The sequence below is a fragment of the Fundulus heteroclitus genome, chromosome 1 (assembly GCF_011125445.2).
Source record: "Fundulus heteroclitus isolate FHET01 chromosome 1, MU-UCD_Fhet_4.1, whole genome shotgun sequence".
NCBI classification, from domain to species: domain Eukaryota; kingdom Metazoa; phylum Chordata; class Actinopteri; order Cyprinodontiformes; family Fundulidae; genus Fundulus; species Fundulus heteroclitus.
The window spans coordinates 21,823,345-21,882,432 of NC_046361.1; the positions used below are offsets into that span (position 1 = coordinate 21,823,345).

At 42.9% G+C, this 59,088-nt stretch overlaps 3 protein-coding genes across 3 annotated transcripts; all 3 read right to left on the reverse strand.

The window, feature by feature from the left end:
• Positions 1 to 1,002: 1,002 nt before the first annotated feature.
• LOC105929003 (protein lifeguard 2) lies at positions 1,003 to 8,186 on the reverse strand. Its single transcript, XM_012866598.3, has 12 exons — positions 7,970 to 8,186; positions 6,214 to 6,301; positions 5,992 to 6,080; positions 5,776 to 5,840; positions 5,627 to 5,680; positions 5,474 to 5,524; positions 5,334 to 5,373; positions 5,173 to 5,210; positions 4,329 to 4,416; positions 4,128 to 4,223; positions 2,874 to 2,927; positions 1,003 to 2,778 (listed from the first exon to the last, which is right to left on the reverse strand). Exons 1-12 carry the CDS (start codon positions 7,982 to 7,984, stop codon positions 2,629 to 2,631), a joined length of 828 nt encoding a protein of 275 aa, XP_012722052.2. The 5' UTR covers positions 7,985 to 8,186; the 3' UTR covers positions 1,003 to 2,628.
• Positions 8,187 to 12,065: 3,879 nt separating this feature from the next.
• On the reverse strand, positions 12,066 to 14,133 carry mfsd5 (major facilitator superfamily domain containing 5). Its single transcript, XM_012866595.3, has 2 exons — positions 13,990 to 14,133; positions 12,066 to 13,693 (listed from the first exon to the last, which is right to left on the reverse strand). Exon 2 carries the CDS (start codon positions 13,610 to 13,612, stop codon positions 12,164 to 12,166), a length of 1,449 nt encoding a protein of 482 aa, XP_012722049.2. The 5' UTR covers positions 13,613 to 13,693; positions 13,990 to 14,133; the 3' UTR covers positions 12,066 to 12,163.
• A 2,104-nt stretch (positions 14,134 to 16,237) lies between these two features.
• nr1d4a (nuclear receptor subfamily 1, group D, member 4a) lies at positions 16,238 to 30,181 on the reverse strand. Its single transcript, XM_012866588.3, has 8 exons — positions 29,536 to 30,181; positions 22,974 to 23,282; positions 22,782 to 22,870; positions 22,543 to 22,687; positions 19,056 to 19,639; positions 18,772 to 18,957; positions 18,438 to 18,648; positions 16,238 to 17,632 (listed from the first exon to the last, which is right to left on the reverse strand). Exons 1-8 carry the CDS (start codon positions 29,555 to 29,557, stop codon positions 17,436 to 17,438), a joined length of 1,743 nt encoding a protein of 580 aa, XP_012722042.2. The 5' UTR covers positions 29,558 to 30,181; the 3' UTR covers positions 16,238 to 17,435.
• Between the last annotated feature and the right edge of the window lie 28,907 nt (positions 30,182 to 59,088).

Below are 59,088 nucleotides of genomic sequence, written 5' to 3' on the forward strand. Positions count from 1 at the left end.
CATACGTAGGGCTACCTGTACTGACCTTTGAACACCTTAACTTGACATAATATTAATATGTTATTTATGCTTTTTTTTAAATCTATGTAAATCCATCCTCCCCTCAACACAGACCAGCTTCTCCGTCCCTGCTGAAGAAATACACAGCATGATGCAGCTGGCCTTATGTTTCAGGGTGATGAGCCGCTTCGTGCATGTTGCGCTCAAAGTTTAATTTTCCTCCATGTTTGCTGCACCATCTGTGTAAATCACCATCAGCTTTATCAAGATACAACTTTATATTGATTTGTTTGGATGATGATATGATGTTAGTCGATTTCACAGTCTGTCACGATTTCCATTAAATTCAATTCACAAGCCTGTGATTGATATGAAGCAATATCTGCCCATCTAACACTATTATTTACATTATCAATTCCATCCATCCATCCATTTTCCAAACCGCTTTATCCCTCATGGGGTCGCGGGGGTTGCTGGTGCCTATCTCCAGCGTTCACTGGGCGAGAGTACATTATCAGTTCACCAAAAAAAAAAAAAAATATATATATATATAATTTGACCATTTTACAGACATCGGGCATTTAAATAAAAAAAAGCATTCTTCTAATTATGTAAAAAAAAATATAATAGATCACCTATTCACTATAGTCTGGTGCATTGTGAATTTCACAATAAAAATGTATCTTAAAGATGACAAATTGTCATCAATATTTTCATTTTGCTTCAATGTTTTTGGATTGCTAAACATCTAATCGATGTATCGATGTGGATCGATGTGGATCGATGTACTTTTACACTTCTAATATCCTAGTAGGATTTAGTAGGAATTGAACAGTGCTCTGTGAGATCGCTGGCAACATTGTTTTGTGACCTGACCCTGCTTTAAACTTCCCCACATGGTTCTCTGGTCAGCCGTGTTCCCCTACTTGTCACGCCACTGTTTGCTTCACTGATGTTCAGCCACTGAAACACAGCATTTATTGAATTACACACAGATGGAAAGGAACTGTCAGGACTGGATTTTATTTAGGGGTAACAGAGCAAAGGGAGATGAATACATTGGAATGTCAAACATTTCAGATTTTCATTTGTGAAAAAATAAAATAAATAAATATCTTCCCTCTTTCTTCTATTTCTTCAGTTTGTGCTACTTTGTGTTCATTTATCAAATAAAATCCCCTAAATATTTCCACAACAGTGTAGTGGAAATACTACGGATGTTAAACTTGAGACATTTTGCTCGGAACGGATCGTTTTCGTTCCAGAGTTTCCCATATGGTCTTTCAGATATTTAACAGTAAATGCAACCCGTTAAAGGTGTTGAATCTCAGCATGTGTAATCAGAACAGGTGATTATATTTATACACACTCTTTAATAAACTATACAGTAACATCAGTTCCAGAAGGAAATGCAGAGTCCTCTCAAAACACAACATATTGCACCAATATCACAAAATAAAGGTAGTAAAAAGGACACCTTAAAACTCCTACAAATTCCTTTCAGACCTGTAACTTTAAATATCTAAAATAGTTTAAAAATGAAAACGACAGCATTCAAGTTCCATGACAAACGCGGTCCCCATTAAAAGGTGCATAAAGTCCCTGCAAGTTTGGCACAGTTCAGTTTGATATTTGCTCGCAGGCGAAGCCGTCGAATTGATTGAAAGTTCTCACATCGGTAACACTAAAACCTATAAGGCTCAGTCTGAACATCTTTCTGAAAGACATCAATCATGAATCCTCCATAGAAGCATGTCGGTTTAAACACACATGTTGGACAAATCACAGGCCTGCATTACGTCTAAGTAAGCACGATGAACAGAAGCTTTGCAGTCACACCGATAACAATAAATAAATAAATAAATCACCACTACTTTAAATTAACTGATTAATGTGCATTCACACATTTAAGCAAGTATGAATAGTACAATAATTTCTACTGAATGTTAAAAAAAATCATTTTCAGATTGTCATTACCTACTGTCGCGTTGTTGAATACAGCAGAGCACTTGCTACTCACAGCACAGAAACGACAATGTATTATGACAGACAGCACAAGAAATCATGTGCATATAAACATTTTTGAAATGGATTTTAAAGTCACATTTGTCCTATCAGTTTATAAGTAGATTCACGCCAACCATCAAAAAAAAAGGTACTAATGAGTGTTTGCCTACGTTTGAGCTAAGAGCCATGCGTCATGTCTTGTCATTTCGATGAATCCTAAATGGCCAATGAAATTTGTTATGTGCACCGATACAGCTATACTACGTATGGACACACCCGGACTGTTTCGTCGAGACCAAATGAAGAGACATCACAAATCACTGACAGTTTCTGGCTCGTAAAGCTTGCAAGGTAACCTGCAGGTGGGGTTCACAAACATGCTGGAGACTGGATTGGAAGGTATCGCGCAACTTGTGGTGAGGATATTTATGAATATGTGTCCGTGTGCACGTCTAGCTGTACAGCTGATTCGCGAAGTATCCCTGACTTAGAATAGGGAAAAAAAGACAAAGAAAAGCTAACCGAAAACACAGTCACCATGATCGGCAACATCTTAAGTTGTTTTTTGTTTGTTTTTTTACAATGGTGCAGCCCTTATCTGCGCATCTGATGGGTGGGTTTTTAATCTCGTTTGGCTCCGAAGATCTGGAGGAAGAAGGAGAAGATGTACACGATGTCCAGGTAGATGTTGAGGGTGGCGAACACGTATTCTTCTGGGCTCATGGCGTACTTCTTGTTCCCCATAAGGAGCTGCGTGTCGAACGCCAAAAACTACAACAGACAAAGAAAGAGCGGATTAACCGTCTCTCATTTTCTTTTCTATTAGATGTTGAATGAATAATACTTAGGTGTAGCTGCACTCCTACCATTGTAAATAGAATGGCTCCCAGGACAGCATAGGTGGCATCCAACCAGGGTACCTTCAAAGTTAAGATTCAATTTCAGTGATTAAATTGTTGCAAGAATGAATCGAGTAAAATACTGATTAAAGTAAGACAAAACTGTTGTTTAATCATATGATTGTAATATGGACCCTCGGAAATCTGAATTTATACAGACATCAAATAGTCTGACCCAAACGTTCCAAGAAATCCTTCATCGTGGCGTCAGACAGATCCACAGTAAACTATAAACTTATCTGTGCAGATGCTTTTCCTGTTTACGAAGGCATTACTAAAAATGGTTTATTTGTCAAAGTATTCCTTGAAGTATATGATCTTATTCTGCTCGCTTAGAACTTAGTAAGCATTTACAATGACTAATAATCACTTTGAACAATGATTTCACGTGGTCCTTTGCCGCGTATCTTCCCCCTCTCTCAGCCATCTTATCCTGTCAGCCTAGCTTCAATAACATTAATAAAAATAGTAATATTAATAAATAAATAATTAATAAAAATTAAAAAGTAATCCAGTGCATGGGTTAGTAATAAGTGTTTTACCCAATCTTTTTAGAAACAGAAGGTAAAAAGTTGATGTGACAATTGAAGTCAGATGGTGTCCCATATTTCTTCAAATGTGGGACTACATCCTTATATCAGTACTTCTCTGGCAGATCCTGTTTTATATCTGACAAAGATCCCCTTTGCAGGGGGGCACAGTGAAGGCTTTTAGATAGCTCACTAAATTTAGATTTTAATAAAGTTATTACTGATAAGTTCTAGTTTCCTATGTTTTGTTTTCGGTTGGCTTTCAAGACCAAAACTACTTCTGCAAAAATGTTTTGGAATGAAAGCCATGTGTGGGACGCAGTCTCCTCTCGGCAACAATTCCCCTGTTTACCATTAACTATAATACTGCAGGGGAGCTACCATGGCTACCATGATGTAACTTTTAGACAAGGATCGAGTGGAGCTCTGTACTGTGCCAATGGAAAAACAACACCTAAGGGAAACTTTGAGCCTTGAAACGTGATGCCAAGGTGTCCCGACCGAGTATCAGCTTAAAGCACGAAGGGAATGATAACACATGACGCTTCTATGACGTAACGTCTGTAAATAATCAAATATGCAAAACCCGGCATTATTCTGCTACGGAATATTTTATTGTTGCTTTACGACGAAGAATCGTCGAATACGGAAGTGCATTCTCAGGCTGACTCGTTCGACTGACTGTGCTTACATATCGAAAAGGGAGGACGATGGCCAGCACCACTCCAGAGATGAACATCACCATGCAGAAGATGAACAGTACGCCATGGCATGAGGTCACATCGAACTAAAGGGAGAGAAAGAGAGCAAGTGCACCCAAAAATAAACGACTGGAAATAAAAACGGTGATACATCTCAATATAGTGTTTGATTTTTTTCTTGTTTGCCTTACCTTGGTTTGGAAGCTGAAGATTGTGACCACAAGGCAGACTGCCACTGTGATACCCAGGCACATCACTACTGACTTGGTGTTATAGAAGCTATTAAGACAAAAAGGTGTGCAGAATTTGATATATTCATATTGTTTTAAGGACCACATTAAAAAATTTTGGACAAAAGTCGCAAGACACATTAAGAGGAATTATGTGGACATAAACGTACAAAGAGCCATGAAATTAGCTTCAGTTAATCATTGGTCTTCACAGAAAATGTGAAATCACAGTGCCTTGAACAAGAATCCATATGCACTAACTTCAGTTTGTTTTATTTGAGATTTTATATGATACATGTACACAAAGTAGAGCAAAATTGTAAAGTGGAAGGAAAACAACCCATGGTTTTCCTTTTTATTTATTTTTAGAAAGTGTACTTAATTCATCGTTCCGTCAACCCTGACCTGTTTCCTGTCCCTGCTGAAGAAATGGCAGGGACATGGCTTATGGAAAAGAAGGTTTTCTATGACTTACCCTCAACATTGGCAAGCTTAGGTTACACACACTGGTGGGCTTTATTTATTTATTAGTTGATGTCAATTGGTTACATTGGCTTGATCTTGAGTACCAGAATAAAAAGAGCCAAGTACAAATGGTCTGAAAACTTAGCAAAAATTAAAACTACGTATTTTTACATTTATGCAGCACTTTGTGAGGGTCTATAACCTGAAATCCCAATAAAATATGTTGAGATTTGTTAGTGTAACATGAAAAAATGTGAAGAACTTCAAAGTAGACAATATACATATACAATAAACAACAGCACTTCATGAAAGAGTGAAGAAAGAGAATATAAATCAATACCTGGACAACATTCCAGTCATGTAGGAAAGGGATAAGGTCTGTAAAGAAATACGTAAATTAAAAAAAAATATATATATATCTTTCATTCTGTTTGAAAAACTTTTTGCAAATTTCACAAATGAAAAAAACTGAGAGCAATTATTTATAAAATCATTACATACAAAGACAGCAAGGAGGATGAGATTCCATGGAAACCGTCTCCTGAAAGGCAAAATCCAGATAACACAGCCTTCAGTGCCGTTGGGAAATTTTACGGCATTTATGCAGTCATGCATTCAGTTTTGTGCTATATTAGATTTACCTGGGTACAGAGCAGCAAGACAGAGTCAAGTAGGTGACGAAGAACACCGCACTGTCAAACAATAAAAATACAGTTAGATGTCTTTGGCTAAATAATAATAATTATTATTATTAAAAGAAGATTAATTATTGAAAAATGTAATGCTCTACTTACTATGAGGCCCAATACCACCCAGGGTTGGTTTGAATGTAGTCTTTCACTGGATCACTAATAGAGATTTTTTTTCAGTGAGTAAACAGCCGTAAAAAAACAAAAACAAAACATTGTACTAAATCAGTTCGACAGTTAGGACTAACACTTACCAGAATGTAAAAAGAGCCACAATTGCGAAGGTGACCAAAAGTTGGATCATCAGGATAGAGTACACCTGAAATAAACCAAGCCAGAATAAATAGATAATCACGGCCTTTATGTACTGATGCTTGCTTCTCAGGGTTTCACATTTTAACAGCTGCCATAAAATATTTACAGTAGCCCACATTCCCACCGGATGAGTAAGATAAAAAGCTTTGTGGTACCTTACGAATGAAGACTCTCCTGATGTTGACATCATCCCAGGTGAACTCTGTGAGCATCTCTATATCATTGTAGCAAGGAGCGCTGGCACCTAACGGTCACATTCAATGTTATGTTGGTGACTCCGATTCTTCACACAGTTAAACAACTCTTCTTTTTTCAGTACAGAAACTGGGATAGGCCAGTTTTACTAGTAAATACAGAAATAAAAAGTGCAATCCTACCTGAGATGGCTTCCTCATACGTGGGGGGAACTGGTGCCACGAAGGCCTCTCCGTTTGAGGACTCATCGGCCTTGTTGGCAAGTGACAGCTGAATGGATAAAACGTCACCATTTACGTTCTTGCAGGCAACAAGTTTAAATTTCCCTTGATACCAAAATCAGACATTTTCACATAAAGTTGAAGTAGATATGTGCTTCCCTAATTCACCATATTCACCACGACTGTTTCGGAGAATCTGACATTCCCGCTTTACAGAAGGTCATTCTTTTTGCAAGAGCAACTCGTCTGCAGATATTTGATGACTTCTGAGGGCATTGCTGCTCTGTTTACTGCGCTCTACAACGACGAGTTCTGCTAATTCTGCAGCATTTTACTGAAATCAATTTGAGCCATTAGCTCTAATGTATGTATAGGAAAACATTTTAGCACAGCCTAATAATTAAAAGTACTCCTTAAACATATTCAGCTGCTTTCAAATGGTTGTAATCAATACATTTTTAACTTTAAGGCTACATTATTTCCTATCTACCTATTTAAACAACCACTTTAACTTAAACAGACTTATAAGCCCAGGAAAGACTGAAACAAAACTTCTAATAACTTGACCCACAGCACCTTGCAAAGATTTCAATACAATTTGAATGTTTTTTTAAGTTTTTGTCACATTACAACCTCAAATTTCAGTAGATTTTATTTGGATTCTATGTGATAGACCAATAATTGTGAAGCAGAAGGAAACAGACTACTAAAAAGCTGCCCTAAACTTAATTCCACCCGTATTTTATTCAACCCTGACCAGTCTCCATGTCCATACTGCAGTAAAACAACCCCAAAGCATTATGCTGCCACCACCATGTTCATGGTGAGGATAGTGTGTTTATATTGATGTGAAATGTTATTTAAAACTTGAGATCTTGTTTTATAACCTCACCTTTCCCCACTCTATCCCTGACCTGTTTCCTTGGTCTTCCAGATGCTGTTTGCTCACTAATGGGCTCTAATAAACCTTTGAGGCGTTCACAGAACAGCTGCACTCACCCTGAGATTAAATTAGACACAGCTGACAAAGTAGGCTAAATACAAAAGCAGATTTTTAAAACAATTGTCCTGTCACTTTGCATTAATGTGGTACCTTCAGTTGGTCTGCAATAAATTTAGATTAAAAAAAATTATAAAAAATTGAGGTTGTAATATGAAAAAATGTGGGAACGTTCAACCGGTTTGTAAGGCCTAATAAACCAATAGGCACTTCTTAATAACTTCTTAATACAAAACGTATTATTACGTGTAATGTTTACATCCGTGGAAGTTGGTCTCTGGTCTGAGGCGTATACAATATAAACTGCTGATTTTTTTTTTTTAAACATCAAGGATCTAATTAAAAATAAAACTGGATTAGATTTGAATATACTGTCTGATATGAGGGAAAATAAAGGGCAACACGAACGACCTGCAGGCAGCTCTGGAAAGAAGTGGAGGGGTCATGGTGATGTAACGCGTGGAAGCGCCAGTGACGCATTTCATTCACGATCACAATTCCAGCAATATTACTATGGATCAATTCACTTGAGCAGCAGGATCCACAGCCCAATATGCTGGCATCATGATAAATGACATTTATTTCATTCTATTATTTCTTGCCACATCAAAATCTAAATAAACAGCATTTCAGAAATTCAAAAAAAACAGCAAAACAAGGCTGAATGGGTTTAATTCCCATTGAAAGCCAAGAGGAGGAAAAGCGGCTCATTCATACCTTGCCCTGAGTCATGATGCTCGTCTGTGTCTCTCCGTCAGCTGCGTGGACTGGTTTCCTCCGTGTGAAGATCCGCTGTCTGCCTCCTTGGTAAACGCACCTCTTTGAAACCTAAAATGCGTCCCTGCTTGGCTGATGAGACTGAAGACTGAGCTCTGACGACGCACTGATGTAAGCTCCCAACATCGCAGTTTCCACTCGTGCGCATGCCCCTCCCGCACCCGCCGTGGGGGTAAGTTCTAGCAGCATCCAGAGGAAGCCGCTTCACAGGAGAGAGAGAGAGAGACAGCATCGCGCGCACAACAGGAGAGGCTGCACGGGACCTGCGTGACGCGTTTCTGCGCCGGTCCAGACCAATCTGGAAGTGTGGTCTGCAGCAGAAGACATGCTGGGAAAGTTCTAGATCAGGACTGGACTAAAACCTTTGCCTCTAGACTGAGCTGGCTTGCTGTCCTCAGTCTAAGGCGTTTTTACATTTAGACCACCATCTTTAGTGCGTTTTGTTCCTGTTTCGTGTGTTAAAGGCAAAGGCAAATTTATTTATATAGCACATTTCAGTACAGGGACAATGCAAAGTGCTTTACATGATTAAAATACAGAAATAAATAATAAAAAACAGAGAAAAGCAAGTAGGAATAAAATGTAGAAATAAAATAGAACATGGAAAAATAAAAAATAAAAGCAAACAATAAAAACGGTTGGACGACAAAGTTGAACTAATGATGTTTCAGTAAAAACAGTTAAACTAGAACAGTTGAAGGCAATCCTAAACAAATGTGTTTTTAATCTTGATTTCACCTACCCTCACACTCCTGACTGTTACTATTGTAACAACTGTTTACATGCATCTTGCACTGCTCACCTTGACTGAATATTGATTTGCACTGCTGACTCTTCATTCGCTTTACCAATTGTTTACATATACATTTGCAATACCGTACTTTAACTGTAATATGCAATTACATTCCACTGCACTTTAATTTGAATAGCTTCTGTCCAAACTTTATTTGTACATTTTATAGTAATAGCCACCTGTATATTATGCTCACAATTCTGCCTATAGTAATAGCCATCTGTACATATATATTTATACACGTAAACTCTGTTATAATAACAATCATCTGCATATTATGCTATTGTACATATGTGTAAAATTCTATTCATAGTAATATCCACCTGTATATTATATTCGGTACATATCCAGCTGTAAATTTATTTCACAATACTAGTTATCTATATTATACTCATAGGACAAATTTATCAGTAAAATTCTGTCTATAATAGTATCCATCTCTATATTTATTCAGTAATAACCCATGTCCTGTACATATGGAACCATTGTTATTCCTGCACTTGCTGCAATTGCACTTCTGGTTAGACCTAAACTGCATTTCGTTGCCTTGTACCTGTGTAATGACAATAAAGTTGAATCTAATCTAATCTAATTTAAAGGAACTCAGGCTTTCAGCACTTTTACAGTTTTCTGGAAGTTTGTTCCAGATAAGTGGAGCATAGGAACTAAATGCTGCTTCTCCATGTTTGGTTCTGGTTCTAGGTATGCAGAGTAGGCTGGAGCCAGAAGACCTGAGTGGTCTAGAGGGTTGATACACTGATTACAAGTCTGTGATGTATTTAGGTGCTAAGCCATTCAGGGATTTATAGACTAACAGAAGTATTTTAAAGTCTATTCTCTGAGAAACAGGGAGCCAGTGTAAGGACTTTAGAACTGGGGTTATGTGCTCTACTTTCTTAGTCTTAGTGAGGACGCAGGCAGCAGCGTTCTGGATCAGCTGTAGCTGTCTGATCCACTTTTTAGGCAGGTCTGTGAAAACACCGTTGCAGTAATCAATTCTACTAAATATAAACGCATGGATTAGTTTTTCCAGATCCTGCTGAGACATCAGTACTTTAATCCCGGAAATGTTCTTCAGGTGATTGAAAGCCGACCTTGTTATTGTCTTTAGATGCTTTTGGAGGTTCAGGTCTGAGTCCATCACTACACCCAGATTTCAGGCCTGATCAGTGATTTTTAGCTGAAGCAGCTGAAGCTGTGTGCTAACTTTTGATCTCTCCTCTTTGGTCCAGAAATGATTACTTCAGTTTTGTTTTCATTAAATTGAAGAAAATTTTGGCGCATCCATACATTGATTTCTTCTAGGCATTTTCTCAGTGCTTGAACTGGTCCATAGTCACCTGGTGACATGGTGATGTAGAGCTGTGTGTCGTCTGCATAGTTATGGTAGCTGATGTTGTTTTTTATGATCTGAGCTACAGGGAGCATGTAGATATTGAAGAGGAGGGGATCCAGGATGGACCCTTGGGGAACCCCACATGTGATTTTTGTCGTCTGGGATGTAAAGTTACCTACTGACACAAAAACGTTAATCAGGCACAGAGCGTAACAATGAAGAAGGAAAAGCACACATGGTTTTTGAGAGGCAGCGTATGTATTATTCAAGCCTTTCCGATACCCTTAAATAAAACCCAGTGCTACCAATTGCCCTCTGTATAAATCCAGCTGTTGTGTGAAGGCCCTCAGAGGTGTGTCCGACAACATTAGCGAGCAACCAGCACACAGGCCAGCAATACAGATCAAAGCAACGTTAGGTTCGAAACTAATATTAAGCTTTGAACATCTAACAGAGCACTTTTCAACCCATCCTCTCCGAACGGGAAGAGTGCAAAAACAACCGCTGCTTCGTAAAAGACACGACTGGCCGGACCGTTAGAGCTTCAGTCAGAGTTACTCTGGAGGAGCTGCAGGGATCTAGAGCTCGGTGGGAAAAAAATCTGTTGACAGGACAACTGTTATAGCGCACTCCACCAATCTGGGCTTTACGGGGTTGCGAGAAGAAAGGCGTTGATAAATTGAAGCCATTTGGGTTCCCATTTGCAACTAGCAAACGTGCGGAACATGATGTTGTGGTCGAATCAGACTTTATTAGCCCGGATGCTAAATGATGTTGCACAAGTAAAAACAAAAACCTAACACTTCACCCCAGACACAGCACTCTTATCGCTGACATGTAGTGGCAGTATCATGATGTGGGATGGTTGTCTTTGGCAGAGATAGGGAGGGCAGGTGGAGCCGAGCACAGGGCAATCACGGAAGAAAACCGGTTAATCGCTAAAAGAAATCAGAGATTGGCTGGCCTTCCAGCAAGACTAAACATACAGTCAGAGCTGCAGTTGAGTCTAAAGGGTAGACATGACCCCATCAACAGTCTGGACCTAAATTCAGCTGACAATTTGGAGTACAATTTGATTTCCACCCAAAATGAAAGAACCACCCGGATGACTTTACAAAGAGAAATTAACAGAAATTCCACTTTCCATTTGATACGTAACCAAAATAGACCCAGTGCCGTAGCTCCAGTGAATACAAAAATAAATAAAATCACTGGACATTCCAGATTTTTATTTTCTAAAGATTTTGAACACCCCATAATAGTTGACTTCCACTACACAAATATGCGCTGCTTTGCTTTGGTCTGACTGTCACATAAAACCGCAGTAAGATCCAGCCGGGCTGGTAGATGGAACGTGACAAAACGTCACAGACGCACCGGCTTAGGGTAAATTAAATCCCAGTGACTCAACAGGAAACCACAGCAAAATAAAACAAAGGCATGTTTCCTCTGGGCAACAGGCGTGCCTTTATTTAAAAGTGAGAAGAACAGAAACATGTTAAGAAAATAGACAAAAATTACATACAGACAAGTACTGAGATCTTTTTTCTTGAAGCTCCTTGTTTGGATATTTAGATTATTTCTGTAAACTAAGCCTTTCCAGTGTGTTTCTGATACAAAGCATCTATGTGGACAAACCTCACGAAGGTTCTGAACTTGATTTAAATCGAACGCATCACACAGATGGACGTACGGAGCCATGTCAAACCCACCTGAAATATTTTGTAGAAAAAACTCAGAACCTGTCCACCTTTTATGGATTTGCTTGACAAACGAAACCAGACGTTCCCACAGAGTCCTTACACAGGAAGTATGCATTAAACCTCCATAAATAACCAACCAAGTCATAACAAGCAAACATAAGAACTGAAACTAACTTAAGAAGAGAAAAAACCCTGTTGACTTCCTTTTTTTTTTTGGCAAATATGATCTATAGTCAAGTCAAGTCTGACTAAAATTGAATATTTAAATCAGACAATCTTAAATGGATCTGTAGGCCAAGTCTTTACTCCATCTCCCCCTCCCCTCGGCACCCCTCCAGTCTCAGGTCCGTGTCGTTCCTGCTCAGCGTGAAAAGACTAATGACGGCCATCAGAGCCGCCAGCATCATGACGGCGCAGCCGCCGAACATGTGCCGGGTGCCGCCGCCGCCTTCCCCCCCGCCCGTCCCCGACACCTCGCCGTGGAGCGCCAGCAGTCCCAGGCAGGCCAGCAGGTGCAGCGGCAGCCGGAACCAGGCCAGCACGCCGGCGCGCTTCTCCTCCGGGACCACTCGGCCCTGCAGGAAGCTGACGGCGGGGAAGTACAGGCCACAGGCCAGCTCCAGCAGCAGGAAGGCCAGGAAGGAGTCGTGGGGTCTCGGCTGCCCCGCCGCCGTGGAGAACGTCAGCATGAAGAACGAGAAGAAGGCCATCAGGACGGCGAGGCAGAGCACCTGGCCGGGCTGCAGGCGGTAGCGGGTGGAGGTGGCCAGGCGGTACAGCAGGGAGCCCACCATGCTGGCCGCCATGAGGCAGGAGAAGACGATTCCTAAAGGGGGGCCGTGGGGGTCCAGCACCGGAGTCCACAGGAACACGAATATGTAGAGGACGCTCTCAAAGAGAGCCTGCACTCCGCCGAGGAGCAGGACCCTCCGGTCGGACAGCAAGCAGCGCAGCCCCTCCTGGCAGCTGCGCGAGAATCGAGCTTTGGCCGACAGACGAGCCGCGCCTCCGTTGGCGGCGCCAAGCATCGGAGTGTGCTTCTCCCCTTCGGGGCCTCCTTCCGCCTCCTCCTTGCCCCAGTCCGTCAGCACCACCCAGCCGCAGCAGCCGAGGCACGGCACGGCCAGCAGGAACGGAGCCACCGGTCCCAAGTGGAGCCACTCAGCCAGCAGGTTGGCCACGAGCCCCGCTCCCACAGCCAGGCCGTGGTTCCAGGTGGCAACCTTGTTGAAGGTGCTGGGGATCCACTCTCTGGGGAAGTCGTGGACCTCGACGTGTCTGTGCACGTACCAGGCTTCAAAGGTGGTGGCGAGCAGGGACGTGGACAGACCCCCCAGGATGCGGCCCACGATCAGCACGAAGTAGTCCCTGGAGAGCTTGGTGAGGCAGCAGGCGGAGTAGGACACGCAGAAGAGGAGGCACGTCTGCCGGCGGCCCAGGGCCTGGGGGAGCCAGCCCGAGAACGGAGCGAACAGGACACAGGAGGCCAGGCCGCACACGTACAAAATGGCTATCTGGGACTCCAGGAAGCTGTAGTGGCGGTACAGTTTGTAGAGGTACGGCCCCTGGAGCCAGTCCGCCCACAGGGCCAGCAGGTACGCCCGCAGGAATACGCTCTGGAATCGACGGAAAGCCGGGTTGGCCACGGCGGTGGGGGTGGGCTGGGGCGGCGTGAGGCGGCGGGCCGTGAACTCCAGGCCCACACAGAGGGCCAGCAGGACGATGATGGCAAAATAGGCTGTCACCAACATGCTGGTTCACAGTGCGGACAGTTCGAGTCAAAGCCGCGTTCCAGCTGTGCTCCCACTTGTTTTCCTCCTGCACCTCTGGCTCTGTGACACAAAACATAAACAAACACACTGAGTAAAATTATCAAACATGTTGTTTAACACCAATATCATTTTCACTCGTTGGTCTTGGTTAGCCAACGCCAAAATCAGCTTGAAAATATCCGTTTTAACAAATATAAAAAGCAGAATGGCTGTAAGAGCGGATCTACAGCGATCAGTTCCTGTTAGCAGTGACGTTAGCATGTAAGCTAACATGCTGCTACCAAGATAAAAGCGTGTTTCTAATGCAGCAGGCTGAATATTTTAGCATCTAAATCGTAGCGCGCAACATGTCTTACCCTGTCGGTTAACGCCGGTCCCATATTAAACATACAATTTAGTCATGAACAACACAGAACGACAAAGTGATGGTCTGAATGTAACAAGTGTGCATTAGCAAACATCCTTCTCTTCCTGGAGACGATTGCTTTGTTTCACCAGTAGATGGCGCCCTTACTTCACTTTTTCCCGGAAGTTAGTAGACAATCCCGGTTAAACCTGTTTTCCCCATAGACATAAGATTATGTCTATAGTTATCCCCCTTACGTCGTAGTTGGAATAAAAGTACAATTATATTATCTTATTATCTGTCTTGTATCTAATTTTCACTATTGTAATATATGTGTTAGGTATTTTCTGTATTGTATCTAATTGTATTATTTTAATAGAATTGTTATTATTTTTTTTATTTCTTTTAAGTATGGCCTAAACATGTCATTAAACCTTTATTTAATCAGGTAAAAGACCCAGAGATGGACATCTCTTTTAATTTCTTGATTATACAGGTCAGGCAGGAGTCAGGCCTGAGTGTGGCTGGTGTAGTACTCATAACTTTTTCACATAGAGCAAATTAGGTTTAGATTTTTTTTCCCCTTCATAAATTAAATCATCATATGAAAACTAGATTTTCTTTTCCACAGGTTATCTTTGTCTGATATTAAGTTGGGTTTGATGAACAGAAATATTGATATAATAATAATAATAATAATAATAATAATAATAATAATAATAATAATAATAATAATAATAATAATAATAATAATAATAAACTATGAGGGGGAGACACTTCTTTTACATCACTGTAATAATCACTTTGGAAACAAGTTAGAAGAACAGGCCCATGGGACACAACTACCACTTGTTTGAAGTGTTTAGGTCGGGATGTAATGTTTTCCTTTCAGAAAACATAAACCGTCTGATTTAAACCAAAGACTATTTTTCAGTCCCTACAACAGTTTACCAACAGGCTGACGGTTCAAGTAAAAGATGATGAGGGTGCTCTTCAGATCTTTCCCCTGAACTGTTCTGCATTCACACCATCGTTGCATGGAGCCTATATGAAAACCACTCATGTGAAGGAGCGCCTTGTTTTTTTATAGAAATAGTAACTCAGAGTAGCTTTGTGGCCTCAGTTATTACAAATCTCAACTACTCCAGAGTAGCGGTTTTTCATTTCCTGCTACTGTGCACAATCTGTGACTTTCAGTCAAATTACAACAGAGGGCCTTCTGGTAAAAGCTACTCAGTTGTCATCAGTAAGTTTTCCCAGGTTCAGAGCTTTATCTAAATTTTTGTTGTATTGCTTTTTAAATACGGACCAATCATCAGATGCTCAGTTTACATATGAGGGGGAGAAATAAATTCTTTTGAAATACTCATGATCTCTCTTTTTTTTTTTTTTTTTTTTTTTTGTCAGTCAAACTTTGAAACCAGTTTGAAGACCGTGATCTGGGCAAAGTTTTCATCATGATCGGGTAGTGACCATTTGTTGTCGCCTGAAATGTACCTCTGACAAAGCAGAAAAACTTTGAAAAGTTTTACATTATGTCACTTTCTTTATAAAATCGAAAGTTACGGTTGTATAAATCCCGGATGACCGCCAGAGGGCGGCACTGAGTCAGGAGGGATGAATTAGAAATTACATTTTACTCTCATTATTAAAATGTATTTTAACTCATGATTTTACTTTCCTTTTTGCTGTATTTTTCTTTAATCTAACTAATTTAATCTGTTTACTTGTGATTTAACTTCAAAATTCAGCTATACTTAGCTTAAACCTCGCCTTAATTCATAGTATTTTACTTTAACTCGTTTTTCTGTATTTTTTTTACTCCACTTTCAATATTTTTCTCATTTGTCCTTACAATAGGTTTCTTTAATTTGAATTTGTTTATCAGATTTTACTTTGCTTTAGTTTAACTTCACTTTATTTCACAATGTTTTAGTTTATTTAAACGGTACTTTGCTTTATTTATTTGCTCATCATTTATAGCATCTATTTGCTCTGAAACCAGACTTTATTTAGCTAAATCGTGAAATCTTAATCATGTTTGCTTCTTAACAACATCCTTACAGATACTTGTTGCGGATGTATATACTAATGATGATTTTTGCGAACGCTTTCTGTTTGGGCTGTTTGTGCAGAAGTCAGACTCATATCAAGTACATCTACTTATAAAACCAGTTAAGTCATGTGTTAAACACCCAGACACATTTTGGCCAATATGACTCAAAGCAGATGCAAAGAAGGACACAGAAACAGAATAGTTCACATTTTGAACTTTATATCATTGTATAATTCTGTTTAGGAGGAAAAAAAACTATTTACAAAATGTACAAGATGTGCACATTAGTCATAATCAAACAAACAGTGAGAAGATCAACTTCGATCTCCCAGACAAAAAAGAAAGAAAGAAGCTTTTTAGTTTGTATGACAAACATGGGGGCAGAGGATGGGTGCATGAGCTTTAAGTGCTGGTGATATCAAGGGTATTTGCTGGTTGGTTACGTTACGTAATATTTGGAAGTGTGCCCAAGACATCTGAGAATCCGCTTCAACACATTCACCCGTGCTTTGCCCCTTGGGCGTACAGCCAGACCCCTCACTGAGTCCAGGAAGGCAGGATCCTTCCTTTATACCAAAATCAGCCCATTTGAATCTCTGCAGCAAGTCCTGCGCATATTACAGGCTAACAACAATATAAAGTGACAGAAAAATAAACAAAGAAGCTTTAAAGTTCAACATGCGGGAAGTGCCTGTATCGGTCCAAACATGATAGAGTAAAATAATACAGACAGGATGTTTATGTGACATAATACAAAAAAGCCACCGATGTATGTCAACCCAATCTCTGGTGCAAAAAAACGTGCGACACAATACGTCCTGCTGTGCACAAGAGACATGTCAAAAATAGTGGCCTTAATTCAGATAAGATGTTTGTGAAACAAATAATTACCTTAATAGTTCTGGTGTCACTATAGTTTATGTACAGTTTCCCTTCTTTGTTTTTTTTTTTTTTAATACAACTCACTCTTGATGATTCATCACCAGTGGTCCCTAATCATTTACTGTGTTGTTCTACGATATACACCCTTCAGCTGCTGCTTAGTGAGTGATGGTCCGGTGATACTATAGGAACTAAAATGGACTAACTGAACTAAACTTGATTCCTTCTTATGCTTGATATAATGAGAAAATAAACAATCTGTCCAAGATTCTAACGGTAACTCTACTAATAAGTTTTTTTTTTTTTTTTTTTTGTCTTTTATCTCAGAAACATTGCATATATGTTGAACATGAGTCGGAAATGGGTTCGCTCCTCTCATTCGTCCTTTACAAAAACATTCGTCCTATTGCACCACATCTCGTCCCTCGCCGTTAAAAGAAGTCCTGTCTTTGGACCATGAAGTCTGTGTGTCTGCTTCCTAGCGTATTGCTTAACTCTGCGTGAAACAACGCTCTCCCTTATGGGTCGATGCGGAAGGCCAGCAGTTTGTCGGAGTGCAGGTTGTTGAGGGTTCGCAGGTCCGGCAGGCGCAGCAGGAGTTTGGGAAAGAGGGCGGAGTCGTCTGGGCGGCGGCGACTGATCAGCGACCGGAGGGCGCGGATCAGGCCCTCCTGCAGCTGCTCCACGGCGCTCAGGTCCGAGATCCCAGCGCGGTCTGAGGGGCACAGAGGTTCACAGTGTGAGCTGTGTACAAAGCTGATTTATGGTCAGAATAAATTTCTCACTGCTCTGCAGCGTATTTAGTGCTTTGCAAAAGTATCCGTACTGCTTTAGCTTTTTCCACATTTTTGTCACATTTCATCAAGCATTCATGTGCCTTATTTAGACCCAGTTTGACAGAACTACACATAGTAGTGCTTACTGTAAGAGGGAAGTAGAAAGAAAATAATAAAGGGTCTGATTTTTATTTGCAACTAAAAGCCCAAAAAGTACTTCTTTGCAAAATAGCTCAAGGTCAGTCAGATTGCTCAGAAAGCGTCTGTGAACATCAATTTATGTCCGGACTTTGACTAGGCCATTATGACATAAATATGCTGTGACCTAAACTTTTCCATTGTGGCTCTGTCTATTGTATTCAGGTTACTGTTCCTGCTGGATGGTAACCCTCCAATCCAGTCGCAGATTTTCCACCACCCTTTTTTCCCCTGACCCTTGTGGTGTGTTCCTTGGGTTAATGATACTCTTTGCCCACTAGGGTTCACCAACAAACGTCAGAGACCTCCACAGCACCACTGTATTTACTCAGAAAAATGTAAATTACACACAGATAGACTAATTAGTTACTATTTAGTGGTTACCAGAAGGTATTTGATTTGGTTTGTGTAGCTCAAGCACACAGACTCCCCATAAAAGAAATGACAGTTTTTGTTTGAAAATGACAAAATAAAATAATCTTAAAAAAAACTATCAACTATCATGATCACTTATGCATGGCACTGTACATCTGTTCTTGCTCTCACCTGCAGAAACCAGCACCACAGCCATGAACAGGGCCATCTCATCAGGCTCCAGCCCCAGGGAGCCCAGCTTCCCGCTGAATTCAAACATTGCATCCAGAAGGGACCCCATGCCCAAGGCTCGCAAAGTGGACAGGGAGTACGTTTGGCCATTTAAGAAGGTCACTGTGCGTTGCTCGGCGTTGAACAACGTGCAAAACCTCACCATGAGAACCTAAACACACAGAGGGGTGGGGACGGAGAAAAAAACAACATCAGTGGATGTGTATAGATTGAAACACCTATTCTGCATTCACTGGATGCGAATTAAAAAGAAATTGGTATTATTAAAAATTACCTGGAATGTGCCAGACTTCAGCAGCATGACCTGGTCCTGTTGGCTTAGTTCTTGGAACCCAGGAATACCCTTGGCAAACTCCACCACCTCCTTCACAGCGGGGGTGAAACACTGAGAAAAGGATTCCCATATCTCCTGACTCGTCCGCTCGGCTCCTGATACAGGGCACGCATTGAGAGGACAGGCCTGCGAGAGAAACCAAAATAACCACAAAACAAATTAACTGCTTGTCACATGAGACACAGCGTCCAGCGCTCAGATTTGTTTACATTTCTCACACCTACCAGCACTTTAGCTCCTGCTGCTAACTTCCACGGACACGAGGGCTGGCTCTGGGCGACTTCTCCGGTGGGAAAAGCGTTATGATTGGTGGAGCTGACCCTTTGGCCCATCTCAGCGTGTGACTGGCTGTGATTCTGATTGGTTGACACTACATAAGAATAGCGGCTGTTGTCCACTTTGTGAAATGCAGGCTGATTGTCGTTAGAGGCAACAGGGCACATGGATGCATGGGAAACAGGGCAGGACTGATAACTGTGGCTGGAGTTGGTATGAGATGATGCTTGGAAACCATCATCCGGAGAAAAGGTAGATGCATTGATGTTGTTGTTGTTGCTGGAAGTGGAATTGCCGGCCCTGTTGGATGATCGCTCATGGCTGCCGTTGCTTCCGACGAAGATGTCCTGATAGGCTCTGGAAATGGTCCCGATGGCCTCCTTTGAGCTGCAGTTGTCATTGCTGGTGGTGCCGTCCCTCCCTGAGGACTCCATGTCCATGGCAGCTGACTCGTTCAGGCTGTTCATGTAGCTCTGCATTTCATCAAGAAGTCGCTGCTTCTCCCGTTTAGGGATGCGGCCGAAACGGACAGCTAGGGATGACACAAACATTGGGGGAGGACATTAACACTTGGACTGGGCAGATTCTGTCATTTTCACATGTGTCCGTATCCATTTCTTTAAGTAATCACAAAACCACATTTTCCATCTCCATCTGTGCCTATAAAAAAAATGTCTGGATTTCATCAGACTAGACAATCAAAATGATAAAGATACAAGAGCTCCACTGAGAGGAGGCAAGGTACGTTGCCACCTACGGCGAAGTATCGTTCGTTCAACATCAGACCGTGAGAGTACGCTGCGTTCTTTTAGATCTCACATATATATCGAAATCAAATGAAGATTCGTGCAAGTTTTGAGTTGAATCTCTGCAGTTTTCTCACTCGTATCCCCACCGCCCCCTTCTCCATCAGCTGGAGAGGCTATTTATAGACTCCCTGCTGCCAACTGCCTCATCCTCCTCTCCAGCCTGCCTTTCTCTGCTCCTTCCCTTCAAACTGTAAGTAGGGCAGTGGGGCAACGTGAGCACAATGTCAACGATGTGAAGGTTGCAAGGGGGGGGAGAAGGGGGGGGGGGGTCTGATTTGCATAGAAGTCGAGGAGGCAACAAAAAAGAAAGTGAAAAGGTTGACATGAAAGGCGATAAAACATGGAAAATAAGAAAGAGAGAGTGTGGGACAGTGTGTACCGAGAAGACTGAGTTTGATAACGCAAGAAAAAGTTGATGCAATGCAACCTCTAAGACTTTTGCAAGTAAGTCACGGCGGGGTGGGTTATTTCAATATGTGCTTTACATGGCACAGAGAAGAAGATTATTACTCACGCTCTAACATCGTAAAATCGAAATGTTAAGGTAACCTTTGTGGGAAGGCTGCAATTAGTAATGTTTCCAGGTCAGATTTAAAAGAGCCAGCATATTTTGTACATCGCAGGTTTTCAGGGAAGTTTGTTCTACAACCGAGGAGCTTTCTGGATGACTTGTTGCTGAAACGAGTACAAACACTGTTCCAGTAATCTAACCCAAAAATAAAGCCTGCACTAGTTTTTCGGTGATCTGTTTTGTCAAGAAACTCTTCTATTCTGACAATGTTTTAAAAATGGTATAGTAGGATAAATTAGTGATAAACTTCACATCCTTTTGGAGCCCAAAACACTGACTTTTTCCTTTTTCTATACATGCATTTATTTTGTAGACACTGACTCTAACTGCAACGGATCTTGGACATGTGGTGACACAAATATAGAGTTGTGTGTCATCAGCTCACATATGGTAAGAATACTTGTTCTCCATAATCTGAGCTGGAGCTAGTACATGAATATGGGAATATTAGGGACCCCAAAATACTGCCTTCAGGAACCTCCAAAGGCATTTTATCCCGTTTATATCTATTACCCAATTCCACCCAGGATAAGCTGAGATCGAGTGAAGCACAGCTCATTCTTCATGCAGAGTGACAGTCAAGTCTGCAGTCAGACAATAGTGATCTTAATGCAAACGAATGTTATTCTTTGCATCGAGCTCAAGAATTTTCTGAAATAGTTACAGACGATTTTTTTTAGGTCAAACGTGCTGCAACGTTACCACATTTAGCAAATACGCATTCGTCTTGCTGTCGCCCGCGGGAACTTTTGATGAGGATGCACACAATATGAGATTAATCCCCTTTTATCGTGCTTAAAAAGAGACAAACGCAGACTAATGAGCTGTTTCTCTAAATGCGATGCTCCAGTTAGAGAAATAGAAAGTGTGCTACCCTCCACCAACGGACTAAGAACATTTGCTTATTGCAGAGCCAGAGCAGCACGGCTGCCTGCCGGTGTGAAATCAGGATGTACTATTTTATTGTGGGCCGCAGGCAGTTGCATGCGGTTTTCCTGTTTTCGTAATGGTTGAAACGGAGCAAAAAGGGGTTTCTAGGTCGTGGTCCCCGAACATTTTCAAAAAAAAATCTTCCCCCCCGTAGAGGGTCGGGCCTGACCACCTCGTCGTCGGGCTGCGGTGCTGGCGCCCAATTTTCTCAGTGCACCAGAAGTGTCAGGCACATGCAGAAATAACACTAACCTCTTTACTAGATTAGGCAATTCAGAGCGCTGGAGGATGGAGATAAGCAGAAACCGTAGAGAGAGGAAGAACACAGGCAAACTGCACTACACAAGTAGGTCACAATGTGTGAGTAGACTGCGGGGACGTATCTGTATTGTTTTTCTAGGTCAACCAAACTGTCCCTTTAATGTGGGACGATAGGTGATCAATCAAGGCTCAGCTTGCGGAGGTAGAGCCAGGTGGTAGGAGAGCTACGCCCGAGGAAGCCCGCCACATCGATGTTTTCTGCATGCTTTGCTTAATTGCTGCCCCGTTCCTTATTAACAGCAGTAAGACGTGCATGCGTACACAAGGTAATCAAGCTGACCCTGTTCCAATTTCCCAAAATAATTCCTGTGTTTGCTGCACTTTTTGCAGATGATAGATAGCTTGAGGGACTTCAGGGCTCCTTTCCTCATAAATCACTGTCCGAGGGGGGGGGGGGTGTAGGAGAGCTGAGGGAACAGTGTCGGAACATAAAGGGAGGAGGAGGGTGGTGGTGGGGGGGAGTAGAGTGAGAGGATGAAGGTAAATGTGCTGTGGGAGGATGCTGCGAAAGAAACACCCAGAAGCTTCAACAGAGTGGCACAAATTATACAAAGCCTGGTGATTTGTGGCAATGCGGTGACAAAATCAAAGTGAGCGACAGGTGCAGGTGCTCTAATGAGAGAGTAACTGAGCTACTGGCACCGTGACCTAAAAACCTCCTCTCTCACAGACCCACATACGAGCACCCAGTTGCTGCCCGCTCCCCCCGCTGCCCCGGCTAATCAGAACGCCGTGACGTTTTGGCAGAGGCGCGCAAAGTTCTCCCCCAACCCCATTAAACCGAAATATTTCAGGATGTCTCACCATCTCGCGACATGCCGACGGAGAGGCATTTCTTGAAGCGACAGTGCTGGCATCTGTTGCGGTTCATGCGCATGATCAGGCAGTTCTCGTTCTTCACGCACATCTTGTAGTTGATGTTCTGCTGGATGCTGCGACGGAAGAAGCCCTGACAAAACAGACGAGCGCGTAAGCGTCAGGGGAACGTCGTCACTGTTTTTTGTTTCTCCTTTTTTTTTTTTTTTGTTGTATTAGTGTCTCACCTTGCAGCCCTCACATGCATGCACTCCATAGTGGAAACCAGACGCGATGTCGCCACAAACTTTACAGAGCAGGACCATTCCACCCGTCTCTGAGGGTAGAAATACCAAGAGTTAGATCGTTTTCAAAATACGGCTTAAGAAATAGAGATATATGTATGTATTTGTTCATAACAAGAGCGAGGAAACACTTACTGGTGAAAGTTCCCGCAAACCCGCAGGGCCTCTTTCCCGCAATGGGGTGTGCGAAGGGTTGCTGTTGAGTAGCTGCGGCTGAGGAGGCACTGTAGACCTCTGGGAACTGGAACACCAGCTTGGAGGTCGGCGTGTTGCCCCCAGTTGGCCTCCCCTGCTTGAGAGCCCCGATCTCGGTGAAGGTAACCTCTTCCGGAGATGAAGGCTGGGAGTGTGAAGACGGGGACTGCGTTTGATACCCACTGGAGGGGCTGTCGGGGCTCGGGCTGGCGCTACCGGAAGATCCTGCATACAGGATGACTCCGCTTCCTGCACAGAAGAACGAGGGACATTGAACACCAGAGCTAAGAAACATCGGTTTGAGTTATGCTTACAGTGTTTTTCCAACTTTCCACCTTTTTGTATTATTTGCCTCATACAAAAAGTAAGTGGACAGAGAAAAAGAGGATCCTAAATGGATTTTTATTTTGTTTTTTTAAAAAAGTCATCCTTTACAAGAGGAACGTAGGAAGGGATGCCATTACACCCGTATGGGGTCGAGGTACAAATTGCCGAAGAGGTGCTTCATCCTCCATGTTTGGTTTTAAACCGTAGCTCAGATGGAACAGACCAAATACTTTCTTTAGACCCTGATGTAGCCCTCCACACATACTTTAAAATAAACTACATAGCCTAGCCTCTGTGATCCATCAAGCAGCCTGCTCTACTGCTGAGCTTCATGCCAACAGGACTCCAAGAACCACCGACCACAGTGAGGATCGGTTCTTCTTTGATGCTACATGATGTAATATTAATAAATGCTCTATTCATGGAGAACAGATCTTGTATTTTAAACAGCTTCCTGTGTGCAACAGGTTCATAATGGTGCGAACAAGCAGGAAAAAAACAACGTAATAGGCTCTAAAAATACTACTGGTTGCACGGCAACAAAGCAGGCAAACCCTTTTTTTTATTTTTTATTTTTTTTACTGGATGCACCAGCTGAGCGCCACCATCGGTAAATAATTCCCCTTCCGTGTTAATTCCCAGCTCTGTTTTAATATGTAGTGCACGCATCTCTCTCTCTCTCTCTCTCTCTCTCTCTCTTCATATTCAGGCGCCGTGGACGCGCAGCGACGCGACCTCACGTGTCTGCGGGGCTCCGCGCTGCGCCGCGCCGCCTCCTCCGCTCCAATAATAGCCGCGCTCCCGTGGCACCGTGCCCAGCGTCAGCACGACGACACCTGACCGCCGCCTCACATGCGTGGACTCTTTACACGGTTACTTCCCGAACCAAATCCGCAGTCCCGTGTAGGGGGATAGAAAAACACGCCTATCGGAAGTGTGAACCTGTGTTTCATAAACAAACGCGAACTGGGGCGCGAGTCGGCGCAGAGGACAGAGCCCCCGCTGTCTGTCAAGTGCGCAATCAAAGTTTAGGAATTGCGCAAAGTTTAGGAATGGCAGTCGAGTCGCTTTGCGCTTCCCGCATAAACCGACTGTTCATTTGACCTGCACAAACTACATTTTATGCAACTTTATTTTTAAGATTTTTTAAAAATATTTAGTTTTAAATAACCGCATATAACGCCAAAAAAGGGAGAACTTTTAATATTCTCGCTCATGCATGTGAGGCATTCCTTCATTCCACACATGATGAAGCGGAGTCAGACTTGTTACAGCTACTTGTGTTCCCTGTAAGTGAAACGAACCAAGCCCTCTGCTGCACAAGCTCGATTGTTATGTTAATCCCTAGACAGGCACGTGTTGGTGGATTTGTTGACTCATGCCGGAGTCATATCCCGCAGACACAAGGCCTCCCTGCCTTACTTTTCAGGAGCTTAGCTGCACGGCCAAATGGCCAGCCTCCCACTCCATCCCAACACATTGCTCGTCCACCTGAACACTCACATGTGCGGCCGACTTGTGCCTGCGAATGACCTCCAGAGCTGTTAAAACTGTCAATTAATAACCCTCTGGCACGCTGCTTGCCAGTAGGCACGCAGGAGGTTTGTTGACGATGTTATGTGGGCTATAAAGGACTTTTACAGCTGAAAAATCATTTGGCGGTCAAGTTGGCAATAATGCATATCTGTTTCTTTGCCTGTGTTTTGCAAGCCCTGCCATATTTTAGCAAGACTATCAGATACAAATCTAATGTAGGCTATTTATATGTTAATTTGATTCATAAGTACAACCTGTTTCAGTTAATTTAAAAATTAAGAGGCTATGAATGAGCCATGAAGGGTTCCCGGGAGAAGGCCTCTTTTTAGGTAAAAATATGGATGTAAAGAAAATGGTGGCAAACTACGGGACTTCTTCAGGGATGTCCAAAGGGGGATAGTCGGATAAAAGTCAGCTAGGGCATCTTTGAGTGAGAACTACACACAGCATCTTAAATACCTATACACGCTGCACGGTGGTTGAAGGGTGAAGATTTACTAACTCGTGCTAAACTTTGCCTGATTCAATTGTGAACTTTTGTCTAACTGATAAGAAGGTCACTCAGTAACAATTTAAGGTTGCTGCAGGTCGTTGCACCTGAAATTAGATGGATTTTTCTTTTCATAGTCATAAAAAAATATATGTTTTGTGCAATTGTTCATTTACCTATATATTTACCCCTTTTTAACAGCTGGTAAAGACCTGACTGTTTCCTTCTTTCTAACTTTTTTGCCACGGCTGTGCAGGTTCATATTGTCCTATGAGAACTCCTTTGTTATAGTATAGGTATTACCTATCTAACTACTAAACAGGAAGGTTGTTATTACATCCAGCTCTCCCAAGATCCAAATCTTGTTCCGTATTTTTTCAAACCGCATGCTCTCCGTCACAGAATAAGTGCATCAAAACAATTGCAATATAGGTCACAGATGACATCTTTCATTGAGTCAATCATTCCCCTCAGCCTGCCTTGAGTCTAGCCGACTCGTGCAGGCACTAATCTGTGACTGCAGGCAGGTGGAGAAACGTGAGCAGTGAATAAACCAAGAGCACGTTGTTTTCTCTTTCTCTCTTGCGCCTGATAGTGTTTGGTGGACTTTGGATGCAAACATTATGACTTTGTTTGCTTCCTGAAAAAAAAAAATCACACTATAACAACACATGTTGGAGGATAAGAAACATTAGTTGTTAAAATGATTTAAAAAAAAATCTCAATTGCGGCATATTTGTTTGTTAATGTGGTGTTCGATGGTGGTTAAATTCTTATGAGACCTAGTAGTCTACATATTTTTGATTGGACTTTAACTGAGGATGTCGCTGTATCTTAGCTTGTATTGCTAACTGCTGTTAGCAGTGCAAGTCAAGATGATGAATTTTTTTTTTCTTTGGACTAGAAAACAATGTAGTGGCTTTCTATGTTATCATAAACTGTGTAGAAAAGGTGACTGGTAGATGAATATGAATATATATATATATATATATATATATATATATATATATATATATATATATATATACACACATACATACATATACATTTCTTTTTTTTACTGGGCTACCAGGTTGATTTTCAGTGACGGCCATATTGGATTTTGAGGTGAAACTTGTGGCAAACCTTTGTTTTTTTCCCCCCTCCTTGAAATCTTTGTGTTTAGGGACCTTTTTATTCATTTTTCCAACTTTGCAAATTGAAAATCCTCTCTTTTGAGTGAAGGGCAATGTAACATAAAAAAAGCATCATTCAACCAACAATGCATTGCCTGCTTCTTAATTTTTCTGTGATTCAACACAAATCCCTTCTTCCCACTGATTTAAAAGGAATGTCGAGAGAGCAGATGGAAATATCACAGCTAAAGGTAGTGCTTGTGATAAAAAGCTTGAGAACCTATGGTGTGGAGTGAGGCCCTGAGTTATTTTGTGGCTGTGAGCACTTGGCTGTTTGCAGCAGTCTTCATTACCACGGGCTTGTGTAAGTAGGTCAATATCACAGGAACTTGATAGAAACTGTGTCTATGTGGCTCTTGCATCTCTCACCATCACATTGCAGCTCTGGCTCGGTTGCCCATCCTCACAATGAACATAGGATGTAGGCTTTATCACAAAGACCAAATGAGCTTGGAAGAATTTTAGTGGGTTAAAATGTGCCCCATGGCCCGTCTACGGTGGAAAAAAAACGAGCTTCAGTTGTTTTGATGCCAACAGGTTTATCTGCTATCTGTTGCTGAATTATCTCCATCATCTGAAACCCACCCTATGCAGACGCGTGCCCTGATCTAATACGGACAGATGTTGCAGTCTGGAAATGCAGTCACATTCAACCACACTGCAGATTCCGTGAGAGCGAGAATGAGAGGAAGGAGGAGGAGGGGGGGGGCGATTAGGAAAGTAAAGTTCAGGAGGCGAAACAGAGCATGCGGAAGAGAAACGTGACCAGGGAGGAGGAGGAGGAGGGGGGGGGGGGTGTTAATGCACGGAATCGCTGACCCACTGACCAAGCTCTCCCTCTCCGCCGCTGCGGGCGGCATCAAAAGCGGCAGCGTCGGTCCGCGAGAGCGGCGAGGCGGCAGGCAGGTCGCGAGAGGAGAGGAGAGGAGGGCCCGGCTAGCTCACGCGCTGCACGCGGCTCTGAGAGGGAGGCCACGTGAGGGAGGCTATTGACGATGATTTGTTGGGGCGAGACGCGAGGCTGCGCTCCGGCAGGGAAACGCAGCCCCTACACAACACGTCAGCGGGGGCCTGTGGTTGAAGGGCCCGCATTAAACAGAGCAGCTTTGCTCCGCGAATGGGTGGTCTGACTCTGACAGCGCAGCAGCGACAGCGTCGCCTGCGCCGTCAGTCAGGAAGCAGGGCGAAATCTGGCCCATGATCTGTCAGCGTGTGATAGGAGCCTCTCATTTCTGCTCAGGTCATTTATTTAACCCCCCGGTCGCCACAGTAAACTGGGTACCTCCGAATACGGTTTAAACGAAAGACTCAAAAAAGAGTTTAGGTACCAAGGGAATATATATATTTTTAATATACATTTTGGATTTATTTAGAGCCTACAAATAAAAGCTATGATATTCTCTATTTTTCTAATTCTTTCCTAGTTGGTTTAGGCGCTTGATTAAATTATTTTACAGTTCTGAAAGTCTGACCATATTTCAGATTGTATCATTTAGTTTTTTTTTTTTTTACTTTGTAAGATAAGGAGTAGTTGATGTCGAGGAGGATGCTGAGCCTCCAGCAGGGGAGTGTCAAAGCAAGTTTTAGGCTGAAATATGAATTTGGTCCAATTAATTTCCAATCATATAGAAATATAAATTCAAACCAATCTAATTCTAAATTAGGCAATTGAATCATAGATAAATTTAGCTCCAAGTCGATTGTAATCAGTCCAATTCAGATGATTTGTTTACATGTAATGATTAATAGGTCAGCTTTTATTACAGTGGAACAGTGCAAAGGGTTTAAACTCTCCCTAAAACTCTTAACATGCAATACTTTAAATCCTATTGTTTTAAAATGGTTCTGATTAATAGCCTTTAAAAGTTTTTAACCGTTTTTCCTGAGACATTGGCTGTGTTTTCATGTTACCTGGCTATGAACATCCTATCATATTCCTACGGCTTTGACATAAAAGCCTGTCTGTATCACCGATAAGGAATGAATTATTATTCTTCAACCAGGTAAGGCATATCAAATAATAATTAAGAACTTTTTGTAGAAACCAGCAGTATAACCACAATAGCTCGTAAACCAATGGAAACCGTCAGCATCCTTATTGGCTGATTCATACTACAGCTATAAGCTGTTCATTTCCCTGTGAGTTCCACGGAATCCCACTGGGCCACTTATCAGGTCAAACAGTAACAATGTGAGTGGGTTCAGAATAGCATGTTGACAGAGCTCCCATCACCTGCGCTGGAACGTGACGCTGTTGGAAATGATTGACCGCCAATTAGGAGAGGAGAAGCCGGGGGCACGCGCGGCGCACCGATGCCTTAATGAATGCCTCCGAGCAGAAACAAGACCGCGCGGGGCTAAATGTACGCGCGGTGGCCAGATCGCGTTGATAGCGCCAACGCACGCCTTCTAATTTCAACCCCTCTGAGGTGGGATGGTGTTTGCGTTCAGCTGAAAGGGGAGCTGTCAGTCTGTGATTGCAGCGACAGTCTGGTTACTGTAGCTCCACGTGAGTTTGTTTTCGTGGAGAACTACAGGAAGTGGCCAACCTCACTCCAACCGCGAGCGGTTCGCTGCGAAAGCCGGAGTCCGCGCGCCTCGCAGACCAAGGTTTCACACACACGCATGTGCTGCAAGACGGCCTGTCATTGACTTTAAAAGTATTCAGCGAGGAAAGAGCGAGTGGTTTCGGAATAAATCATCCGACACCGCAAAAGTTCAAACACAAATACAACTCAAAACTTGCGTAGAATCTAAGAGCAATAGCGCCATTTCTGAACCATAATAGCGTAAAGAAATAGAAAGAAGCAGCATTTTCAATTTAATTTGCATTCTGTAAAGCTCGGTGTGTTTATTTTCTTATTGATTTTAAAACAACTGAATTGCATCGCAGATAAAAAAAAAACAGCCATAATCTTAGCCACCACAATTAAACAGCTAAATGTCAAAAAAATAATATAAAGTCTAAACTTACCACCTCCAGGGCTGTTGTCCATGTTGTCTTGTTCCTTTTGCTTTAAAACGACTTTACGGATGTCAGGCAACGCTTCTGCTCGAGGACAAACGTCTTTTCAAGAGATGCAAAAAAGTCAGAAAATAGCTGTGCAGAAAACACCTGCTCCATAGAGCGCAGAAACTGGAAGAATGGTGAAAATGCGCGTCGGGCTCTCAAGTGCAGGTGCGCAAAGTCAGCCTCTCTGCAAGTTGCGTCTTGGCTCCTCGGAGATGCCTGGATGCCTTTTTTGCGACCTGCTTCACTGCAAGCGTAGGTACAACTGTGGAACGCGACTCAGCAAATCCCTGACCGGTACAAGAGTGTCAGACATGACATACACACCCACTGATACAAACACCCACATCAATCACGTTTGCAGGTGAGCAAGGGAAATGTGACCGCCTCCACGCTAGTCCCAGTTTAGCTGCGCCTGCTGTGTGTGTGTGTGTGTATATATATGACGAGGGTGGAGGATTCGGCTCACTTTGTACTTCTTAGAGTCCCCTTCTCACCCCCCCCCTTCACTTATTGTGCGTTTTCATTGGTAGGGATCTGGAGCTGCGGGGAGTTTGATGCGCTTAGTCGACCGTGCTTTGCGTTCAGTAAAGCCACGCTGCATGTGCGCCCTGCATGTGCCTGAGAGGGAGCGCTGTCCTACTGATACACATTTTATGCAAAACACGGAGCGTGTGGTGTGGGGAGGGATAAGGAGATTGGAGGAGGAAGCACATGGACCAGAGGCGTGGCTCACCGTGACTGCCTGCTCTCTTGACAGGCTGCAGCGCCCGCAAACGGATGGTAAACACAGCCGTGCCAAATACCAGGCAAGTGCCAACTTTAAAAGCCGCGTGGGCACGGAAATAAAGACGCGCAACTGGAGCGATGACACACCAACGGCATGCTGTTGGAGCGAGACGCAAACATCTATAAATATCCATATTACTCAAAGCTGTACATTAAAACCCTTTTTTTTGTCTTTGTTTTTTTCTTTGTGATGATAATTACACAGTAAAGATAACTGTCAGGTAAACCTGGTCTTTCTGAGTGTCTGCGGGATGCAATGTGAAACCATCAACAAACATTAAACATGCAGCGTTATGATATAAAACTTGATTAGCAGTTTGTAGAAAGCGCCCCTCTGTGGCAATATGTGGCACTGACATCTGTCTGTCTTACTAGGTTTTTCTGTTTCCATGCGATTAAAACAATTCTTCAGTTAATCTTCCCCAAGATATAACCGATTTTCTTTTTTTGTATAACACATTGGAGCTTACTGAACCGTTGAAGGCGGGGTCTGCAACCTGCATCTCCAGGGTTGCAAGAAAATATTTAGCCCATCCACAGTGGCTCTTAATGGCCGCAAATATTATAATGAAATTTGTACATATAATCATATCAAAAGGTTCATTTCAGTAGCTCTTTGGTTTGAACATCTCATTAAGAAATATAAACTTTATGAAACTAACCCTGATATCAGAGTTAAGTGTTCTTGCTGGGCCTCTTTGCGCTACGGGGCTGCAGTCTTTTAAAAGTTGGCCTCATTTAACTTAAGAACCCTCCCCCCTCACATTATAGTACCTCGATAGTATATTTAGAAGTTTTATTTAGAAGCAAAACTTAAAAATAAGCAAATTACATTTAAATTAAAACAAAATAGGTCACATGATCAAACCTGTCTTTTTTCTGAGGCTCAAGTGTCTTTTGCAGGTTAAAAGAAATTACAGGAGTAAGGGCAACAATGCTGATTTAAGTTTCAAAGAATGTCTACACACACACACACACACACACACACACACACACACACACACACACACACACACACACACACACACACACACACACACACACACACACACACACACACACACACACACACACACACACACACACACAAGGTGTTTCCCTTAGTTAATTGAGTTACTAAAACAAATGAACATTCCTATAATGTTCTAATCTATCGGATATGATGGTAGGCTACGGTATATTTAATTCAATTCAGCTTTATTTCTATAGCTCTAATCCACAACACATGTATTCTGAAGGCACTTTACAAAGTCAAATTAAAAAAAATCATACAGACTGGTCAAAAAGTTTCCTATAAGGAAACCGAGCAGATTGCAGTGAGTCTTTGACAAGCAGCATTCACTCCTCATGAAAGAGCGTAGAGCCACAGGGACAGTCGTCTGCATTGTCTGATGGCTTTGCAGCAATCCCTCATACTCAGCGTGCATGAAGTGACAGTGGAGAGGAAAAATCCCCTTTAACAGGGAGGAAAACCTCCAGCAGAACCAGGATCAGTGTGAACCGTTATCTGCCTCGACCCACTGGGGGTTACAGAAAACAGAGCAGAGACACAAAAAGCACAGAAGCACACATTGATCCCACACTTTCTATATTACATGGTAATAGCAAATGATCTGCCTCCCCTGGATGGTGTCACAGCTAACGCCAGACCAGGTGAACCTACTATGAAGAGAAAAAAGACAGAGAGAGTGAAAAGTTAAAGGTTGAAATAACAACAAACAATGCGATTTGGAGAACAGTAGGAAAACTCAGCAGAGTGAGAGAAATAAGCCCTGATGTCCTTCATCAACCTAAGCCTAGCAGCATAAGTGCAGAGATAACTCAGGGTAAACTAAGCCACTCTAACTACAAGCTTTGTAAAAAATGACAGTTTTAAGTCTAGTCTTAAAAGTAGACAGGGTGTCTGCCTCACGGACCAAAACTGGGAGTTGGTCCCAGCCTGATAACTAAATCTGCGTCCCATTCAACTTTTAGAGACTCTAAGAACCACCGGTAGACCTGCAGTCTGACAGTGAAGTACTCTGTTAGCAAAATATGGGGTAATCAAATCTTTGATATATGATGAAGCCTGATTATTTATGCCTTACAAAGAGAATTTTAAATCCTATTCTTGATTTAACAGCAAGCCAATGAAGGGAAGCTAAAATAGAAGAAATTTGAACTATCTTATTAATTTTCATCAGAACTCTTGCTGCAGCAATTTGGATCAGCTGAAGGCTTTGAACTGCATTGTGTGGACTTCCTGATAGTAAAGAATTACAATAGTCCAGCCTTGAAGTAACAAATGCATGGACTAGATTTTCAGCATCACTCCTGGACAGAATATTTCTAATTTTTTGGCAAAAAAAAAGCAAACCCTAGAAACATGTGTAATATGGGATTTAAATGTCTTAAATATATTTAAATATTTAAATATATATATATATATATATATATATATATATATATATATATATATATATATATATATATATATATATATATATATATATATATATATATTGCTCTCAATGTAGCGGAGATAGAACACAGTCAGAAGCTCCCACCAGATGTTGAGCCTTCTGAGGATCCTCAGAAAGAGGAGGCGATGCTAGGCCTTTTTCACTATTGCTGAAGTGTTTGTGTTCCAATGGAGGTCTGCATCCATGTGCACACCCAGGAACTTAAAACAGGCCACCCTCTCCACACATTCCCCACTGATGGTGATAGACTGCAGACATGACTTCCTCCTTATGAAGTCAAAGATCACCTCTTTGGTCTTAGAGGTGTTAATGCCCAAGCTGTTATCGGCACACCACACTACCATGCTGGTGACCTCGCCCCCATTAGCAGTCTCGTCACCACCGAAGAATAGCTCAGCCATGGTGGTATTGTCAGCACAATGTGTATGTGTGTGTGTGTGTGCACCTGTGATGGTGAGTATGTAGCCTATTTGCTTAATATATTTAATTGGTAACTGACTTTTACATTGGTAGTACCATGTGGGCTTTTATTACAAATACAACTGCATGAAAAAGGACTTTTGAGTTGCACTAAAGGGCCACTGTGAAACGGGCAGTCAGGTCAAAGGTTTGGCATCAACAGAGTTTTAGAGCACCGTGCCACATGACACCCAAACCTAGTGTACCCCGCTGTCTTTTTGCTATTTTTTTATTTCTGTCTGTGACCTTATTTTTATTGGGACAGGCCCCCTTGGTAAGTGGGTCAGCATATTTTAGGGTAAGCACATCACATTGAGGTGATATTTAGTTCAAGTATATTTAGCTCCATTTAGTCACATATTAGATTAAAAAAAGTAGGGGCCTTCCAGGTCCTGGCTAGTCCTTGCCAGTACTTCCCTTTAGATATGTTTATTATTGATTAATTTAATCTTTGTCATTGCTGTGTAGTTATTATCATCATCTTCCACCAGTCCATCAGATGCTACTATAATGATGAGGGATTGAAACAAGGTCAGTATTCAAGTTGGGATGGTACAAAAGTAAGCTATCCTTAAATGCTTTGGAACCTTTGCCAAACTTTCTTATGATCCTTTAAATTAGCCTTGAGCTGAGGGACTTATAATGTTTTTGGCCACTTTTATCCTCTGCTATCCAATAAGTTTTAAGCTTAGTTTTAATAGCAGTGTGCTTCACTTGCTGTTGCAAGAGGTGACAGGGAACAAGGTGGTCTTGAGAATGATATGGTCCCTGTCCAGTCAGAACTTAGTATGCAATCAGAAAGATTGTAAATTTACCACTAAATCTTGCAGGAGAGCCAGTGCAGTGTTGCCAAGAAAGAAAAAAAAATCTGCTTACTCTTTTTGAGCGCCTGTCAGAACGTTGGCTTTTGCGTTCTGGGTCTACTGCGTGATTATGAGGCGAGTATTTGTGCACTCTGACAAAACAGCATTGAAAAAGTGTAACATGGATGCCACAAACGTGTGCACCAATTTTTTTCTATAAGAACTCTCAAAATTCCTAAAACATGTGCTGGCTGAAATGCCATGGCAATGTCAAAAATATATTCAATAATTGGACACTTAATCCCAGACTGTTTCATAGCCAAAAGTTGTTACAAGACTTCTAGCTAAATTCAGAAAATAAGTAGCTCCTCCAGTTTCATGTTTCTTCAAAACAAGAATGTAGTTTAAACAAAATATCAATATCCTCTTGCTTCAATGACAAAAAGAAGTCATTATCATCAGCTTAGCAATAGAGTGTAATATTAACCGAAGGAAACACGTCAGGCCGAGCCCGAATGTTGATGAACACCGTACCTGATTGTAAAAGGAATCTGAAGGAAATCCGTCACAAATGTAGTTTGATCCCACTGACACATCCCAGTCTGTATGTGAAGATGTTGAGCGTAGTCTGAGCCAGTGAGAAAATCATCTATTACTGGAATTAGTGCTTTTTTAGAGCTGTTATGGACGTTAAAGTTTCCAATCTCATATCACAAAAGAAAAAAATATTGTGTCGCTACAAATTTTTCCAAGGATTTTAAAAACAAAGGAATAGATTGGGGGATTGATGTTTTAGTGGATAAACATTAAGATAGAAAAGGCTTTTTAAGCAACGTCTTAGTTACAGTTAACAATGAAAAAATTTGTTAAAATACAGAGACTGATCTGGTTGAAAACAGATATGTTAGAAAATCTTAAAACATTCTTAAAAAGTTAGTCTGATACCCCGTTCAAATGACACAGAGGGGCGTTGTGAAAGTGGCCAACCGACTACTCCAAGAGCTCATGGTGAACTCATCCAAGAGGTCTGAAAAGATTTCATAGCTACATCCGAACACCGCAGGCCTCACATGTCTCAGTTAAAGTCAGAGTTCATGGTTGAACAATAAGAAAAAGTATTGATGAAAATGATACCCGTGGGAGAACTTTGTTAGAGATGGGACGTATGAGTGGAATGTCATTTATCCTGGGAGCGGCATGCTCACCTAGACAGTCTGGGACACAAGGCTAGATAGCACCCCGGTGGTGACACATTATTTTACTGACGACACGTTAGGAAGTGTACAGCCCCTGCATGGGCGTGTACCTACACTTCTTTATAATGCTTAAGGAAAGATCAGTCGGGGCTCTTGCTACTTTCATTTTCCCTGTGTCATGTTCGATCAAGAGCCCGTCCAGCGCTGATGTGTCTGTAAACATTTCTCTGACTTTTCTAGATTAAACCAGTTAAAGTTTAGATTTCTGTTTCATGCGTCGTATATTGAAAACACTCTAAAGTACAAGTGGGGTCGCCCTGGGGGAAAAGAGCTGGGGTGCGATAGCTTCTAACAACTTTGAGGCCAACACTATCACGGCACAATATCATACAAATTTCCATCTCACATTTGACCAAAAAAACTTCTAGATGAGTCCCGAGACTTACAAGAAAAAGGGGGGATCTTTTTGGAAGGCACTGTTACGTTTAGCAGCAAGTCCTGAAGGAGAATCTCTGGCAATCAGTTTAATTCTTTAAGCTGAAGTGCACTTATGTTATGCTGCAGAACAATGATCTATAGCCACCTCCACCTCTAATTAACTGAAACAAAACAAAACTGATAATTTATGGTGGATTGATCAAAATTTGGACTTATGCTGTGGCATGATCTAACAAGGCCACTAATGCTAAAAGCAACCTCACTGTAGCAGAATCGAAATAATTCTGTATAGAAGAGGGTGACAAAACTCTTCCATGTCGATGTGAAATGTGCATGGCCAGTTATTGCGAAGCGGTGGTTGGTTGCCAGTGACACAAACATTTATGTTTGGGGGCAATACCATTCTTCTAATGAGTCAGGGTGGTTTGGATGGCTAAGACTCTAAATTAAATCATCAAGTGTGACAAAAACTATGCAAACAAACAGACAAAAAACACACAAAATAAATAAATAAATAAATAAACAAACAAACAGATGAAATCATTTTTAAAAATCGAGACAGTTGTTGCTGCACACCTCGTTTGCGCCACTAGAGGGAGCCACAGAGTGAGAAATTCACACGCGCTGCTAACGCTGATAAACGCCCCTGAGCTGTCGGGACACAGTGGCCGGTTGGCAACAAACAAAAGGCAATCTGACAAAATTGAAACCCTCTCAGAAGAAAACCGAAAGGCCAGCCGGGACTCCTTTGAACAACTTATTTTGTTCTTTTTCTTGTTTTTTTTTTTGTTTGTTTGCCTCCCCCCCCCCCCTGTTTCGTCACAAACCTCGGTTGTGCGCTCGTAACTTCTGGTTTATTGAAAGATTTCTCCCGTCTGAAGCCGAGGCATGCGCCCGTCTTGCCCCAAAAGGTAGGAGTTCTGTTGCGCTTTTACATAAATCATTCTCCTGCCGTGATTAAGTGGATGTGAGTCTATGAATAAACGCAGTGTCGACCCGGGCGTGTGTTTACTCATCACCAGAACACGTTATGGCAGGGCAACAGATAATTAGAGGGCTGCTGGAGCTCGGGTTGGTTGGGGACTGAAGTAGAGCAGAAGTGGTTGCCAACATACGCACCTGCAGAGCTGTACTTTAGCCGGAGGCTTGAAGTCTTTAAGTGTGTCTGTCTGTGTGTGTGTGTGTGTGTGTGTACGTTAAAATCCCCTTCACCCCCCTCCACACCCCCAAACGCACACGCACACCGTGCGTAATGTGCGCTTTATGAAAATTAGACCAGCCGGGCTGATGAGACTTTTCAGTTTAATTCCAGCCCTGAGCCTCCTGTCTCCTCTTGTTTTCAGATAATCGACCAGGAAGTCAGAGAGACAAACCAAATGAGCAAAGAATGTGGAAACTTTGGTGGCAATAAGCCTCGTGATCCGCGTGGATAGACCTGCGTTTAAACTCAACTTTTCAAATCCGCCAATGTATTTATTCTGCAGCCTCACATGCCAAAAAGCTTAGGCAGAAAAACAAAAAACTCAGTGTTTTCCTTTTCCCCCTGTAGGCAGTATTTAGTGCCCAGCTTTCTCACAAGGGCAGTTTTATGTGCAGGGAAGGAGGCATGGAAAAGAAGACCTTTCCTTTTGAGCTCACAGATTTGCAGTAATTACAGAATCACTTCCATATGTGGCTCTCTGGCTGCCTTCTCGCTGCCCCCACCAACCCTCTCCACTCCGCTGTTCTCCCTTTTTTCCCTCTCCCCACTTATTTTTTTTTCTTCTTCATTTGCCTTCTCCCCCATCGCTCACTTCTTACTTTTTAAAACTTTCCCTTCACGCTTGCTTAGTACTTGTCCGTTGAACCACTACTTAAAGTAAAGTTTGGGATGATCAGAACATCCTGCCACTTTTGGCAGCACTCTGTGGTGATTCAATCAGGCCACACTTGGAGAAAAAAAACTAGTGCTTTTCCATGGGAAGAGCAGATATTGATGGGATAGAGGGGGAAACTAGAAAGACTGCATGCATATATATATATATATATATATATATATATATATATATATGAATGAGGAATCAGAGTAGCAGGAACGGAGCGTAAGGGAAAAGAGGGGAGAGAGGTGGAACAGAAAATGAGGCAGAGGAGAGGGTGGACTGGAGTAATGCTTTTTGACAGAGGTGGGTTCAAGATGGGTTCATGGTGACATCATGGCTGATTTTGTTGAGGAGAGTAAAGACAGGAGAGCTGTTCACCTTTCATTAGACACACATGTTGGTGGGGGAAAGCGCTCATTTGCTGGCACACTCGCTGGTAGCTGTGTCGACTTTTTATTTCCTCTTTTCCCTGTAGTTTCATATACAGCTTTTGGCTCTCGCTTTTCCTGTTTCCAGCTCTATGTTCATTTGTTGTTCTTTGGAGTCATAGTATATGCCCTTTGGTCCCCAACACACACATTGCTCTCTTCTCTTCTTTTTTTTTTTTTTCTGGGCAGGCATAAGTCATTTTTCCTTAGAGTGGTATTTATACTTGAAGGCAGTTGGACTCTAAATGAGCACACTTTGCCAGGCAGAATGAATGCGCTCCTTCATTTCACAGGATGTGTATGTAAGACTCTAACCAAAGAAAGTATAAATGTGTGTCGAGTGTGTGCTTAAACGTTGTGTCTGCCCTCAGCAGCCTTCACATGACATCAATCTGAATGTGGGGAAATAGTGATCTCATTATGGGCATCTTGTTACTGATTGGAACCTGCCATAAGCATTCCCATCTTCCACCCCCTCATCCATTCCTCCCTTTTACACCTCTTTTCTTTTTCTCATAGCCTTCCAGTCAGGGTTTTTCACCATAACGCTGTACGGAGACAGCATTGGTTAAGGCTTTAGGTAACACGTCTTAACATCAAAAACTTGATGTTATGGGATCGGGCCTAATTCCTAACGACCATGTAAGGCCTATTAATGAAATTGGATAGAAGAAAAACTCCCTGACTACCAGAGATTTGCAGAAAACGACAGGTCCTAGAAATCAGCACTGAAAACATCATTGCCTACAGCAGGTTGCCCATAGTGGTCAGCTGCTTGAACGAAGATAATATTTGGGGTTCCTCAAGGCTCTATTCCAAGGCCCCTTTTTATTCAGGACGCACATGCTCTTCCTTGCGCTAACTATTAATACCATATAAAGTGGTAACGACACACAAAATTGTATTTTTATGTCACCACATTGCAGGTGGATGAAATAAATGCATTTCATGCACAAATGCCCTTGCACAATCCAATTCTGTACATAAAAATGTCTCTTTTTTGTTACATTTCAATTGTTTGTATACTGTATATTTAAAATCTACTGATTACTTCTAAATCTCTGCCGCACCTAAAACTGTAATTTAACTTCTACTGCAATTTACAAAAGCTGTATGAAACGAAATTTCGTTCTGTACGCACTCTGTGCATACCGAATGACAAATAAAGTTGTCTAAGTCTAAGTCTAAGTGTAAGGTAAGCTTGCCTGCAAGATGCATGCTGAATTCTCGCGGTATTTGTGCATACACAGACACACAAGAATCCATCTTGTACCGCTCCGACTTCAACCCTTTGTGACTGAGCCAGTCATGTTGCCGTATTGAGGTTTAAGGCGGGACATACCAGCTGTGACGAAAGTAAAAGCTGCTGAGGCCACAGCCGAAGCAAAGTAAACATGGCAGCGCAGGAAGGCGCACGCGTAGCTGCTGCTGTCACATCTGTTTTGTGACAATTCACAGTTTCTTTGAGAGAAGAACAGCAAAAAGTGCCAGGTCAGCGTAACATTTTGTGGTTTCTCATTGATACCGTGATCGGCTAAAATCAACCTTTGGAAGGCGGGCAGTAGGCGTCGCTTCATCCAATCAGCTCGGAGAGTTCTGCTGCATGTCCCTCCTTTCCCCAAACGGATTCGATGGGAGCAGACCCAGGTTGATAATGTGCAGAATGGAGAGCGCTACACATTATCAGTCTGTCTGGCCAAGTTACCGTGCAGCTACTATGTAAGTTAATCCATAATATCAATGAGTGGATGGGTTAGAATGTCCTTTAGCTCAATGCAGAAAAGACAAGGCAGTTTTTTTGGTATATAAAAAAGTAAGATAAAATGAAGATATCAAAGAGCATGTAAAAAACCTAGGTGATGCCATGGACTGAATTCTACATTTTCACATCAATGTAAAGTTTATTACCAAATCTACTACTGAGCAAACTCCCTGAAAACCCGAGCTGTGCAGAATCTGTTCCTCAAAACTTTATTCTTGGGTAAGTTTTATATAGTATAAACTCGCGGCAGCTTTCTCATAAATGCCAAATACTGCTTTCAGTTGTTTTTTTTTTTACCATGCTTCAGCTATTCATTTATTTTCAATGAGCATTTCAACATTACTTTCGTTTTATGTGATGCTTAAAATTTACTATCATCCTCATAACACATTTCTTTTTTTTATTGTGTTTCCCTCTCCTCTGCCTCTTCATTTTCTTGAAGAAAACAAACAAACCCAAAACCAAACATTTAATTACCTTGTGTATAAATGGTACTATACAAACAAACTTGCCTTGCCTCACCACCGCACCCCCCCCCCTCACCTCTGAACCCCTCTTTCCTCCTGCCTCCCTGTAACCCCTCTAACCTCACTTCCTCACTCTCTGCCATCCCCCCCTCCCCTCTTTTCCTCTCTCCCCTCTTCATTTTCTCCTCATCCTCTGCCAGTGAGCCTCGGGCCTCCATACTCGGCTGCTCCGCGCTTGCAAATCCAATGAATCTAAAGTGGAAACACACGACCGAGAAAGACGTTTTCCATGAATATTTCATATCTTTTTAAACGCACCCAGAGAGGAGAGGCTGATCGCGGGACGCGCGCCCGACAACGCCTGCGTTCTGCTGCGGCCCATTCCTGCGAGGAATCGGCTCTCCGTGAGCGGCGTCGCGCCGCCATTGATGTCGGGGCAGCGAGTGATGATGTCATTGGCTGAAGTTAATGATACGAGAATGGCAGGGGTCGTAGGCCGCGTTTCCAGCGGTGCCCGCGGAGAGAGGGAGAGAGAGGGAGAGAGATAGCAGCACCCTGATCCGTCTTCATTATCCCCCCACTCTGCTGCCTCCCAGACACAATGATCATAAATCTCAGCCCCAAGCACACTTCACTGACACTGAAAGACAAACACTAGTAACCTCTGACCTTCTCGCTGCTACTGCCCGCGCACACTCATCCATGCGCACCAAACACACATTACAGCTGCAGCCGGGCGTGCTGGAGGATGAGAGCGGCCCGAAGCGGCACTGTTGCTCAACTCGCTGTCTTGCTGTCGAACGTGTGCCTCTGTGAGGACTCTGCAGCCCGTACGGCAAAAACGGGCTACCATCATGCACCTGGCTGCACAAAGTCCTCCCAGCCGGAGATCCCCCACCGTGACGTTCCGGTCCACACCTTGCTGTTATATCACTCCTGCGCCGAGTTAGCTTTCGAACTACGGCCGTATTTGCCTTCTTGTTTCCTATTACGCAGCTGCTGATTTAGCAGTGCTATGTAAACGGTTAAGGGATTCCTGTTCGCCTTAGTGGCCTTATAAGCAACACAAATCAAATGTAAACCAGATAAGCATCAGCTGGAGGCCTCTTTTTTTTTTTTTTACCATATGGCTGTGATCTGTGCTTCCTGAATGCACGGTTCTAGCCAAAAGGTGACAGTGCTTCTTGCTGAATATCATTTCTTTTAACCTGCTTGTGGGCTGTCAAAATCAATTTTAAAAAATGTTTGAAAGAGAACAATCTAGTTGCTGCAAAGATGGATATTACAAAGACACTACAGCAGTAAAACACACCGATTTCTTTATTTTTGGAAACTCAAACTTATACACTCATCATAGGAAAAGCAGTTCTGTTAGTTTGGGGCTTTTATCCATTGATTTGTACAGATTTTTACAGAGGTTGTGCATCATATGGCTGAAATGTTGTTGTTAAAACTAGGAAAAACATCTAGAACCAGTTCAAATGTTTCCTTTTTAACCGTTGTCTTGTTAGAACGCTGAATTGTGCCCAAGTTTGAATCATCTAGCCGTTGAACTGAAAGGTCTTTGTCTCTTCTGACCGTAAACGTTTTCTCCAGAAAGTATTTAGATCGTCCATGCGGGGAGGTGTAAATATCAGTCAAGCTCAAAGGAGGTTGATTTTGGAGCAGGGTCTTCTGTCCTACTCAGCATCCTCTGACTTCTCGGCAGTGTCACACTTGCTGCGGTGTGTGCAGAGAGAGTGGCCTTCCAGTATAGTTTCCATCTCACGACAGACTCAAATTTTTGTTGTTTCTTGATTGCTCTTGAACATCCTCACCTGTTTCGTCTCATCTGGTTTTCATCTGGTCTTCCAGAGCCGGACAAAGTGTTGCCACGTCCTAAAAACTTGCAATTAAGCACAACTCCTTGAACGGATGATGTTGGAATCTGTTTTTTATTTAGAAATGTTTCCAAAAGACTTCTCCGCCTTGTCTAAAGCTAAAACGTTCGTAGATCGTCAAAGTTATTATTATTATTTTTTTTGGACTTTCAAGTTGTTTGGCTTGTTGTGTCAGTCCTGTTAGTTCTGTCAAACAAATCTCGTTTATGCCGACGAGGAGAAAATACCAGCGGTAGTTGTTAATTATCACTAATGAGAAGTTGATAGGCCTTGGCGTTGTCAAATTAAAGCATTGTAGACATTTCTGTACTTCTTGTCGAATGAGCTAGATAAATCTATGCTTACTTTTCAGCCCGTGTGTCGAATTTCATCCCCTGAACAGTTCAGAGAAAATCCACATCGAATTCTGCATTATGTAACCAATTTTTTCTTGTTGTTGAGGTAACAGGAGTTATACGCAGCATAATCATTCCCTCCTGGGAAAAACAACAGTTCAGATAAATCATTTAAAGGCCAAAACTGAGGTGACATTCACGTCCACGATGAGTGGATGTGAACTGCAACTCGAAACGGACTAATTCTGTGCTGGATGACGGGAAAGACGATGCTTTAGACCAGTGGTTCCCAAACATTCTGGCTTCTGACTTCCAAAACAGTAATTATAACCCCAGCTGTAGCTGGCGGTAGAATGCAAACACTGCTTATAAAGCCTGTTAAACAATGTAAGTCAGGAACGGTTGTGTGTGCTCACCTGGCAGAGTGTGCCTATGCTAAAGGTTTTGTATTCATCCTTGATTGAATGTCTTTACCTATTTCTAATGTCTTTTTCTTTTCTTTTTTTAATCTTTTTAGAGTATTGGAGTATATTTCCCTTCTCTTCTTGGCAGCACTGGTTGACCTGATTTAGATTGATTAGGTTTTCTGACACAGGCCTGACTTTTAGGAACATATAGGGCAGAGATTCAGCTTTAGGAAGGACGTTCTAAAAGCTTAATCTTTATCTTTTCCAAAACGAGTTGCGACGTTCAACCTGTGCCTAGCGGTTGAGGGTAAAGTCCTGTGTCGTGGATCTGTCCACTTAACGCAGTGCACCTGAGCCAATGCCAGCGAAACACTCCACAGCATGATTCTACCACCACCTTGCATGACAGTGTGTTAACGTGTTCCCAGGTTTAAAGGCCTCACACTATTGCCTCCAATCATTTCTTTTGACTGATTAGGCCCAGAGAGCTCGATCTTTGTCTCGTCCGTAGAACTTTTACCCGGCAGGTATTTACATGTCTGTGGTTAGCTGTAAGTCTGAGTGTGAGCTTGAAGTTGTTGATTTCGTAGCAGAGGCTTCTTTAGCGCCCTCGCAATCACTGTGATCAGGGACACTGGTGTGATATCGACGTTGCATTGTCATTATGTTGTGCACCTCTATTAAGAAAGGTAAGAATCACACATTCTATTTCTATTTTTTTTCTTTCTTTTTTATTACAGTGAATGTATTTGCTGTGACAATGTGTTGTCCAAAGCTGCCTCAGAAAGGTGAAAGTGCCTGCCGGGGTGCCAGTTGAGGTGTGCCTACCCCTCCCAGCTTTGAGGTTTGAGGTGCTTCTCCCCCCATAACCAAAACAAGCTGAGAAGCATTACGTTGGGAAAAACAAGGGCACACGCCCAGAACCACAAACACACAAACAAAGATCTGAAACATGTGACCTCATATGGAAAGAGAGATGGGGCACGTTTAGGGGCACACCCAGATCCGTCGCTGCTGCTACTTCTGCTGCCGCACGGCTCTGCCAGCTCAATGTGGGACTTCCCTGTTCGCTGGGGTGCCAACCTCGCTGGTTTCACTTTAAGAGCTCGTTTCAGTCACAGATGCGTGACTTTTGGGAGATAACCTTGACTTCAAGAGAGTGTTTGGCAGGATGTTAACACGTGTGCGCTGAAAAATGCTATCTGTGAAAAGCCAAATTCTGGTTTTCATTTTAGTGCATACTTATTTATTTTTTTTCTTTTCTCTTGTCGCATATCGAATTTCTTGTCTCCAGTCCGTTCCTGATGGGATTCAATGTGTTGCTGCAAAAACAACGCCTCTGGTACATACCTGCGCGGAGAGATCCTTTAAGAAAAGTGCTCTAAGGACGCTCAAAAGGTGAAAAAAATAAGACGTTCCCGAATACGTAACCCACTTGCTTTCCATTAAAACATTGTGCGAGCTAAATCAAAACAGCATGGAGTGGATGTAGCATGTTGTTCGGGATAGTAAAACTTCCTCTCCTAATAACCCTGGCTTACTTCACTTATTGATGAAACACCGATGATCTAATAGCACAACGTTTGCGTCTGCGCTTCGACATGCGCCGGTTCGTAGGCAAAGCGACTCCCCGGCCAAGATGTGGAAGAATAATTCAACCATGAGACAAAGAAGGCAGAGAGAATTAAAAACAGAAACGTAAGCTCACAGGGCCCTTTTTCTTCCCTCCAGGCGTTTTGTGGCTTGTAAAAAAAAAAAAGAAAATAAGAGAAAAAAGAAAAAAAAAGGCCGGTATATTTGAAGTATCAGGAGTCATGTGACCAAGAAAGAAGGCTTTATGAATCACGGTGTAATTATTTCTTAGTGAGAGAGCCGGTGAGTGCGGGCCCTGTGTTTGGGGAGTGAACGAGTGATTTTAAGAGGTAGCGACTCAGGCAAGGAGGAAGAGGAGGGAGGGAGGAGGAGGAGGAGAGAGCAGGAGGGGGAGTGCTTGACAGAGTTGGAGGCTCACTGCCGCTCTGTCTTTGCCGTTGAAGGGACTCCGTTGAATGTGCGCTCATCCTTTTCTCTCTCTTTCATTGGCTCAAAGCTGCTCATCAGACCTTCTGCTCAACGACTTTATCCGCCGTCGTCCGACAGCCCCGTGAGTAGCTTGGACACAAAGTCTGAGGTGAATCCAAAAACTTAAACCAGGGTTTGTTTTGAATTTGATTGCCACAGAATCTCTTCTTTTTTTTTTTTCTTCTGTAGGAATGAAGTGTGTTTGAGATCATTAATCACGCTCCAGATTTTCTAAACTGTCCCAAACCAACCCTCGGTTGCCTTCTGTGCTGCAGTTTGTTTTCTTCTTGCTTTCCCCCCCCCACACACACAAATGCGAGCGTGACATGAGTTTATGTGAGAACCACCTCGACCATGTGTGCGCCTGCGTGTGTGTGTGCGTATGTGCTTATTAGTGAGTGTTACCCAGGGCCCTGTGGAGCTCTTTATTATTAGCATATGTGTTAGTGTGTACACGCTTGCATGTGTTTGATGTGTATTCACCAGAGAAGTCACCGCTCCCCGACCCGTCCCCTCCGCCTGCCCCCCCCCACCCCCCCTTTTATAAGTAGCATATGAAGACTTGGCAAAGAAAGGCATTGTTTTCCATGTTTTTAAGCAGCACCGGCTGATTCCTGTGGAGCTAGGTGTGTCTGCCGCTCTGGCCTCGGTTTGCGTGGAAGTTTATTCATGGCGTTCTCATAGCTCCCCAGCAGGAAGATTATTTAATGATGCCGGCGTGAGCGCTCGATTAACAGGTTTGGCTTGTTGTGGCCTTCTGCGTGCGGATGACAGGTAGAGCGTCCGTACTTGGCATCGGAGTAGCTTTCCTGGGCCGTCGCTTTGATCTATTGCTCCTGAATCGATACCTGTCTCTTTCTGGAATTTCTATAGCAATTAAGGACGAGCGGAGGGGGAGGAACGGGTGAGCCAGGTGATATTCCAGGGGAATTATGGGGGGGGGGGTGCTCCGCTGCCACGGCACTATAATTAACTAGGGAACTATTTGCACACCATTTCCTGTCTATTTTTGCAGGTGTGCCATTCTGATGCCGAGGATTTCCATTTTCAGGCCGCTCCGGGAGCTCTCATTAAAAAGGAACCTAAAGAAGTATAAAGTCGTGTGGGACTGTGTTGCTGTGCAGGGCGCGCTGTCATGCCTGTGTGTCTTTGGGCCTGCTTGGGCTGCTTTAACTCCTGCGGCTAGAGGGGCGGCAGCGGTGGTGAAACCCATCCATTATGCTCTGCTTTATACAGAGAAAGGCTTGTTCCCCCTCCTGCCTTGAGTCCAAGGTGGGAAACACCTCTATCTGTGTCAGGAATTACTGCAGGACACGTTCAGGTGCATCAAACTTGTCATTTTTTGCAATTCTCTCACATTATCCTGTTTCCTTGCCTGATCCTTGACATGAAATCCATGCACAAAACTTTAAAACCAAAATGTATACAATTTAAAGTTCTACTTAAACAAAAAAACAATTAACCGCAATAATAATACATTGATTGTTACAGCTATAAGTGTTACCTATAACATACCTAGAGGTAATGATAGTAGTAATCATAAATACTTGAGGCGGTTTTAAATTATGTTTATGACGCTATCATGACCAGGACTCCAAGCTGTGCTTAATAAATTATTATTATTATTATTATTATTATTATTATTATTATTATTATTATTATTATTATTATTATTATTATTATTATTATTATTATTATTCATTTTGATACATAGAATTAACACAGCAAATGTCTGTTTTTGTGTGGCTGGGAATATGTTCAATAGCTGAATTTGTTTTTCCTGTTTGTAGGGAAAATGCCTAGGGCCCTTTTTCAACCGGCAGTCAGATGAAACAGGTGGGGGAGGGGCAGCCTTGTGCAAGTGTATTCTGCATATAGCCAAATCTAGGGAGGGGTGATATAAGTGTAAAATTTACAGTTTTGTGGTATTTTCCGCAATACCAATGAAATTCGAACCTTGGAAACAGAAATGTGACTCTAAAATACGTCTAGTATTATATATTGAAATACTAGCAAATGGGCGGCTTCAGTATACCAGTGAGATTAAGGGATGAAAGGGTACCCCTAAACAGCACACATTCAATCATATTCTCACATATGTTTATATCTATTGAGGCTTTGATGAAGCAGTGAAAACTGTATAGAGAGCAACAGTAACAATCCAACCCGAGTGACGTTTTAACAGCGTCACTTGGCTTCTAGTCAGTAAATGATCATTATTTCTGCTGATAACAATAACCTGTAGGATATAGCTTCTAATTCATATTGGCATCCTGTTAAAAAAACTTTAGACTGTAGCAAAAGTTTTACAAGTTTTAAAACGGTCACTTTTCAAAACTTTGATTCCAGTGCTGAAGTTGCATCTGTCTGACTCAAGTCTGATTCAAACTAAACTCTCTTTGATTATTTCAGCCACCTTCTCCAAATCATAGGAGCGACAAGGTGCCTGGTATAATTTATGGAATAACAAATTGATTTATGACTTTTCATTCTTTCCGTGGCACTCTTTAAAAACTGCAATAACCGCAATAGGAGATGTGACAGTTCAGGCTTTAATGATTTATGGACTGCAAGTAAAAAAAATATTGCACAAGCACACCTCTCAGTGGCACGCCTAAAAACACCTCGGTGAGACCAGTTGTCTCCCAGCGGTGCCTCTTTTCATTGTTGCTATAAGCAAATATGTGTTTGTGGGATGCCAGGAAGCGGCAGATGTCAAACAAGTTTCAGGTGAAGGAATGCAGGTCTGTTTGGAAACACCGGACCGTCTGTCACTCTGCGTTTCACTCGGAGCCATTAGGCGGCCCTGCTCGTTGAAAGACTGGAAGCTGTCAGCTCTCGCATCAGATAATAAGCGATGAGGATATTGTCTTCACTGCCAAAATACCGCTGACGCCAGCAACGAGATCAGATAATGCTCCTGTGATCATGTTTCAGTTTGAACACTTTAATTTCTGTGTAAATCTCTGCTTCCCATAAATCTCTATCATAGCTTTTTGTGGGTCCTTCTCTCTCTCTTTTTTTTTTTCCAAACAGCGGTGATGCTCGCTTCAGTCGGAAAATCCACAAGTCTCAGTTCGGAGGACACATGGACTGTGAAATCATTGTTTAACTGCTGCGCTAGCATGACTTCACGTGCAAACCAAACTTAAACATACCCCTCTCTGTTTCAAGCCGTTTCCTTCGCAAAGTCTCTGGGCATAAATCACTCGCCGATGTTGACAGTTAAAAGACGTGAGGCTGGAAGAACATGCGCCGTTTTCTGTCAAAAAAAAAAAAAGTGAGGAAAACTCGACAGAGCTTTCCCTGCCAGGATACATGGCACGGTTCATCTTTCTTCAACTCAGCCCCTCTAGTAATTCTTCAGAGTTGGTGCTCTGAGCAAAATTTGACAGTTTTTTTTTTCTTCCTATTTTCCATTTACAAAACTCTGTGGCTGTCTCAGCTGAAAACGTGGCAGAAAAAACCCTAAAAAAAAAACCCTGTGAGCTCAGTCACAGACGCAGCCGTTGCTTTTAGAGCATCTGCAAATATCCACTGAAACCAAGATTAAAAGTCACTATTGTTTGGCGTTCCTCTTTGATGGGAGCATGAATCATGCGCGGGTAAAAACAAAGCGGGGAAAGTTACGGCACCTCCAATCCTGCTGGGATACGCCGAGTAATCACCAGCGGGTTTTTTTTTCGCGCCGAACAAAAACAAGCGCCTGTCTTGGTGTTGGTGTGATGCAGAGTTTCCTGAGATGCTGAGATTTATTTGTCTTTGACTCCAGTTCTTCTTCTTGCCGGAGGGTGCCTCGCTCTGTCACAACGGCTGAGGCACAATTGTTGTTTTGCTCGCTGAGGCTTTAATATCCTTTGTTTGACAGACTTTAGGGTCTCTGGGAACTGTTTTCCACTTGCTCTGTGTGTCTTTCATGCATCATTTTTCTTCCTGCGTCATCTTTTTTTTTTTTTTTTTTTTTTTTTTTGCTGAAATCAAAACTCTTGAGCAAACATGAAAAAAATCCAATTCGGGCCGATCGTGTCTCGTCTTGCAACCCTGCCTCCAAATTGGCTGCGTGCTTGATTGAGTCCTGTTTGAATGATACATGATGTCACGCACTGATAAAAATCGATGGATTATCTCAAGTGCAACCAATAAGTCTACTTGAATTTGACGAGCTTCTGCGAGGTGTGACGCTCCGCTATCTACAGAAACATGCAAAGTCATTTTAAACTGATCCTCTTAGGCGGGGATGGAAAGTCCTGACAGAAACAAACCCACCTAACGCGGCAATGGCACGATTTGCCCGCCTGCCTCCTTTGTGCCCTCTAGACTGTTGGGGGAACGCGGAGGGCCTCAATGCCCATTTGGCCCAGCCTTACAGCGGATGAGGTCATTCCAAATTCCCCCTGTCCCCTTATAGCCCCAGACGGGCCAGCTAAATGAGCCAACCGCAGGACCTGACATAAAACATAAATGGCTGTGTAAAAAGCTGCCAAGCTGATGTGACTCATTAAAAAACGCTGGCGCCAACTCTTTTTTATTAATTCATTATTGTGTTTGGGCGGCGTAAAGTCACTGGGTTTTGTTGTGAAACGTCGCCTCTATGTGCTGCAGCTCGTAATTTTTGCAGTACCTGCCCTCTTTTGTCACTTTCATGCTTTGCTTTTTTTTTTTTTTTAATTTGAGAGTACGGTGGCGCTGCAGTTTACTGGGTGGCACTTCCTCAGGCTCGTTTTTAATCCGGAGGTTTTGGAATCGGTTTAATCTTGTAAATCTCACCTGCTGCTGTGAACGGTGTTGCATCACTCTTTTTATTCCTCCTGATCTCCAAAAGTCTGCACATCCCATGGAAAAATATCAGGTTGTTGTGAATATAACAATGAGACCAAGATAAATCATTTCAGAACGGTTTCTACCTTTGATGGGACGTTTCTCCTGCATCATTTACTTGCAAAACAAAGTAAACTGTTTGAAAGAAAATTGGAAACACAAATAGGAAACAACAACCCGTTTGCATAATTGTGCACTCTGAAACTAACACTTTAATCCGCCTTTCGAATCTGTTTACCCACAAGTCAGCTGTCCTAGGAGGATTTTCTTTACATGCATCCTTGACTAAAACTGGAGTTTCAAAATGATCTCACTGTACAAAGGTATCAGTCAGGAAAAGGCTGATGTACTCTTGAAATGAATGAAAACAAACATTTCTCAAAAACGCAACCCTAAACACGCCACAGTTTCTAGTTAGAGGAGAACAAGGTCTGCTTATTAGGGCTGTACGATTCTGGCAAAAATAAAAATTGCGATATATTTCAACCATAATTGCGATTGCGATTTATTTTAGACTTTTCTCTGCATGAATCATAAGCAACAAAGATGGCCTGTGGATTAAAATGTTTGTAAGCAAGGACTATTTAAAACAGGAAATGTAACTGTTTGTATTAATCAGAATACTCTTATTCAAGAGAATAGCTTGTTCAGTTGGACATAAATCTTTGTTGAACATAAAGTGCAACCAACAAACAAGTCTATGTATTAAACAGTTTGACCAGTACTTAATGCTATGGTGAGAGTCCTGAAAGTTTCTGGTAAAAAACATGATTATATAAACTCATCTCTCTTCCCTTCTATGTGGAGGCAAACCCACTTTAAACATATTACTGACACCTAAAGGACACGTCTGATCCATTAATTGTTACATAGCCGAAAATGACTGACCTCTGCGATTTAGAAATTGTGTTTTTTTAAATTGTAATTATATTACAAATACGACTAATTGTTCAGCCCTAATTTTTATGTCTACAGTATATAATGGTGGGGGGGCCATCAAAGGTCCCAAGGTTGGGAATCACACCCCAGACAGGAGTGAAAGCAGGGAACTGAGGGAGGGAGACTAATTTACAATTTAGGAGTGGATAAAACGTGGAAAATCTAAGAGTAATAATTTTAAATGAACAAAGAACACAAGAATAAACATGAAAAGGAAGAAACTAAAATGGCAACACGTTAGAGAACATAAACAGCAGGGAAATTGTGAAAACAGAGATGCCAAACAAACCCGAAAACTCAAACGCCTAACTTCATGTGATGTGTGGAAACTGTGCCAGCCAACAGGCTTAGTTCAGAGGCAACAGTGACATTAACAAAACTGATGAAAAATGAAGAAATTCATTCCTGGTGGCAAGCACTGGCTGTGGAGGCAATGTGACAACAATTTCTTTAATATGTACTACGGGCTACGGGGTAAGGTTGCAACACTGAAGCTTTTTGTTTATCAGAAAAAAAATCCAAGTCTGGCTAAATTTAGGGAAAACAATCTTACACAGTCAGAAAATTGTGCTATGATCTGATGTGACCAGAGTAGAACTGTTTACCCCCCAATTCCATAAGGTAACACTTTGTCTGCATGAAGCAGATGGTTACAGCATCATGCTCTGTGTGCGTGCGTGTGTGTCCCAGCTTGAACTGGGCCTTAGTGGGAATTAAGAACAATATTTCAATTACAACATGATGCCATCACAAAATTCTCAGGTTAAGTCACAAAGCTGAAAATGAAAAGTCACTTATTTTTTTTTCTGCACAATAACACATACGGCCCCTAGAGCCCAGACCTGAATCAGATTCGACATCTGTGAGGTGATCTGAAGAGGGTTGCGCTCAGCAGATGCCCTGACAGATTTGGAGCTTTTCGTAAAAAGGAAAGCAGGCAGAGAATGGCCACAGCTCCAGCGTCCGAGCAAAAACGATGGGGGCAAAGTTCAGGAGAACCTCCAAAAATTGATTACCAGCACTCATACCACATTAAAAGTGGAGAAAGTGAGAGTGGGACATATTTTTTTTTTTGGGATGCAAAGAAAACAAGACAAATATTAAAAAGGTCAAGATATGGCATGCTGACTGACTCCCACCCAAACACAGACTGCTATAAATAAATCAAAACCCTCGGATTAAGGGTCGGTGCGTATCTAACCACTTTATCGCAGATTCCTTTTTTAAAATGTTACAACTTTTGTTGTGGCCCTATAACAAGCATTTGTTATAGGGCCACAACAAATGTGGAAAAACGCCGTAATGATCACACTCTACAGAAACCAGGGGTAGACATTTATATCCTCTGTGTTGTGCTGCCTTTATGAGTGCTGCTTTGAGTTCATCGAGGTGATATCCAGATAGGCCAATCACTAGCCAAGGAAACCCAGGCTGCCCCCCCCCCCCCCCCCCGAATCACACACACCCTCACATATACACACACACACACACACACACACAGACATTATAAGCCTGAGTGCTATGGTGCTGGCAGCTCTGTTTTTATAGTATATACTTCTTCTCCCATTAGTCCCACTGTGAAATCTTTACTGATGCCATTGTGTGTCTGCAGCAAAATCGAACCGCTGCACGGGGGTCATTCATAAAGTTGTTATAAGCAGTAACGGGATAGAAAAGGGGGAGGCTGGAGCGAGTTTCAGTGATGAACGGGGAAGCAAGAGATCCAGAAAGAAGAGAAGAAGAGGGATGGTAGTCTGCGTTGGCAGGACTGGGGGTGGGGGGGTGGGGGTGCCTGTCGGCGGCTGCTTCTTCCTGAAACGTGGCCACCCGAGCCTGCCTGGGCCCTGGATGCACATGTGGAACAGTTTACTGTAATGGAACTCTAAATTAGTGGTGGTTTGAAGCTGCCTGCAGCAGTAGGGTGTAATTAACTGGCTCTGTTGAAAGAGAGAGAGCCAGAAAGAGAGGCAGGGTGGGAGCCAGAGCCCTGAAAAAAAAAAAAAAAGCCATGGGGTGAGAAGCGTGTGTGTGTGTGTGTGTGTGTGTGTGTGTGTGTGTGCTTAAGCTCTCACACACATGACGTGTGGATTTTTTTTTTTGGGTGCCTGATTGCATGTGTATGTGTTAGAAAGTGTGCGTTGCATATGTTGAAGTCGTTCCCAGTTTTCTTTTTTTTATTTCCCAGGCATGGCGCCACCCCTTAGTGCCCCCAAGTGCCCAGACCCTGTCACTGTTCCTCTGTGGGTTTTCTTTTTTTTTTTTTTTTTCCACTCAGTTCAGCAGTTCACCAGTTCAGCCTTAGATCTTTTCTCCCCTGCAACCCCCCCCTCCCTTTCATTTCTTTGTTTATACCGAATTCATTACAAAGATTTTTTCCCTGTCTTTTCTCCCAGATTCACAAGCCACAGCAGTTCCAAATTCCTTGGCTCTGCTCTTTTTCAAAGCCACATTTTAAAAAACAAGTTGATCACACCACCCACTCATGGAATCACTCTGAGGAAGCAAAAGGCAAAAAGAGAAAACAAGTTTTTTTTTTTCTCCCCCCCTCTCAGGATTTTTTCTCCTTTTTGCGCTGAAAGTCAACAGTGGGGGCATAACTGCAGATGTGTGACTGTGCCTACTGCTAGTAGTCAGCGTGATGAGGAGCCTGCAGGAGGTCAGAGCCAAAATGACTCTGTGGGATTGGAGCCTGACTTGAAGAGAAGATAGTTGGAAGTGACAGCATCAGTTAGCAATCAGTGGATCTCATTTTCCTCATCCATTGACCCCCCCCCCCCCCCCCCCCTCCTCCCGTCTTCATACTCTGGACCCCGTGTCTGGGCCTCTGCTCCGGGGGGAAGAGGCAAAGAGGCAGGCTGCTGTGCTAGGCTGGCAGCAGAAACAGAGGAGGCCTTTATAGTGGAGTTCTGGTGATTTAAATCATATGGCATCGCCTGGAATCACTGCAGAAGTCTGGAAACTCTTCAAAACTAAAGGAACAAGAGCTCTCTCTCTCTCTCTCTCTCTCTCTTTTACTTTCTTTCTTTTTCATTACTATTTATTCCTCTTCCCTCCCTCCTTTCCAGTTGTCCTTGTAACAACTTTTGCAACATTTCTTTGTTTCTTTCTCTCCTGCTCAGTCCTATGTTTTGTCCCCCCCCCCCCCCCGCTCCCCCCCAGACATTTCCTCTCTAAGCCCGCTCATTTAGTTGCCCTGCTTGTCTTTATCGGTTATGATTTGGCACATCCCACCTTCCCCAACTTCCCCTTCCCTCTTTATTCTCTCTCACCTGTTAGTGCGAGCTTCGCACAGCCGCTTCTCATTAAAACGAGAGATGAGCTTTTCCGTTCTCCCACAATTGTAGACGCACGCCGAAATGAGCTCCAGATTGTAAGCTCAGATCCACGTCAATTAGAAACACTTCACGAGGTGCGTTTCTGTGTAAGAAGTGACCGATTTCTTTGTTTTTCTCCTCCTCAGAAAGCTGACCGGATAAGTTCTTCACGAGTGGATCGCCTGCTCTCCTGCAGCCCTTCACTGTTCACTCTGACGACGCAGATATCAGCCCGGTGGAGGGCTTCTTGAGGGGGGTTTGAAGAGCCTTGAAGGCCTGCTGCGGACCCCTCGGTGCTCCATCATGGCTACCAACAGGGAGCAGCAGGTGGGTCACTTGACCGGCTTCCCACCTGCTGTCTACCCCTTCCCCTTCAACTCCATGAGAAGCCACTCCCCCTTTGACCTGCTGGCCAGCAGCAGCCTATTTGGGCGATTCGGGGCTGACCTGCCTAAGGAGATGGCCGCTCTCTGTAAGTCGATTTCCATCGTTCTGCAGCGTTGACTTGTCTTTACTCTCATATGTCATTTGTGTGTCAGCTCTAGGTGCAAATACTCCACAGTGCATTGCCTCTAAGGTGTTCCGCACGTCGTGTCACAACCACAAACTTTGATGCGTTTCATTAAGATTTTATGAGACAATGATACTGAAAATAATACAGCTGGTGTGTTTGTACAAAAAGCAAATCTGCAAAGTTGGCCTCACCTTTGTATTCAGCCCCATTACTCTGATTCCTTGAGATGAAAGCCAGTGCAAGCTTTCTTTGGAGGGTTTCAGTGAATAAAACAGAGTTGCTGAGATTAAGGAACGCAGAAAAGGCAGGGATAAAATTGTGGTGAGGTGTAAAGCACTCAGAAACAGCTATGAAGCCCATAGTAACTCTGGAGGAGCTGTAGAAAATCACAGCTCAGGTGTCACGATCTGCTGATAGGGCAAATGTTAGTGTTGCACGCTACAAATGTGACCTTTATGTAAAGGCGGCCTGAGGAAAAGTCAGGGTTGAGAGAAAACTGCAAGAAGTAAGATCTCCTTTTTGCCACCAGCCACGCAGAGGACAGAGCGAACACGTGGGAGATGTTCTGGTCAGATGAAAGAAAAGTTTCACTTTTTGGCTGCTCGAAGTGGCTTGTGTGGAAAAAAAACGAACACTTTACATTAACCTAAAAACATTAACCCAATGGGGAAACAGGGTGGTGTCAGCGTCACGCTGTGGGGAACAGAGAAGTTGGCCAGAGTTGATGGGAAAAGGAATATAAGGTACGTACAGGCTAAACCTGTTAAAGGTCGCTAAAGCCATGAGACTAGAGTGGAGGTTGGGCTTCAAACACGCTGCCAGGGCTACAATGAAACTATTCACATCAAAGCATGGCCTAGTTAAAGTTCAGAGCTAAATCTAATCCAGAGTTTGCAGCCAGACTTTAAACTGCTGCTCACAGACACTCTGCGTCCAGTCTGACAGAGCTGGAGCCGTTCTGCAAAAAAGAACTGGCAAAAGTTTCTGTCTCTTGACGTGCAAAGCTGACGGAGAAACACCCGGAAAGCTTCGAAGAAGTAAAAGTGACAAAAAGTGGCCCTGCAACAACGTGCTGAGTACGAACCAGCTTCTTTTCTCTTCCACTTTAGTTATGCAATCAGAGAGATCTGTCTTTTAAAAGGTGAGGGGATGGGAATACTTTTATCAAGGAGTCACAGTGAATGACCATCAACTTCATTTTAGTCAAATTCCAGTTGGCGGCTTTGTGTCGCAAACTGGAAAGTGGAAGTGATACAACTATTTAAATTGCACTTGAATATGTGTAATTTTGTGATAAGATGGAAAATGTTCGAGCCCGTTTGTGACATAGGAGTAGTGTTGGAAAAAGAAGGAAGGGGGGGCACATCTGCTTTCATCAATACAGTGATTACTCTGCTCCCGTGGCTTTTTATATGCTTGTAGATGATGTGGTTATGACCACACACTTTGGCTTCAGGTTCGCCGATGGGTGTGTGTGTGCGTGTGTGTGTGCCTCTCTGTAAGACAGACAACCCACAAGTCTGAACCAGGAGACAAAACAACATTCTTTCTTTGTGAGGCGACGATGAATAATGAGCATCGACAAATATTTGAAAGCGAGCCATATTGCTATTCTTTATTCAGACAGAGTTTACCACAAATTTATTTAAAGAAGTAAAGGTGATCTGGAGGCAGGATTTTCTTTTGGGCTCCGTTTGGGTGTCGGGTTTGTGGTTTTCAGCACGGCCACAGGAGGCGCTGTTGTTCTCCGAAGTGCCAAAACGATGATGGGATGATGTACGGGGAAAACCGAGCACAAAGAGGAGACCGTTGGGCATCCAGAGTGTTTCTGGGACGCGCATAAAGCCAGCCGGACTAGACGCCGGCTGCGGATCCGCATCCCCTACGGTTGAAAACACCCGCTTGTCCTTCAAGGCCGCGAATCAACAACAGGATTCCGGGTCTGGGTGGATCTTTGTTCAAAAACCGCGGCAGCACAGGAACAAAATTAGGTTGTCAGTGTGAGAGAAAGGGAGGCTTGAAAGAGAGGAGGGGGAAAGAATGGAGACTTCTGTTGATTTAAAGGTAAGCAGGAGTTATTTGAAATCTGACCTGAATGAGGAGGTGGTGGGTGGTAAGGATGGGTGTGGGTGGCAACAGCTGAGCAACCCCCCCCCCCCCCACCCTCACCACCACCCCTCTCCTGCCTGTGTAAGCAGTCCCCCTTTTCGCCCCGGCAGCAGCATGCCTGAGCACCTCTCCAGCCTTTCAGCCATCAATCACCACCTCGCCCCCACCTCTTCCTTCTCACCGCTGCTGCCCACCTAATCCTCAAGGTATTTTCAGAGAACCAGAGGCAGAGAGAGAGAGAGAGAGAGAGAGAGAGAGAGAAAGAGAGAGAGGGAGAGAGAGAGAGAGAGAGAGAGAGAGAGAGCACCTGGGGGTAATGTCCCAGTGTGGTGGACATCCAGGAACACGCCCTGGCAAGAAAAACACACAGATGCACAGCGGCAAACCGAGCATCAGAAAGCACGTCTTCCCACAGACTCTCTCTGCTTCACACACACACACCACAACACACACACACACACACACACACACACACACACACACACACACACACACACACACACACACACACACACACACACACATAGATATATCTATATACACACACAGAGCACTTCTTTCATCTAAAAACTAGAAACATCCCCGCCTATGCAGAACGAAAATCCACCGGCACTGGACAGATGGATTCTTTTTAGACTTTTAAAAAAAAAAAAAAAAAAAAAAAAAAGAAAAACTGGCACTGGTTAAGACAAAAACATGTATCAAAGCACAAGCAGACACAGGCAACCACATGCAGCGGGTCTTCATAGGCGGCTGCTTTTGCTTACCGACACATCCACGTTGGCAGTGGTGTCGTTCTCCGGGGTGAAAGGGGTTTATTCAGCTAAAGCTGGCTGTCAGGGGTGATGAAACGAGGCTGAAGCCAAGATTAGGTCAAGATTACCTGACAGCAAGATTCAGCTGAGATGAACTATATAGTTTTTGCTGTTTTAAACAATTTTTTTCAGATCAGTTAATAAGAAGATTAAACGGGCTTTGCAAAAGTATTCATAAAGTGAAATGTCCCACATGCAGCCATAAAGTTTTATGTGTAGCCCAAGCATGTAGTGCTTGGGGAAAAGTAGTTTCCAAACATTATTGAAAGACAAAACAGATATTACTCCAATCTGGAAGCCAGTGCTACAGTCTGCCTTCAGCTGTCACCTAAATGTTTAGTAGAATCTCTTGTGGGTAATTTAATAATGAATAAACAGCCCCACAAATACCAAGCATCCCACCATACAGCTCAGGCATAAGCCTGGTGGGATTGTTAACCTAGGGGAGCGGCAGAGATCTGTCGGCAGGAGAAATATGATGGAGAACCACAAAATTTGGACGGGCAAGAAAAAAGCCATTACTAAAAATCAGAAGCCATTTGTAGGAGACACCAAAAACGAACGGGGGAATTGCTCTGGGTGAGAGGAGGGCAGATTCGAACTGTCAGATTTGGACATGCAAACGCTGCGTGTGGTGGAAAAACTAAAACCGGACATCACCCTGAACCAATGCATCGGGCAGTGAACGCATGGAGGTGGCAGCATCATGCGTGTGGCGACGCTTTTTCTTCAGCTGAGGACAGGAAGCTGGTGAGAGCAGGTGGAGGAATAGATGGGCCTGGTAGAGGTGGAGGAGACTATAGAGTGTGACGAAATGCTCCCTTCCAGCCAGGGAGAACCCTAAACATCCAGCTAGGGGAAAAAAAAAAGGAATGGCTTACATCTAAATAGATGTATTTTTTAGAATGGCCTAGTCAAAGTCAAGATTTGAATTCAGTTGAGTTTCTGTGGCAAAACCCGACAGAATATGTTCACAAAAACTCTACATCCAATCTGACTCAGCTTGAGCTGTTTTACACGAAAACCATGTGAAAAACATTTAGTGTGTAGATGTGCAAAGCTGGTGGAGACATACCTGCAGCTGTAGTTGCAGTAAAAAGGTGGTTTTATATATTATTGAATCAGGCGGGCTAAATACAAGCACACACACACAGGGACAATTTTAGAGTGACCAATAACCCAACATGCGTGTTTTTGGACTGTGGGATGAACCCAGAGTACCCAGAGAGAACCCACACTTGCACAGGGAGAACATGCAAACTCTACTGAGAAAGACCTCCGTTATTTTTTAGTTTTTTTTATGAAAGGATAGAAAATCCCATATCCCATTTCTTCAACACGACAATCACGCATTACTTTGTGGTTGTCGCACAGTCACAGTAATCCAGGATTTTGGTTACAACGCCAAAAGAATCTGTGTAAATCTTCAAGAGGTCTGACGAGGCCCTCAAGAATAAATGTGATAAATAATCAAAAAAAATTCCTATTTCACTATATATTTAAGAAGTCGTTGAAATGATCGTTAACTGTTCATGCTTTAATAAATCCAGACCAACCCTAAAAGCTCTCTAACTCCTTAGCACTCCATCGCAGTTTCCACTTGAAGCTGTGGCAGCTCAGTGGAAATCTTTATCAGCTTTTAAAACATCCCCTTTGCTGAAT

Excerpts from the sequence above, each read along its gene's own strand:
- nr1d4a (XM_012866588.3), bottom strand. The coding sequence starts at position 29,557 with ATGGACAACAGCCCTGGAGGTG. Across the intron at positions 22,688-22,781 it reads ATGCATGTGAGGGCTGCAAG|GGCTTCTTCCGTCGCAGCAT; the intron begins GTGAGACACTAA and ends CTGTTTTGTCAG. Across the intron at positions 17,633-18,437 it reads TGTGGTGCTGGTTTCTGCAG|ACCGCGCTGGGATCTCGGAC; the intron begins GTGAGAGCAAGA and ends TGTGCCCCTCAG.
- mfsd5 (XM_012866595.3), bottom strand. The coding sequence starts at position 13,612 with ATGTTGGTGACAGCCTATTTTGCCATCATCGTCCTGCTGGCCCTCTGT.
- LOC105929003 (XM_012866598.3), bottom strand. Across the intron at positions 5,841-5,991 it reads GGAGAGTCTTCATTCGTAAG|GTGTACTCTATCCTGATGAT; the intron begins GTACCACAAAGC and ends GGTTTATTTCAG. Across the intron at positions 5,374-5,473 it reads TCTTGCTGCTCTGTACCCAG|GAGACGGTTTCCATGGAATC; the intron begins GTAAATCTAATA and ends TTTGCCTTTCAG.